Source organism: Rana temporaria, chromosome 12 (assembly GCF_905171775.1).
Source record: "Rana temporaria chromosome 12, aRanTem1.1, whole genome shotgun sequence".
Classification (NCBI taxonomy): domain Eukaryota; kingdom Metazoa; phylum Chordata; class Amphibia; order Anura; family Ranidae; genus Rana; species Rana temporaria.
Window position 1 is genome coordinate 34,921,259 of NC_053500.1, and position 63,922 is coordinate 34,985,180.

Sequence of the window (63,922 nt, forward strand, 5' to 3'; positions counted from 1 at the left end):
GCGTCATCATATCTGCAATACCCCCACACTACTCTGCAATACCCCACAATACTCTGCAATACCCCACAATACCCTGCAACGTCGCCTATGGGGATTTTTAAGTAGCGAAGTTTGGCGCCATTCCACGAGCGTGTGCAATTTTGAAGGGTGACATGTTGGGTATCTATTTACTCGGCGTAACTTCATCTTTCACATTTATGCAAAAGAATAAAGGAAAAATACTAAATTTGCTAAATTTTATAACAGAAACAAAGAAAAATTCTTTTTTTTTACAGATTTTTCTGTCTTTTTTCTCTTATAGCGCAAAAAATAAAAAACCCAACGGTGATTAAATACCACCAAAAGAAAGCTGTGTGTGAAAAAAAGGACGAAAATTTCATTTGGGTACAGTGTTGTATGACTGAGTAATTGTCATTCAAATTGTGAGAGCACCGAAAGCTGAAAATTGGTCTGGTTATTAAGGGGGTTTACGTGCCCAGCAGTGGCGGTTCGTCCATAGAGGGCGCTGGAGCGCCGCCCCCTCTGGCTCTCACCGCCACTGAGTCAAATAACATAGATTCATGCATTGCACGAATCTATGTTATTTTCGCCGCTGCAGCTGTTATTCAGATGGTCGGCGCTCAATTTCCGGCCATCTGAATGACGCCAGCTGGCTGGCTGTAGGGAAATGTCTATCAAAGCCAGCGGCTCTGATAGGCTTTCCCAATACAGCCCGGAAGCTTATTCTCGGAGCGCACAGACTGTACGCCCCTTAAATAAGATGACAGGCGTCTCAGCCAATCAGGTTGGCCGGTTCTGGCTACCAGTAACCTGATTGGCTGAGACGCCTGTCAGTCATCGAGGGCGGGAGAAGACATCGTGGGACGTGGATGCCTAAAACCAGTAAGGTAAGTGCCGGGCGGAGGGGGAAGAAAGCAATTTACAGGGCACAGTGGGGACAATTGGCACAGTGGTGACCATTAAAGGGCACAGTGGTGACAATGTATGGCACAGTGGCTGTGTTTAATGGCATGGCACAGTGGTGACAATGCATGGCACAGTGGTGACAATGGATGGCACAGTAGCTGCGTTTAATGGCATGGCACAGTGGTGACAATGGATGGCACAGTGGCTGCGTTTAATGGCATGGCACAGTGGTGACAATGGATGGCACAGTGACTGCGTTTAATGGCATGGCACAGTGGTGACAATGTATGGCACAGTGGCTGCGTTTAATGGCATGGCACAGTGGTGACAATGCATGGCACAGTGGTGACAATGGATGGCACAGTAGCTGCGTTTAATGGCATGGCACAGTGGTGACAATGGATGGCACAGTGACTGCGTTTAATGGCATGGCACAGTGGTGACAATGTATGGCACAGTGGCTGCGTTTAATGGCATGGCACAGTGGTGCGAATTGATGGCACAGTGACTGCATTTGACGGCATGGCACAGTGACTGCGTTTAATGGCATGGCACAGTGGTGCGAATTGATGGCACAGTGGCTGCATTTGATGGCATGGCACAGTGGTGCAAATTGATGGCACAGTGGCTGCGTTTGATGGCATGTAACAGTGGCTGCGTTTGATGGCATGTAACAGTGGCTGCGTTTGATGGCATGTAACAGTGGCTGCGTTTGATGGCATGTAACAGTGGCTGCGTTTGGGCACAGTGAGACTGCAATTTTTTTTTTCCTTTGCGCCCCCCCCCAAAAATTTTGAGCACCAGCCGCCACTGGTGCCCAGTGATCAAGTGGTTAAGGTACGGGCCTGGAGCTGCAGCTCCAATAGCCCCTACGTTAATCCAGCCCTGACTAAACCCCGATAGGTGTGGGCCTACAATGGAAGGACGCAGTTTGTGCTGTCTATCACTAAACCTGTCTGACTTCTGTGACTTCAATGGAGTGCGATTCGTCCTTTTACAGCAATAGTAACAGTTGAATTTTTTTTAAATGTAATTGGGGGATTAGCTGGGGAGGGGGTAAAAAAAATGTTATTGGGGGGGATGTCCGAAGTTAGGTTGCCCCTACACAAAATACAGAGTAATTGTGCAATCTCCTTTAGATTTCTCAACTATATAGTACAAAAGTCTTGATTGGATATCAAAAGAAATGCAGAGATTGTACAATCAGAATATGGGTTACCGTATTTATCGGCGTATACCGCGCACTTTTTTGCCCTAAAAATCAGGGCAAAATCGTGGGTGCGCGGTATACGCCGATACCCGCTTTCCCGCGCAGAGTTTTGAATACTGCGCCGACATATACCGAGCGCAGTACACTCGGGTATAGTTGGGCAGTCTCGGCTCCTTCCGCGTTCACGTCCTGGACATACAGGACGTCAGCGCGAGCGCGTTATACCGCGATAAATACGGTATATATATTAGGATGAGGCTTCATTTATACATACAAACATTTAAGGGCTCCTCTTGGTTTGTCACAAATTGTAAAAGATTGAATGTCATTGGTGCAGAATGTAAATGGTGACTGTGGCCGGATTCACATACAACAGCGCATATTTATGCCGCCGTAGCCTATCTCCTTTACACTACGCCGACGCAGCACAGAGAGGCAAGCACTGGATTCACAAAGCCAGTGCTGCCAAAACTGCGCTGGGTTTCCTAGGCGTAAGCCGGCGTAGGTGGAAGTGGCCGTGAGCCATGCAAATGAGGCGTGACCCCATGCAAATGATGGCCCGAGCGCCAGACAGATACGAATCGCCAACTGCGCATGCGCGTCCCGTGGCCGCATCCCAGTGCGCATGCTCACAATTACGTCGGAACTACTTCCTAAGATACGCCGGATCACTGCCTACGGCGTGAACGTAACCTACGCCTAGTCATATTCACGTCCTACGTAAACTACGTCGGCTTGTGTTCCCTTTGCATGGATGCTGCTGAGTTACACCTCCTTTATGGGGCATAACTTTGCGCCGGACATATGACTTTACGCGCACTGCGTCGGACGGACGTACGTTCGTGAATCGGCGTATCTCCCTCATTTGCATATGTGAATAGAAAATTAATGGGAGCGCCAAATACGACCAGCGTAAATATGCGCCCACTCTACGCCGGCGTAGGCAAGTTAGGTCGGTCGGATGAAGCTTATTTTCAGGCGTATCTTAGATTCTGAGTCAGGCGCACAGATACGACGGCGCAAGTGCTTTGTGAATCCGGGCCTGTGTGTCTACAAGCCCTGGTGGTCAAGGAGTGATTGTGACACACAGCATGTGATGAGAATAGGAAGCGAATCTCTACCACATCAGTTTTTACTTATGAAATTCATGTCTCAGTAAAATCACTTTTGCCAATAACAGCATGTCATGTGTTGCTGCAATATGTCACGTTGGTTTTTATTCTCCATGCAAGTCCAAGTGAAAGCACTATAGAAGATACAACTCAAACTAATATCAAGTGCAATGCAAGCCATTTATGCCAGAAGGCCTTTGTGTCACATACCTGTCAATGGAGCTCAAGATCAGTGCCGGGACACAGTCATTTAGTGCCCAGGGCAAAGATGCCAAGCAGTGCCCCCCCAAATTGTATAAGCATAAGTCCGAATCCCCGCCGTCGTATATTTAAGCGTATTCTCAAACTGAGATACGCTTAAATATTGCTAAGATACGACAGGCGTAAGTCTCCTACGCGGTCGTATCTTAACTGCATATTTACGCTGGCCGCTAGGGGCGTGTACGCTGATTTACGCCTAGAAATATACAATCAGCTAGATACGCCAATTCACGAACGTACGCCCGGCCGTCGCAGTACAGATACGCCGTTTACGTTAGGCTTTTTCCGGCGTAAAGATAAACCACCAAAAACATGGCGCAGCCAATGTTAAGTATGAACGTCGGAACCGCGTCAAATTTTACGTTGTTTGCGTAACTCGTCCGTGAATGGGGCTGGCCGTAATTTACGTTCACGTCGAAAGCATGACGATTTGCCGACGTCATTTGGAGCATGCGCACTGGTATACGTCCACAGACGGCGCATGCGCCGTTCGTTAAAAATTTTAAATACGTGGGGTCACTAGTATTTTACATAGAACACGCCCCCAACCAGCCTATTTTGAATTAGGCAGGCTTACACCCGCCCAGTTACACTGCGCCGCCGGAAGTTTCAGTGCAAGTTCTTTGTGAATACAGGACCTGCGGCTCAAACTTACGGCGGCGTAGTGTATCTGAGATACGCTACGCCGGCCAAAATCTACGTGAATCTACCCCATAGACTCTAATAGGCTTCAATATAGGTGAACTGCGAGCGCCATGCTTGGTGCTCACAGTTCACCCAGATGTGTTAGAAAAGCGAATGAATATTCACTTTCCTAATACTGAACCGCCTCTCCGCCAATTGGCTGAAACGGCAGGCACCGCTATTGGGCGCCTATCAAGAAGAGAGGATGGCAGGAGACCATCACCAAAACCCCAAAAAAAGGTACCAACCATTTTTTTATAATGCCAACACATTTTACAGCACTTCACATCAGCTCCTGCCCTCAATGAGCTTTCAATTTAAGGTTCCTATCTCATATAACAGAGTCAAATTAGCCTACCTGCATGTCTTTGGAGCATCTGAGGAAACCAGAGAACCCAGATGAAACCCGTACAAGCGTGAAAAAACCAAGCCAATAGTGTTGTGGTTAGAATTTGATCTGATGAATCACTAAGCCGCTGTGCTATCACAAACATTGGTTAAGAAAGATTAGCATGACAGGAAACTTTCCAAAAGTTAAGAAATATATAAAGAAGTAATATATCAGGCTTGCTAGCTTGCTGCATAAAAACAACAAAAAAAATACTAGATAGCGACACTTACATTTACTAGTTGGACTGTCCTTGCTGTAATAATTGAGGTACGGTACATTAGGTTTAAATATTCAAACTAATGGCTAACATAAATTTAGATTCAAATTGGTAATTGAAAATACGTTGATTTAAATTTTTTTAATTTAATTCTGAAATTTAGCAAATTTTTCAATTTCTAAAAATTATTTTGTACACATTGACACTTACATTTACTAGTTGAACTGCCCTTGCTGTAATAATTGATATACAGTACATTAGGTTTAAATATTCAAACTAATGGCTAACATGAATTGAATTTGATTCAAATTGGTAATTGAAAATACTTTGATTGAATTATTTTTTTATTCAATTCTAAGATTTCTAAAAATGTTAAATTTCTAAAAATAATTTTGTACACATTGACACCCACGTTTACTAACTGGATTGGCCTTCTGTAATATTTTATATACAGTACATTAGGTTTAAATATTTAAACATAAAAAATTCACAAATTTGTAGTTGAAAAGCCTTTATTTAAAATTGACTTAATTCAATTCTAAAATTTCCACAATGTTTAAATTTCTAAAAATTATTTTGTACACATTGGGCCGGATTCAGATACCTCCGCGTATCTGTCCGGCCGGCGTAACGTATCTCCGATACGTTACGCAGCTCTAACTTTGGGCGCGAGTTCTTTATTCAGAAAGAACTTGCGCCCTTAGTTACGGCGACGTAACGTATGTGTTGCGGCGTAAGGCCGCGTAATTCAAATGGGGATGTAGGGGGCGTGTTTTATTAAAATTTATGTTGACCCCGCGTTTTTTACGTTTTAGTTGAACGGCGCATGTGCCATCCATAAAATATCCCAGTGTGCATTGCTCTAATTGACGTCGCAAGGACGTCATTGGTTTCGACGTGAACGTAAATTACGTCCATCCGTATTCGCGAACGACTTACTCAAACGGCGTAAAAAAATTCAAAACTCGGCGCGGGAACGACGGCCATACTTAACATTAGCTACCCCTCATATAGCAGGGGTAACTATACGCCGGAAAAAGCCGAACGCTAACGACGTAAAAAAAAAAAAAGCGCCGGGCGGTCGTTCGTTTCTGAATCGGCGTAAATCCTCATTTGCATATTCCTCGCGTGAAACATACGGAAGCGCCACCTAGCGGCCAGCCTGGAATTGCAGCCTAAGATCCGACGGTGTAAGACACTTACACCTGGCGGATCTTAGGGAGATCTATACGTAACTGATTCTCTGAATCAGTCGCATAGATACGACCAGTCGGACTCAGAGATACGACGGCGTATCAGGAGATACGCCGTCGTATCTCTTTCTGAATCCGGCCCATTGACATTTACATTTACTAGTTGGACTGGCCTTGCTGTAATATTTTATGTACAGTACATTAGGTTTAAATATTTAAACTAATAGCCCAACAAAAATGGTACAAATTAGTAATTGAAAAGCCTTTTGCCCTGTACACACGATCGGTTCATCCGATGAAAACGGTCTGATGGATTTTTTCATCAGATATCCGATGAAGCTGACTTTCATCAGTCGTGCCTACACACCATCGGTTAAAAAAACGATCGTGTCAGAACGCAGTCACGTAAACCACGTACGATGGAACTATAAAGGGGAAGTTCAAATCCAATGGCGCCACCCTTGGGGCTGCTTTTGCTGATTCCGTGTTACCGCGTGTTAGTAAAAGTTTGGTTAGAGCCGATTCGCGCTTTTCAGTCTCCGTGCTTTTCAGATCGTTTTCTCGGGTTCAGTTTGTGCTTGTGGGTTCGTATCTGTCTTTCAGTGCTTGCAGTCAGGTCGTATCTGTTTTGCAGTGCGTTCCTGTCCGATTGTTTTCTGTTTTTCAGGTCGTTCTTTACAGGCCTTGCTGTTCCTAGTTGCGTTTTGTTTTAAGTGCGTTCTGACCAGCCGACCGGTTTGAAGCCATGTTGGAGGTGCGTTCTCATTCTCGAGTTCGTGCTGCGTATGGGCTGTCTTCTGCAGTTCATAATGTTACTGGATCTGTGGCCGTGAACAGGGCGAGGAGGAGTTTATGGGCCAAGAATTGGTTGCGCCAGCGTGACCAATTCTCTCATATGCCTCTGCTTAGGAAAATCCAGGAGAATAACCCTGATGATTTCAGGAACTTTCTCCGTATGACGGACCCTGTTTTTCACCGTCTTTTGGATCTTCTGTCCCCCTATATCACGAGGCAGGACACTGTGATGCGCCAAGCCATCACGGCCGAGCAGAGGCTTATTGCCATGTTGAGGTACCTGGCGACTGGGAGAAGCTTGCAGGACCTCAAGTTCTCAACGGGCATCTCCCCCCAGGCGCTTGGGATCATCATCCCCGAGACGTGTTCTGCCATCATACAAGTAATGCAGAAGGACTATATTAAGGTAAGTTATCTCTTTTAACATCACAATCTATGTCTTTAATGTATGCTTAAAATGTGTCCCAATGTCTTGTTTCTCATTCCATTTTGGCTGTATAATGTTTTTTTTTTCAGGGCCCAAACTCAGCTAGACCCCCCCCCCCTTAAAATGTTTAATGGGCCATCAGAGGGGTGAGGAATCTGATAAGTGGGCTTTTTTTTTTTTTGGCTTGAAATACTCAAATGTTATACTGATGTTGGACAAGGATGTCTTTTTGTAATCTGATTGCAATGTTTATGTGCCAAAGTACTATTTTTTTTTTGGCTTGACTCCACAGTTTCGTTCCACGCCACAGGAATGGCAGACTGTGGCATCCCATTTTGCCCAGCGGTGGGACTTCCCTAACTGCGGAGGGGCAATTGATGGGAAACACGTCCGCATAGTGCCGCCACCCCGTTCGGGGTCATACTATTTTAACTATAAAGCTTTTCATAGTATAGTGTTGAGGGCGGTGGTGTTGGCACAGTATGAATTCATGTATGTGGACGTGGGGAAGAACGGCCGGATGTCAGATGGCGGATTGGCCAGATTGACCTTGATTCTCATTTTCCTCTGGTAACAGGAGTGGTCGTCCGTTATGGCAACTGCTTCTCCTTCACCTCTGGCAACATTCTGTTCCCTGTCCGGCTGAACCTCTGCAACTTGGTTAGGCTCCCCACCTGAAGCCCCAACCCTGCGCTGCTTCTCACAGTCCCGGATAGGCCTCAGACAGCCTAGCAGCCAGGTGCTCCCGGATAGGCCTCTGGCTTCTGGCCTAGCAACCGGGAGCAATACAGCACCCGTCCACCCAGACAGTCATCCAGGTGGCACAGAACCCTAATCACCTGACTCCTCCTGAATAAATAGACTCTCCCAGCAGGCCATAGGGCCAAAGAGACCTGGCTGGGACAATCTATCCACTCCTAACCCGAATGGTCTTGTCATTCTAATACCACAGGTGGCAATGCCACCTAGTGACAGAAGAAAGAAGTGCACCAAATTCAGGCTTAGGGCAATAGTCAGTGGATCACCCTAACAAATAGCCAGGCTAGTTGCCACCTAGCAAACTAAATTCGTGAGAAGCCCTGTTTAGGACCAGGGTTCTACAGTAGTTATGGGTCACCCCACCCCGTTGACTCCCTCCGACATTACAGTTTACACAACCAAGACACAGGAAAAGGCGCCCCTGTTTTCTAGGTCAACCCAGTTGTATTGCCCTGCTTGCACAGTTATGTTCTGGATTATCTCTCTGCTGGACATGCTCATTGTTATAAACAGTGGGGTGGATTCAGGTAGGGGCGCGCACTACTACGGAGGCGCAGCGTACCGTTTTTACGCTACGCCTCCGTAAATTACGTGAGCTACGCTTCATTCACGAAGTAGTAGCTCCGTAATTTGCGCGGGCGCTCCGTAAAACTGGCCGGCGTAAGCGTGCGTAATTTAAATGATTCCGTAGGGGGCGTGGATCATTTAAATTAGGCGCGTTCCCGCGCCGAACATAGTGCGCATGCTCCGTCGGGAAACTTTCCCGACGTGCATTGCGGTAAATGACGTCGCAAGGACGTCATTTGCTTCAACGTGAACGTAAATGGCGTCCAGCGCCATTCACGATTCACTTACGCAAACAACGTAGTTTTTAAAAATCACGAAGCGGGAACGACGGGTATACTTAGCATTGGCTGCCCCTGCTAATAGCATGAGCAGCCTTACTCAGAAACCGACGAACGCAAACGACGTAAAATGCGAACGCAGGGCGCGCGTACGGTTGTAAATCGGCGTGAGTATGCAATTTGCATACTCTACGCTGACCACTACGGGAACGCCACCTAGCGGCCATCGTAAGAATGCAGCCTACGATACGACGGCATAAGAGCCTTATGCCAGTCATATCTTAGGCTGCAGTCGGCGTATCGAGCTTTCTGAATACAGAAAAGTCGATACGCCGGCGCAAATGAGCAATTGCGCTGCGTATCTATGGATACGCAGACGCAATTGCTTTCTGAATCTACCCCCAGTGTGACCCATGGAACTATGCAAGTCCTCTTTCACCAATTACTTCTATTTTCTGCAGCTATTAAATGCTAACTTGGTAACCCTGTAATTAGCAAAGCTTATGCTTCTTGATGCTTGGATCTCAAACTCATCGAGGGGTGTGTCAGACCTCTGCAGAAAGACTACTGCTTTCACACCGAGAACAAGGATTCTTGTCTGCAGCATGGGGACAGGCTTTTCTACTCAGGATGTGGCTGCTTTGTAATGTAAAGGAATTGCACACCTTTTTTTTGATGCACTTGGCACGTAGTTAGCTGATTGAAACTGCAAGTTAATTTGCTCTTTAACCTGAATAGAGAACTGCTGACCACATTCTGTATTTCAGTTATTGCTGCTATTGCATTACTATGTTGCAAAATCAATTTATACAGCTGTTGCACATTTCCTCTCATTGTCCTAATTTGTGTTTTCCTCATTGATTGAACTTTCAATCTGCTTTTGTCCTTCAGTTTTTCAAATCTGCCCTGTGGAATCACATTGACTATCTGTGAAGGCTAGGGACGAGCTGGGTGTTTGTTGGTATGCTAGTCCCAACCCACCTGAGCAGGCCTGCCAGGAAGCCGTCACTGTAATGGGCAAATCATAGATCACAGAGGCATTCCCCAAAATCGCTTGTATACATGTGGTTGTATGGCAGGGAATGCACATGACAGATTTCTGGGGGGCTCTCTCAGGTGGGTTGGGACTAGGATCCCAACAAGCCCATCATCTATAGTGAAGACTAGTCAATACTAAGAAAACAAGTTAAATGACCAGAAACGAACATGCATAAAAGTCAAGTTTATTGAGGAAAGTGGAAAAATAGTGCTAGACCCAAAGGCCCAGATTCTCAAAAAACGCCTATTTTTAGGCGGGCGTAGCGTATCTCAGATACACTAAGCCGCCGTAACTTAGAGCGGCAGGTCCCGTATTTAGAAACATCTTCCGCTCTAAGTTACGGCGGCGTATTGTATCTGATAAGGCGTAAGCCCGCCTAATTCAAACTAGGCTGGTAGGGGGCGTGTTGTATGTAAATGTTTTGTGACCCCCACGTAAATTACGCTTTTATCGAACGGTGCAAGCGCGCGCATGCTCAGTATCACGTCGATTTTTCAAATTAAATTACGCCCGCTCAATGCCTAGACTACGGGAACGTAACTTACGTCCAGCCCCATTCACGGACGACTTACGCAAACGACGTAAAACATGAAAAATGTTACGCTGTTCCGACGTCCATACCTAACATTGGTACGCCTCATCTACACCTCATAGAGCAGGGGTAACTTTAGGCCCAAAAAAGCCTTACGTAAACGGCGTAAAAAAATGCGCCGGGTGCACGTACGTTTGAGAATCGGCGTATCTAGCTCATTACCATATTTGACGCGTAAATCGACGGAAGCGCCACCTAGCGGCCAGCGTAAATATGCAACTTAGATACAACGACGTAAGAGACTTACGCCGGTCGGATCTAAGACAAATCTATGCGTAACTGATTCTAAGAATCAGGCGCATAGATACGACGCCGCACACTCAGAGTTACGACAGCGTATCTGGAGATACGCCGGCGTAACTCCTACGAGAATCTGGGCCAAAAGGTTTTCTTTTTGGCATTACTATCGTAAAGTATTGATGTAAATAATCGAATTCCATACCCTAGAGCGCATGTGTCAAACACATGGACTGCCAGGCTATCTCATGTGGCCCTTGCTCCCATGGCTTTTTTCAGACTGAACATGGCGGAGCCCTGTTCCTCCATCTCCGGCTCTCGCCCTTCACTCCCCACTCACCACTGTCACTTGTAAACGCAAGTGTTTTACAAGGACAGCTTTCCTCACAGTAGCTCGTGGCTCTCACAGATCCCTTCCTACTCTGCATGCATGCATGGTGGCGAGAAGGAGGAAGCCTGTGAAAGAGAGCTGAACCCTGCACTCTCGGCATAACACACCTCTAAACCCTGCACTTTGTATGTAGTGCACACCTCAACCCTGCACTCTGTATGTAGCCCACTCCCTAATTATGCACTCTGTAAGTAACATACTCCTGAACTCTGCACTCTGTACGTAGCGTAATCCTGAACTCTGCACTCTGTACGTAGCATAACGCTGAACTCTGCACTCTGTACGTAGCATAATCCTCAACTCTGCACTCTGTACGTAGTGTAATCCTGAACTCTGCACTCTGTATGTAGCATAATGCTGAACTCTGCACCAGGGGCGGACTGACCATTTGGGCACTCGGGCACTGTCCGAGGGCCCCATGCTACTAGGGGGCCCCATCAGGGGTGCTAGCCTCAGTAAAACCAGGCACAGTATGTAAAAATCTGTGTTTTAAAAAAAAATCCCAAGATTACAGCTGCCCCACCTCTCCAGTACCTTTCCAGTGGGTGTATGTGTATTCTGTGTGTATGTATACTGTGTGTGTATATTGTGTGTCTGTGTGTATACTGTGTATGTATGCTGTGTATGCATACTGTATGTGTCTGTGTGTGTATATTGTGTGTCTGTGTGTGTATACTGTGTATGTATACTGTATGTGTCTGTGTATGTATACTGTGGGGTAGATCCAAAAAGACATTACACCGGCGTAGCTATTGATACGCCGCCGTAATTTCAAAATTCCCGCGTCGTATCTTTGTTTTGAATCCTCAAAACAAGATACGGCGGCATCTCGGCTAGATCCGACAGGCGTACGTCTTCGTACGCCGTCGGAGGGAGTTCAGGGGTGCGGGCTGCTGCACAAAGAAGGTATTTTACCTTCATGCAAAAAACCTTGTGCCTTTACAACCACTTTAATGCATTTAGGTAAAAAACTTTCTGGGTGAAGCTCCCCCACAGCCCCCTTAAACTTGTCAACCACAGCCAGTGAGCCAATGAAGAAAGAGCGGGGGGGGGGGGGGTCAAGCCATTCTCTGTGTGTGCAGGAGAGCGGCTCGGGAGCGAGAGGCTTGCTATTGGGGACACTCGCAGTGAGGAGAAGCCAGGATTGCCAAACAGGGGACCCAAAAAGAGGAGGATCGGTTGGGGGTTGCTCTGTGCAAAACTAATGCACAGAGCAGGTAAGTATAATGGCCCAGGATCACAAAGCACTTACGCCGACGTATAACAAGATACGCCGACGTAAGTGCAAATGTGCGCCGTCGTATCTGTGCGCCGGACCCACAAACTAAGATGCGCCTAAAAACAGGCTTCATCCCGCGGACGTAACTTGCCTACGCCGGCGTAGGGTGGGCGCACATTTAGGCTGGACGCATGGTGGCGCTCCCATTGATTAGCCATTCAAATATGCAAATTAGTCAAATACGGCGATTCACGAACATACGTGCGCCCGACGCAGTGCGCGTAAGTTGTACGTCCGGCATAAAGGTATTCCCCATAAAGGAGGTGTAACCCAGCAGCAGACATACAAAGGTCTGCACCAGGGAACACAAGCCGGCGTATTTTACGTTGAACGTGTCTGGCTGGGCGTAGGTTACGTTCACGCCGTACGCAGTGATCCGGCGTAGTTTAGGCAGTTGTTCCGACGTGGTTGTGGGGATGCGTCCACGTCTCGGCGCATGCGCAGTTCGTGATACGTATCTGTCTGGCGCTCGGCCCATCATTTGCATGGCTCACGCCCACTTCCACCTATGCCGGCGTACGCCTTCGAAACCCAGCGCAGCGCTGGGAGCACTGGCTTGGTGAATTCCATGCTTGCCTCTCTGCGCCGCGTTGGCGTAGCGTACATTGTTTGCGCTACGGCGGCGTAATGTGCGCCCGCTCTCTGTGAATCTGGGCCAATATGTTTATTTTAAAAAAAAAGACAACATTTAGAATCACTTTTAGTAAATCAACCTCACTGTCTCCACCTGACAGAACAAGCTCTTCCTCTAAATAACTTCTCGTTTCTGTGCATTTCACAATATTGATTCTTTATGTTGCGTAATGACAATATTAAGGGAGAGAAAATGACACATTGTCAATCCTATAAAAGAGTATCTTATTGTATACACATCATTAAAAAACTATAATACTTTGCACTCAGTTCCCCATTCCTATCCAATATACCGTAATAGCTGGACTTTTTATCTTAAAGGCTCATTAAAATATTGAGGAAGAGAAAAAATGATATGTTCTGCTCTTGGTTCCCTATACAGTAAAACCTTGGTTTAAGAGTAAAAAAAAAAAGAGTCACCACCAGGCAGAAGATGTAACCAATGAACCTCCTCACCACATCAAAAGCCACGGGACCTCTGGGCCCTTTAATAAGAACAAACAAAATAAAAATATATATATATAAAAAAAAAAATATATAAAAAAAAAATATTTATTTTTTATTTATTAAAAAAAAAAGGGGGGTTGCCATCCGGGGACCTCCGGACCCCTGGGGACATCTGGGCCCTTTAACCACTTAACCCCCGGACCATATTGCTGCCCAAAGACCAGAGGACTTTTTGCGATTCGTGACTGCGCCGCTTTAACTGACAATTGCGCGGTCGTGCGACGTGGCTCCCAAACAAAATTGGCGTCCTTTTTTTCCCACAAATAGAGCTTTCTTTTGGTGGTATTTGATCACCTCTGCAGGTTTTTATTTTTTGCGCTATAAACAAAAATAGAGCGACAATTTTGAAAAAAATTAATATTTTTTTACTTTTTGCTATAATAAATATCCCCCAAAAATATATAAAAAAACATGTTTTTCCCTCAGTTTAGGACGATACGTATTCTTCTACATATTTTTCATTAAAAAAAAATCGCAATAATCGTTTATTGATTGGTTTGCGCAAAAGTTATAGCATTTACAAAATAGGGGGTATTTTTATGGCATTTTTATTAATATATTTTTTTTACTAGTAATGGCGGCGATCAGCGATTTTTTTTCGGTACTGCGACATTATGGCGGACACTTCGGACACTTTTGACACATTTTTGGAACCATTGGCATTTTTATAGCGATCAGTGCTATAAAAATGCATTGGATTACTATAAAAATGCCACTGGCAGTGAAGGGGTTAACACTAGGGGGTGGGGAAGGGGTTAAGTATGCCTGGGTGTGTTCTTACTGTGGGGGGGGGGGGTGGCCTCACTAGGGGAAACACTGATCCTCTGTTCATACATTGTATGAACAGAAGATCAGCATTTCCCCCCCTGACAGGACCGGGAGCTGTGTGTTTACACACACAGCTCCCGGTCCCCGCTCTGTAACGAGCAATCGCGGGTGCCCGGCGGTGATCGCGCCCGCCGGGCACACGCACGGGAGTCGGGGGCGAGCGGGGGGGCACGCGCCCCTAGTGGCCCCTAGTGGCGGCTTAAAGAGAGGACGTTATACTTCGTGCTCTCGCCCAGGAGAGCCGACCTGCCGCCGTAGAATGACGGTGCGCGGTCGGCTAGTAGTTAATAAAAACAAATATAACAAAAACAATTTTTTATAAAAGAAAATTAATAAAAAAAAGGGGGTTGCCATCCGGGCCCCTGGGTACCTCCGGGCCCCTTACAGGTGTACTGCCTGTACCCCCCTGATGGCGGCCCTGTTCGTGGTTCTAGAGGATTAACATATTGAAAATGGACATAATACCTTGTTTTTTTTGTATCTTTTTCAAACTATCCCTATTTTTGTCCCTAAATCTTTTTTTACCATTTTACAATCTGCTTTTACGAGGTTTATTTGGAGGCATAAGAGATCTAGAGTGATTAGGATTTTTTTTTTATCGTTACCTAAAACAAAAGGAGGAGCGGGTGCACCGCATTTATGTTATTACTATATTGCGACAGTCCTGACTAAGTGAGTGAACCGGTTTTACCATTCTGACACTAAACAATGGGTATCAATAGAACAGTGGTTGAATTAATATGATCTTCAGGCACTTCCTTGGATAGATTTATCTTTCCATGGTACCCACCCCTCTTCCTTACCCTTTATTACGTCTAATCTATTGAATTTCTGGGATAAAATTTAATTTATGCAATGGTTGGAATATCAGCAACTGTTGTCGTTTTTGTCCTCTACTTCCTTAACCACTTGCTTACTGGTCACTTAAACCCCCCTCCAGCCCAGACCAATTTTCAGCTTTCAGCGCTGTCGCATTTTGAATGACAATTGCGCGGTCATACAACACTGTACCCAAATGAAATTTTTATAGTTCTTTTTCCACAAATAGAACTTTCTTTTGGTGATATTTGATCATCTCTGCCGTTTTTATTTTTTGTTAAAAAAAAATTAAAAGACTGATTTAAAAAAAAAAAATCAATAAAATTTTGCAAACAGGTAATTTTCCTCCTTCATTGATGTACGCTAATGAGGCTGCACTGATGAGCACTGATAGGCTGCACTGATAGACACTGATGGGCTGCACTGATGGGCACCGATGGGCTGCATTGATGGGCACCGATGGGCTGCATTGATGGGCACTGATAAGGCGCCACTGGTGGGCACTGATGGGTCGCACTGAAGGGCATTGGTAGGTGGCACTGGTGGGCACTGATAAGTGGCACTAATAGGTGGCATTGATAGGTGGCACTGATGGGTGGCAGTGATGGGCACTGATGGGTGGCAGTGATGGGCACTGATGGGTGGCAATAATGGGCACTGGTAGGTTACACTGATAGGAAGCATTACTAGGTGGCACTGATGAGGCACTGATTTGCACCACTGGTGGGCACTGATAAGTGGCACTAATAGGTGGCATTGATAGGTGGCAGTGATGGGCACTGATGGGTGGCAGTGATGGGCACTGATGGGTGTCAATAATGGGCACTGGTAGGTTACACTGATAGGAAGCATTACTAGGTGGCACTGATGAGGCACTGATTTGCACCACTGGTGGGCATTGATAGGTGGCACTTGTGGGCATTCATAGGTGGCACTGTGGGCATTGATAGGTGGCACTGTGGGCACTGGCAGGTGGCAGGAGGCACTGGCAGGTGGGCACAGATGAGGCAGAATTGCCTCTTCTTCTTCGGGACCGATGTCCCTTGTACACAAGCTGTCAGCGTGAGGCGGAAAAAAACGATTACCGATCCTTGGTTTACAACATGTAATCATCTGTCATTGGCTGACAGCTGATCACATGTCAGTTATGGGTCCCCTGGAGGACTTTCAGGGAAATAATAGAAATTTAGAAGGTTTTTTGGAAACTAGAGTAGGACCTAAATGTGACCAAGTAGGGTTCTCAGGGCCGATCCTAGGCAGGGTGCATGGGGTGCTCCGCACCCAGGCACCGCAGAGGTGGGGGCCCTGAAGCTCCAAAGTGCTCCTCTTTGTGTGTCCAGAGGCGCTCCGCATGTAGCGGGTGCTGCAGTTCCCCATCCCGCTTACTCTCTCCGCTGGCAACTGACAAGAGTGCATACCTCCCGCTGTCCCCGGAATCCGGGCTGGGTACCACAGCAGAGCCTAGTACCGAAACACGTTCCGCCACTAGGCTACACTTATTAATTCTGTCCAGTGTGCATGGAGCAGTCTCCTGTCTGCCCCGCCCCCTCTGCGTGTGTCGGCTCTTCTCCCATAGGTGGTGTGATGAGAGGCTTCTGGGTTGGCCGGAGCTGCTGCCAATCATCCCGTGCACTCCCAGAAATGCTCTCTGAGTGCCACCCTCCAAGTAACCAAAGATGCCACGTATGCCCCGCCCCCTGTAAAGTGCTTCTGCTCCCAGCGCCCCCGAGCTACAGGGATCTAATGGACAAGTACTGATCTATGGGGACACCTGCTGTGGGGGGCTCTGATGGGGGACACCTTCTGTGGGGGGCTCTGATGGGGGACACCTGCTGGGAGGCTCTGATGGGGGGCACCTGCTGTGGGGGACTCTGATGGGGGACACCTGCTGAGGGGGGGGCTCTGATGGGGGACACCTGCTGGGAGGCTCTGATGGGGGACACCTGCTGAGGGGGGGGCTCTGATGGGGGACACCTGCTGGGAGGCTCTGATGTGGGACACCTGCTGTGGGGGACTCTGATGGGGACACCTGCTGAGGGGGGGGGGGGCTCTGATGGGGGACTTAGCTACTAGTAAGAGGTAGATTTTGTAAGATATGGAGCTATCTCTTCCCTATGTACACACACCTGCCCACTCACAGGATGCTGGATTGAATTGAGATCTAGGGAATTTAGAAGCCACTTCAGCACCTCAAACTTGTTCTTGTGTCCCTCAAACAATTCTTGAACCACTTTGGAAGTGTGCCGGGGCACATTATCCTGCTGAAAGAGGCCACTGCCATGAGGCAATACCATTTTCATCAAGGGGTGTACTTGGTCAGCAACAATGTTTAGGTAGGTGGTATTTGTCAAAGTAACATCCACATGAATGGCATGACCCAGCATAACATTGCCCAAAGCATCACGCTGCCTCCGCCGACTTTCCTTCTTCCCATACTGCATCCCGGTGCCATTTCTTCTCATGGTAAGCAATACACCCAGGGCCGGTGCTATCACTAGGCAATCTAGGCAGCCGCCTAGGGCGCACTGCTGACTAGGGTGCCCGGCCACTGTTTTTCCTACTCTCTGCAGCAAGCAACTATGGGCCAGATTCACAGAAGAAATACGCCGGAGTATCTACTGATACTCCGGCGTATTTTCAAATTTGCCGCGTCGTATCTTAATTTGTGATTCACAAACAAGATACGACGGCATTTGGCTAAGATCTTCGGCTTCGTACGCCTTCGGATCTTAGGCTGCAATACTTTGGCCGCCTCTGGGTGGAGTTTGCGTCGTTTTCCAGCGTCGGGTATGCAAATTAGCTTTTACGGCGATCCACGAAGCTACTCGCGCGCGTTACGTTGTTTTTTCCCGTCGCAAAGTTAAGCCATCTTTTTTTATGGCTTAACTTTACACCAGCCATGTTAAAGTATGGCCGTCGTTCCCGCGTCGAATTTTAAAAAAAAATTCTCGGCGTAAGTACGTTACGCACGTCGCCATTCACAAACACGTCGGGTCGCCGTAATTTCGCGCAAAGCACGTCGGGAAATTTACTAACGGAGCATGCGCAGAACGTTCGGCGCGGGAGCGCGCCTAATTTAAATGGTACACGCCACATTTGAATTAGGCGGGCTTGCGCCGGACGTCTTTACGTTATTCCGCCGCAAGTTTATACTCAAGTGCTTTGTGAATCAAGCACTTACGAGAAAAACTTGCGGCGGTGTAACGTAAAGACGATACGTTACGCCGCCGCATTTGTACCTGAATCTGGCCCTAAGTCTCAGCATCAGCAGGCAGCCCCCACTCCGTTCGCACATAGTGTCAGAGGCGCAGGAGGACTGTGTCTATGTCCTGACTCCCGAATGAATGGAAGCAAGCAAACATTCATTGATGGGTGCTGGAGTGGCTGCATTAGATGGGCGTGGTGAGCTGTATTTGATGGGCACTTGATTAAAAAGGTAGGGTATACATGTGTATGCCAAATGGGGTGGAGTCCTGTGGAGCCAATAAGGGGCGGCAAAATTTGGCTTTGCCTAGGGCATGGGTGCTCAACCTGTGGCCCTCCAGCTGTTTCAGAACTACAACTCCCATCATGCCTCTGCCTTTTAGGAGACATGCTTGTAACTATCAGCCTTGCAATGGGACTTGTAGTTCTGCAACACCTGGAGTGCCCCAGGTTGAGCACCCATGGCCTAGGGGTGTCAAAAATCCTTGCACCAGCCCTGAATACACCCAGCCATCCACATGATGTAAAGAAAACGTGATTCTTCAGACCAGGCCACCTTCTTCCATTGCTCCATGATTGAGTTCTGATGCTCATGTGCCCATTGTAAGAGCTTTGGGCTGTGGACACAGATCAGCATTGGCACCCTAATTGGCCTTCAGCTACACAGCCCCATACACAAGAAACTATGTTGCATTGCGTGTTCTGACACCTTTCTATCAGAACCATCAATAACTTTTTTAGCAATTTTAGCTATAGTAGTTCCTCTATTGGATTGAGCTCCATGGGCCAACCTTTGCTGCCTATGTGCATCAATGAGCCTTGCCGCCCATGACTCCAGCAGACCACAAGAGCTGCAGTGACGGAGTTGCTGTGAGCCAGTTGTCTAACCATTATGCCGCGTACACACAAACATTTTTCGGCATGAAAAAAACGCTGTTTTTCAGCAGGTCCAAAAAACGACTGTTTTTCCAACTTCATCATTAAAAACGACGTTGCCCACACACCATCGTTTTTGAAAAATGATGAACAAAGCGCGGTGACGTACAACACGTACGACGGCACTCTAAAGGGGAAGTTCCATTCGCCTTTGGGCTGCTTTAGCTGATTCCTTGTTAGTAAAAGACGATTTGCGCTTTTTTGTCTGTTACAGCGTGATGAATGTGCTTACTCCATTATGAACGGTAGTTTTACCTGAACGAGCGCTCCCGTCTCATAACTTGCTTCTGGGCATGCGCGGGTTTAAAACGTTGTTTTAGCCCACACACGATCATTTTTTACAACACGAAAAACGACATTTTGAAAAACGACATGAAAAAATGCAGCATGTTCGAAAAAAAAATTGTCGTTTTTCAGAAGCCGAAAAACGATGTGAAGCCCACACACGATCATTTTAAGAAAAGTGTACGCGGCATTATACTTTCCCATTTTTTTCTGCTTTCAACACATCAACTTGAGGGACAAGATGTTCACTTGCTACCTAATAAATCCCACTCACTTTCAGATGCCATTGTAACGAGATAATCAATGGTATTCAATTTACCTGTCATTGGTCATAATGTAATAGCTGATCAGTAAAACGTTTCCATTTTTCCACTTTTCGTGCATGTATTGTACATGTTCTGAAACTCCCTACTTTTCACAACGTATTTTTCTTTGACCTCTGGTCTAAATAAATGTCTGTACCTTTGTTTATTGTGAAAACAGTAAAAAACTATAGCAAAGCAAAAAAAAAAAATGTTTTAAAGAAAATTCCTGTTCATGTCCAAACTGGTAAAACCTGCCCAGGTTTATGTGAACTGTCACTGTACTGTATAAGCATGTTTTAGGCCGTGTACACACCATCGGTCCAAACCGATGAAAACGGACTGAAGTTCAGTTTCATTGGTCCAAACCGACCGTGGATACGCCCCATCGGTCTGTTGTCCTTCGGTCCAAAAAAAGAGAACTTGCTTTAAAATCGAACCGATGGATGGCTGACCGATAGGTCAAAACCGATGGTTAGTGCACAAAAGCATCGGTTCAAAACCCGCGCATGCTCAGAATCAAGTCGACGCATGCCTGGAAGCATTGAACTTCATTTTTTTCAGCACGTCGTGTGTTTTACGTCACCGCGTTCTGACACGATCGTTTTTTGAACTGATGGTGTGTACGCACATCAGACCATCAGTCTGCTTCAGCGGTGAACCGATGAAAACGGTCCGTCGGATCATTCTCATCGGATTCATTGAAGTGTATTTTTTCCCAAAAAAATGCATTTGAAAGACCGCTGGGCAATTACATTGTGGCATAAAATATTGCATCAATTGCCATTTTATTCCCTAGGGTCTCTGCTAAAATATATATAAATGTTTGGGGGTTCCAAGTAATTTTCAAGCAAAAAATACTGATTTTAACTTAAGAAACAAGTGTCAGAAAAAGATTTGGACTTTAAGTGGTTAAACTTCCTGCATTACACACAGAAGTTTGCTCTAAGAAGGAAGTTAGTTACAATGTTTCATGTTGTTACAAACTTGGCAGACTGCCCAGATTTTTTCTTTACACACAGAAGTGTATCCCTTTGATCTAAGCAGGAAGCATTAGTTACAATGTTTCCTGTTAAAAACTTGGCAGACTGCCAGGATATTTTCTTTTGACAGCTGAGTGAGAAGATAAAGTCTCTCCACTTGTTATATGAAAGAATCGGCAAACTCTGCATTGGAGATCTTCGGGGGGGTTCAATCGAGATTATAATTTTTTAACGATTAATTGTGAAGATCTAGTACATATATATCTTTTGTAACCCCAACGAATCCCATAGAGCCGCTCAGGACTAAGGATGAGCTTGAGCGTGTTATTTGGATGTACCATATTTATCGGCATATAACACGCATCTTCACTTTAAGAGGGAAGTTTCAGGAAAAAAACTATTTAAATAAAGAACTGTGAAGCAAAATAAGGGTCAGTGCCCATCAGCGCAGCTTAATCAGTGCCTATCTGCAGCCTCACCATTACCATGAATGCAGCCTCGCCATTTCCATGAATGCAGCCTCGCCATTGCCATGAATGCGGCCTCACCATTGCCATGAATGCAGCCTCACCATTGTCACGAATGCAGCCTCACCTTTGCCATGAATGGAGCCTCACCATTGCCATGAATGGAGCCTCTCCATTGCCATGAATGCAGACTCTCCATTGCCATGAATGCAGACTCTCCATTGCCATTAATGCAACCTCACCATTGCCATGAATGCAGCCTCACCATTGCCATGAATGCATCATCCTCACCATTACCATGAATGCAGCCTCACCATTGCCATAAATGCAGCATCATCACCATTACCATGAATGCTGTCTTACCACTGCCATGAATGCAGCTTCTCCATTGCCATGAATACAGCCTCACCATTGCCATGAATGCAACCTCACAATTGCCATGAAGGCAGCTCCACCATTGCCATGAATGCAACCTCACCATTGCCATGAATGTAACCTCACCATTGCCATGAATGCAGCCTCACCATTGCCATGAATGCAGCCTATCCATTGTCAGATAATCTGTTAACAGGACAACTATTAGTCGTGCACTCCACAAATCTGACCTTTATGGAAGAGTGGCAAGAAGAAAGCCATTGTTGAAGGAAAGCCATAAGCATTCCTGTTTGCAGTTTGTGAGAAGCCATGTGGGGGACACAGCAAACGTGTGAAAGAAGGTGCTCTGGTCAGATGAGACCAAAATGTAACTTTTTGGTCTAAAAGCAAAACGCTATATGTGGCAGAAAACTAACACTGCACACCATACTGAACACACCATCCCCACTGTGAAACATGGTGGTGGCAGCAGCATCATGTTGTGTGGATGTTTTTCTACAGCAGGGACAGGGAAGCTGGTCAGAGTTGATGGGAAGATGGATGGAGCCAAATACAGGGAAATCTTAGAAGAAAACCTTTTAGAGTCTGCAAAAGACTTGAGACTGGGGTGGAGGTTCACCTTCCAGCAGGACAACGACCCTAAACATACAGCCAGAGCTACAATGGAATGGTTTAGATCAAAGCATATTCATGTGTTAGAATGGCCCAGTCAAAGTCCAGACCTAAATCCAATTGAGAATCTGTGGTAAGACTTGGAAATTGCTGTTCACAGACGCTCTCCATCCAATCTGACAGAGCTTGAGATATTTTGCAAAGAAGAATGGGCAAAAATGTCACTCTCTAGATCTGCAAAGCTGGTAGAGACATCCCCAAAAAGACTTGCAGCTGTAATTGCAGAGAAAGGCAGTTCTACAAAGTATTGACTCAGGGGGGCGCCATACAAATGCATACCACACTTTCAGAGATTTGTAAAAAAAACTTTTGAAAACCATTTATCATTTTTCTTTCACTTCACAATTATGAGCCACTTTGTGTTGGTCTATCACATAAAATCCCAATACATTTTTGGTTGTAACATGACAACATGTGGAAAATGTCAAGGGGTATGAATACTTTTTCAATGCACTGTATCCTCAGCACACTTCAGTGCTGGGATTAAAGAACTTCCATGTGCATGCGTGGAGGTTACATCATCCCAGCCCAGCGAATCAAATCCCTGAATCAGAAAGGCCTGAAGAAGAAGAACTTTAAAAAAAGACAGGGAAGCTCACTGATGTCTAATCTCTGGAGGGCAGGTAAGTATAAAAGTTTTAGTTCCGCTTTAAACTGGAAGTTCAGTTGGGCTTCAATATAGTTTTTATTATTATGTTATACTTCCTCTTTCTTCTTTGGTTTTCTTATCAAATGTTAATATTTGTAGGTTATAAAAAGGGGTATGGCAGCAGTTCTCTTTGTGATGGACTTTGGTAAAAAAAAAAAAAAAGAACGGAGGTGGCGAACAGGGAGGGCCTCCAGTCCCTTCTGCTTAGCCTGGACGCGGAGAAGGCCTTTGATCGCACCACGTGGGATTTCGGGGGCCTTTCATGCATGCGATTCAGCACCTGTACGCAAACCCCTCCTCCCAGGTAAAGACTCCTTTCGCTCTCTCGCCCTCGTTCCCGGTGGCTAATGGTACCAGGCAGGGATGCCCGTTGTCTCCCCTGCTATTCGCGCTATTTGTAGAGCCCCTTTCAGCCACGATCCGAGGGAATGCGAACATCAAGGGCATTATGGTCAGGGATCGGGAGTTCAAAATCTCACTATTTGCCGACGATGTAATTCTGACCCTCACCCAACCTAGAACGACCCTCCCGAATTTACATGCGGAACTCGACCGGTATGGCGCCATCTCGGGATATAAGATTAATGCCTCTAAGTCTGAGGCGCTCCCGCTTAATATGCCGGCAAGCGAGTCGTCACACCTGCAGACATGCTTCCCATATGCATGGAAGACCACGGCCCTAAAGTACCTAGGTATACACATCACACCCAGATTTGGCACACTGTACCAGGAGAATTTCCCCCCCCTTTTCCGATCCATTAGAGCCCTACTCCTGAAATGGAAAAAACATCATAGGAGGGTGGCAGGGTGAAAATGACTGTCCTTCCGAAGGTCCTATACCTATTCCAGACACTGCCCATCCCAGTCCCCTACGCCCATCTAAGGAAACTTCAGGCGGACCTGTTAAAGTTCACTTGGAACTACAAACGCCACAGGATACCACGTTCGGTCCTGACAGCGCCCCGGTCGGAGGGAGGCCTAGCCTTCCCTGACCTGGTCAGGTATTATCAAGCGGCCCAGCTTAGGGCAGTAGCGTCCTGGTTCACATTACGTTCATATAATAAGTGGACGGAAATTGAGAAACTATGGTTAGCCCCGATCCATCCCAACAATTTGTTGTGGAGCGCAAATGCGGAGGTAGACCCTGACTGTATGCTGGGCCCAGTGTCGACGCTCCGGCGGCTGTGGCGGAAGTTGCTACCCAATCACAAACTGACCTCTGATAGTTCGCTCCTGACCTCCTTTGCCCTTAACCCTAGGGTCCCAGACAGCCTCACACACCGTATGTCTTTCCCCTGGAAGTCCCGGAATCTCTTTCATTTTGGCAACCTGGTAGACCCCCTGACCCGTAGAATGTGCACCTTTGCCGAGCTACAGAAATACTATGGCCTCCCGAACCGGGAATTCTACGGGTATCTCCAAATACGCCACTATGCCTTCACGATAGCACCAAAACTGCAGTTTTCTCCTCCGACCCCATTCGAACGTCTAATTCTGGCGGGCTCGGCCCAAAGGGGACTGATCTCAGAGATATACGCCATATCGAATGCTTGGTCCATGGAGGTGAAGGGCAAACATGCGTACATGATAAAATGGGAAAAGGCTCTTGGCGAGGAGATACCCCTGGAGCAATGGCGGGGGATTTGGTCACAGGCGGCGAAAAGCTCGATCTGTACACTCTATAAAGAAAATGCGTATAAAATCTTATGCTTCTGGTACATGACCCCGGACGTCCTCCACGCCATCTATCCCTCTAGCTCGGATTGCTGCTGGTGTTGCCTCGGGGCTAGGGGAACCCTTCTCCACATTTACTGGAGCTGCCCGATAATATTACCCTTTTGGGACTCGGTTCGGCAATTGCTGGAGCGACTCCTGGACAAAAAGATTCCCCAGTCCCCAAAATACTTCCTCCTAGGCCTCGCACCACTAAAACTCAACGTCCACGTATAAGAAATTAGCCAACCACATCCTAACGGCGGCGAGATGCTTGGTCAGCATTGCACTGGAAACGCCGCTCTCTCCCCCCCCCATGAGGCCCTATATGCTCGGATTAGGGACGTGGAGACTATGGAGAAAATGACCGCCAGGCTGCGGGACAGGATGTAGGCACTTGACGCTGTCTGGGAGCTGTGGCACCGCCGGGAGGATATATCTTGAGACGGTATGTGGCCTGAAGTGATGACACTTTCTGTACCCTGTCCCTATACTCTTTCCCCCTATATTCTTCTTTCTGTCCCCTTTTCTTTTTTTCTCTCCTCCATGGCGTGAGAGTCCCCTAGTGACTCAATTTGACAAGATGTGCAGCAATTAGGCTTCTTGATCACCCTAGCTACAACACACAGGCAGCCCTCATAGACAAGGGCAACTTTGCATCCCGCCACATTGGCACTATTGGAAACAACATCCACACTACTGCTGTGAACTATAGTAACCAACGGTATCAAGCACCTTGTTTTAATATTGCAGTGCCTCCTTGATTTCTTGTTCTGTTATCTTTATCTGCATCCTTCCTTTCATGGAAGACTGTGAGTTATATATGTACTAACTTTACTTGATCAATATAATTGTTATTATAAAAAAAACATATATATATATATATATATATATATATATATATATATATATATATATATAGTAAGACAGATATGTACTAAAACATCAATAGTCATATATACTACAAAGACCAGCAATAATCAGCTTTAACCACTTCCATACCAGGCACGTGCGCACCTTCCTGCCCAAGCCAATTTTCAGCTTTCAGCGCTGTCGCACTTTGAATGACAATTGCGCGGTCATGCTACACTGCACCCAAACAATTTTTTTATTATTTTGTTCCCACAAATAGAGCTTTCTTTTGGTGGTATTTGATCACCTCTACGATTTTTTTTTTTGCGCAACAACTAAAAAAAGACAGAAAATTTTGAAAAAAATTAAGTTTTTATTTTTTTCTGTATTTTTTTTGTAAATAAGTAAGTTTTCTACCTCAATTACGGGCACTGATATGGCGGCACTGATGGGCACCGATGAGGAGGCACTGATGGGCACTGATGAGGTGGCACTGATGGGCACCGATGAGGCGGCACTGAAGGGCACTTATAGGCGGCGCTGGTATGTAGCACTGATGGGCACTCATGGGCACTCATAGGCGGCACTGATGGGCACTCATGGGCGGCACTTATGGGTGGCACTGATGGGTACTTATGGGTGGCACAGATGGGCACTGATGGCATTGCTGGGCATCACTTCAGTGCTCATGTTGCCAGTCAGTGCCCATTTGTGGGCACTGATTGGTAGCTATTGTGCTCATTTTTTATTGTTGCCTATTATTGCGTCCTGGCAGCTTCCCTGGTGGTCCAGTGTGGGCATCAGAGAGGGGGCTGCGCTGAAAAACAATCAGCGCGACCCCCCTCTGTCAGGATAGCCGCCGATCGGCTCTCCTCAGTCTACTCACGTCTGTCAGACGCGAGTGAGGAAGAGCCGATCAACGGCTCTTCCTGTTTACATCGTGATCAGCCGTGATTGGACACGGCTGATCACGTGGTAAAGAGCCTCCACCGAGATCGGAGATGCAGGGTGTAAGACTGACACCCCGCATCACCGATCGCCACGTGCGCCGGCATGTTATCCTGCTGGACGTCAATAGACGTCCAGTCAGGATAACACAACCACTTCCCGGACGTCAATATACTATTGACCGGGCGGGAAGTGGTTAATCAATTATATGATTTAGTCAATTTAAAGCAACTGTGTAAAGCTGGACATACATTATACAATTTTCTTATTCAATTTCCTTTAGATTTACCTTAAAATATTCAAATAGGGCCTGCCTGATTGCATGCAAATTGAAAGGGGCAGATCCACGTAGCGCGGCGCATCTTCCCGCCCGGCGTAGCGTACCTAAGATACACTACGCCGCCGTAACTTTTTTTTTTTTTCAAATTCACAAAGAATGCGCGCCGTAAGTTACGGTGGCGTAGTGTATTTTTGGCGGCGTAAGGGCACGCAATTCAAAACGATGTGATAGGGGCGTGTTTTATGTAAATACGTCGTGACCGGACGTAAACTACGTTTTTTTGAACGGCGCATGCGCCGTCCATGGGGTATCCCAGTGCGCATGCTCGAAATTAAACCGGAACTAGCCAATGCTTACAACGGTGACGTCAAATCCCTATTCGCGAACGACTTACGCAAACGATGTAAAAAATTTAAAATTTGACGCGGGAACGACGGCCATACTTAACATTGAGTACGCCTCATAACAGTAGCTTTAACTATACGCCGGAAAAAGCCTAAAGCAAACGAAGTAAAAAAATGCGCCGGCCGGACGTACGTTCGTGGATCGCCGTAACTAGCTAATTTGCATACTCGACGCGGAATTCGACGGAAACGCCACCTAGCGGCCGCCGAAAAATTGCATCTTAGATCCAACGGCGTACTAAGACGTACGCCTGTCGGATCGTCCCGAGATGCAGTCGTATCTTGTTTTGTAGATACAAAACAAAGATACGACGCGGGAAATTTAAAATTACGCCGGCGTATCAATAGATACGCTGGCGTAATCCTTTTGTGGATCTGCCCCAAATTGTTTAGGTTTGACCTCCTATTTTATATGGTTTTGGTAAATCTAAAGGAAAATTGCACAAGAGAATTGTATAAGGTATGGCCAGCCTTACCCTAGATCAGGGGTCTCTATACTTTCTAAACAATGGGCCAGTTTACTGTCCTTAAGGCCCCTTTCACACTGGGGCGGGAGGTGCAGTGGTGGTATAGCGGCGCTATTTTTAGCGGCACTATACCGTCGGAATTCCAGCAGTATTTGGCAGCTAGCAGTGCAGTTTTAACCCCCGCTAGCGGCCGAAAAAGGGTTGATACCGCCGGCAATGCGCCTCTGTAGAGGCGCATTGCCGGCGGTATAGCCGCGGTTCTCCATTGATTTCAATGGGAAGGAGCGGTAAACACACCGCTCCTCCATCGCTTCAAAGATGCTGCTAGCAGGACTTTTGGAGCGGTCCTGCTAGCGCACCGCTCCAGTGTGAAAGCCCTCAGGCTTTCACACTGGAGAAACAGCATCCGTTGTTTAGGGTCAGTTTGCAGGCAATATTTTTAGCGCAATAGCGCATGCAAACCACCCCAGTGTGAAAGGGGCCGCTGTTTGCTGCCACACTCCCGTCGCCATCAAACCTGGACTCTCCAGGACAACAAGGGGCTTTTTACCCCGCATTAAAGACTACCCTGGGACAGCACTCCTCTAAATGTTGTGCTCGGGGGAACCGCCCTTCCTACCTCCCACGTTCATCGCTTCACGTTACATATCGTCATGCATACTGGAGTGAGATCGGGAAATCTAGGCCCATTGTTCATGGTGAACTCTAAACTGATGACCTGTAGGGGCTTTTGAAGCATCGCCCATGGAGAATATCGGCTACTGAATTTAGTCGCTTTCTCACAGGCGTACGCAATTTTAAGCCTTAAACCGGCGCAACTTCATCTTTTATATTTTACCCAAAAAATGGATAATTATTATATTTTTGTGCCCTAAAGGTGACTTTAGTTTATTTTTTCTCACAGAAATTACGCATTTTCCTAAACCATTACGCTAATAACGTGTGACATTAAAAAACGGAACGACCTCTATTTTATTCTATAGGGCGGCTTTCAGAAAATACTGCTTGGGAACATTTACGTAATATTCAGGCCTAAAATGATGTTTGTTTAAACGTGTGCAGGGAATAATCTGGCAGAAAGAGAATAAAATCTCGTCCAGAAAATACGGAGTTTTCTCCCCACCCCCCCTCCCGCCCCCCAGGCCCCCACACAGGCAGACAGTACGGGGCACGCGCTGTGTGTATCACACACCATCACACTGCGCATGACCACTGACAATGCTGTTTACATGTCATGATTCATACAAGGGGGGGGGGGGAATCATGTGACAGTCAGAGCGTCACGTGATGGGCTCCTTGTCTGATTAGAGCGTGACCAGAGGGGAGCTTAAGCGACAGGCGCGGCAGCCAATCAGAGTCGCGGGTGGGCGGGGATTGGGTTAATAAACCCGAGTGCTGTGCTGGGACAGAGACAGGTTGTGGCTGCGAGGCGGACAGGTGAGTGTACTGCGCTATTGTGTATGTCATGTGAGCGCCATTGTGATGGGATTTTACACCTGTTAGAATGCAGCATTTAGTGGAGTGATGGGCATACATGTGCAGATTATCATTGCACAGATCTGCTGCTTGAAAGCTAAATCTGGCCAGTTCTGGGGGTGGGTGAGCTTGCTGCACATTGCAGTCTTTTTATATTAGACCATACACTATACAATCTGATTACAATTTGCATTCAGCTACTATGAGGGCAAGCCTAAGCAATTGACTTGCAGGCAGGCCCCTATATGACAGAGCTGTATATAGGATCTAAATCTGACCACACACTGTGCAATCTGATTGTACAATCTCTACACATCCTTCTACAGGTTTACCCAGGTGTTGTAAGTGATCTGATCAGACAGGTCCTTGTCCTAGGGAAGATCTAGGTGTAGGGCCAGATCTGCTAACAACTATGCAGAACAAGGACCTGCCTGATTGGCCGGTAGAGAGGTCATCCTATCACATAGTATAGGTAAATCAAAAGTTGATTGTACCTATACATTACCGAATGAGCACCGTTCCCTCCCTTAATGCTGTATATGTATTTGTATGTAAGCGATAACATAAAAAAAAAGTTGATTGTACAATCAGATTGTGTAGGGAGCCCAAAGCTTGCTACACATGTTACAATCGGTCTAATCATTTAGATCTGCTGTAATCTTCTCTAGATTTACTGGCTGCAATGTTCTGTGAGGGCCTTTCAGTGTGGCTGATCTGATGGGGTTAAACCCGATGCTGGCATACATCTCTGGGCACACCCTTGTGTCATCATGTGACTCTTCCAGCACCAGGCAGGGCGGGTTCTGATCTATAATGACAGCTCTGGGCAACTGTCCTCAAACAAGGAAGTGTCTGCATGGTTGTTAACCTCTAGTGAGGCTTGGGACTCCCCTCAACATTTCCTCTTGCAGCAGGTGGCCAGGAGAGTGACCTGATCAGTCTAAAGTTCCACCACCTTTTACTGCTGCCCTAAGGGACAGCTCCCCACTTTGTACTGCCACCTGTAGGTGTGCCCCCCTTCTTTCCTAGCGTTGCTGTAAGGCCCCATGCACGCGTGTTCAGAGGCATTTGGACAGCTTTTTCAACTGCCTCTGAACACATTCAATGTTTTATGTGTCCATGCACGCAGTCACGTTTTTTCGGCAGTTGCGTTTATGCTTATGGGTTCAGACGCAAAAGTTTTCACGTTTCAAACGCTAAACGCAGCACCCGCGTTTATAAGCGTTTTTAAAGGTACCCTTTTTTTACAATGTTATATAAACGCTGATGGATGCAAACGCTGTAAAACGCAGCGAAATTCGCGGCCAACACGGGCTTTTAAACTCCGGTTTTTGCCTTTGAAAACGTGTGTTTAGATGTGTTTGCATTTGCTTCTCGTGTGCATGGGGCCTTACCCCACCTCAAACTAAAAATTTCTAAGCAGTGTGCCCCCCCCCCCCCCAGATCTCTATAGATCAGGGTTTCTCAACTCCCAGTCCTCAAGGCGCCCCAACAGGTCATGTTTTCAGGCTTTCCATTTTGCACAGGTGGTCTGATCAGTTTCACTGCCTTGTAATTGCCACAGCTGTTTCTGAGGGAAATCCTGAAAACATGACCTGTTGGGGGCGCCTTGAGGACTGGAGTTGAGAAACTCTGGTATAGGTGAGACAAGGGGTATGTCTGTATTTGCTTATCATATCATTGTGTTGCAACACACAAGAAAAATGAAAAATGATTTGCTTATCTGGATCTAAAACGGCACCACATCCCCCCTTGTGTAAACATTTAATACCGTGTTTCCCCGAAAATAAGCCCGGGTCTTGTATTCTTTTTGGCAACAAAAGACACAGTAGGGCTTATTTTCTGGGTAGGTCTTACCATGTAATGTGTTGTCTTCTCTCCCCCTCCCCCTCTCTCTCTGCCTGATAGGAATCCCCAGTGTGAACGGAGTTAAAATGCTTGTAAAATCCTATAATCCATTCTATTACAGTATTATATAATGTACAATGTGTGTGTGGTTCTGTAATATAATTGTGCCACATACCTTCGTTATAGCGCCGCTCTGCGCTTCTGTGACCTGCCGGAGCTCTCTTTCCCGCATTTATATTACAGAAACACACACATTGTACATTATATACTACAAGAATAGAGTGTATTATAGGATTTTACAAGCATTTTAAAATGGGGCTTATTTTCGGGCTAGGGCTTATATTGCAGCCCTCTTGGTACATAACGCTAGGTCTTATTTTTGGGGAAACACGGTATAGAGAATGAAGGGTTTTGGGGATTTTAGAGGTGCAAATTTACAACAATGTTATGAGAAAAATGTTTGTTAAAGGTTTAAATGACATAATCAGAATATAAAGATCAAATCCTACAATGGAACAAATCGTACAATTGCAAAAGTGCTGACTGAATATTTCTCTACATGTTTTGCCACAAGTAGTAGCTTCCTCAGGAGGATTTATTTATCAGGCACTATAAACACTAAGATGGCAAAATCTTTTAAAACACACACAAATCTAAAATGACAAAGTACAAATTTTATACTTTTGAAAGTATAATTTTTTATATTTATATAATTGTATTTTTGATTTAGATTTTTTATCTTGGTGTTTATGTCTGATAAATTCTCCTGAGGAAGCTACTAATGGTGAAACATGTAGAGAAACATTCAGTCTGTACTTTTTAATATAAATTTATTTTTTTATTTTCATTCTGATTGTCTTTTTTTTTTTTTTTACAAGTTTTTTTTCATAACATTGTAAATTTGCACCCCCAAAAGCCTTAGTTTTCTATATTAGTGTTGCAACTTGCATGATTTCAAAGTAGCAGGTCAGTGTGTTCAGGTGCTACTGGCTGACCTCAGTGTCGCTTAATACACAGATGTCTGTGCAAGTTGCATCTAAAATCGCAAAAAATAGTGTAGGAACCTTTTTTCAGAACTGCAACTCAGTATAGTCTGAGTGGCATGGGTTTGAGTGGTTCCGTTGCTGACAGTAGGGGTTTGACTTGGGAACTGTCATCGCATGACCAATTGCACCCGTGTGAACGGGTGGTTTGGGTTTCATACTTGTGCGGCTTAGAATCTGATTCTTTGGCTGTTCTATGTAACTTTCTTTGGAAAATAAAGGAATTACAAAAAAGTAGGGATCGGACTTGTGAGACCCAAAGTCGCAGGGCATGTGAAACACCAGCTATCTAAGAGCAGTTTCAATTGATGCTACTGGTCGCTGCGACTTCAGAAAAAGTTCCTGTGCTACTTTGACACGGCTTCAATAAAGTCTCATCAAAGTCAGGCTCCAAAGTCGCACTGAATCCTACAACTTTGGCGTCGGCTGATGTGAAGAGCCTAATAAAGTTTTAAAGTGTCTAACATATCTGACCCTCCCTCCCACACAATACACATGTGTACCTTACAGCAGTGGTTCTCAACTGTCCTCCTACCCCCCCAACAGGCCAATTTTTACTAAGACTTTGATTTAAAGAGGAAGTAAACCCTCTTAAACACCCCCCCCCCCCCAAAAAAAAACCTGCAAGGCAAAGGCATAATGAGCTAGTGTGACTAGCATACTAGCTCATTATGAATTACTTGCCTTAGATCAAAGCTGTCGTCTCCCCCCTCCGGCCGCAGACATCTCTCCCGGAGGATAGTTCCAGGTATCGCGGCTCCAGCGCTGTGATTGGCTGGAGCCGCGATGACGTCACTCCGCATGCACAGGGTAACGGTACACGCTAGGGAAGAAACGGCACAGTTTTGTTTCTTCCCAGTGCATGCGCCGTTTGTTTTACTGGCGGACTACAAGTGAAATATCTCCTAAAAGGCGCATGTTTAGGAGATATTTCCACTACCTACAGCAGGGGTGTCCCTCTATTTCCTTGTGGGCCGCATCAGCATTATGGTTGCCCTCAAAAGGGCCGGTTGTATCTGTAAGATTAGATGTCCAGCGCATCCCCTCCCCTTACATTAGATGTTAAGAGCCCCCCCACCATCAGTAGTTGAGTCCCCCACCCTCCCTTGCATCAGTGCTCTCCCTTTCCTTATGCTGCTGCTGGGAAGAAGCTGGATGCATTGCTTGAAAGTAGGTCTGGAGTAGGACCAGAGAAGGGCTGAAGCTCTCCTGCAACTGCAGGAGAGGTGCGAGGGCCACATGAAATGGGCTGGATTCGGCCTGTGGGCCTTGTGTTTTAACACCTGTGACGTATAGGTAATCCTAGAATAAGGCTTACCTACAGGTAGAAGTCAGAGGGTTTACAACCACTTTAAAGCACCTGTGCAAGATTAAGGAGAACCTGAAAACATGGCCTGTTGGGGGTACTTGAGGAAAGGGATGAGAACCACTGCCTTACAGGACCAGTGCTTAACGGCACCAGCTTGCTATACATGTAGGAATGTATTGTGGGGGGGGGGGGGGGGGGGGCGTCGGCATTTTGTGGCGTGTTCTATTTAGATCATGACTTATCAAGGAAATTCCGAGTAATAGTGAAGGGACAGTCTGTTAGACACTCCCAGGTTTTTTTTTCCCTCTAAATGGCTTCCTTTACCTCAGTGCAGTCCTCCTTCACTTGCCTCATCCTTCCATTTTTTTGCTTTTAAAATGTCCTTATTTCTTCTGAGAAATCCTCACTTACTGTTTTTCTGTCTGTAACTCCACACAGTAATCTGAGGCTTTCTCCCTGGTGTGGAGTGTCGTGCTCGCCCCCCTCCCCTGGACTACAGGAGTTGGGATGCTGTTAGTGGGTGTTTGACTCTCCTGTAGACCAAGGGAGGGGGCGAGCAAGACACTCCACACCAGGGAGAAAGCCTTGCATTACTGTGTGGAGTTACAGACAGAAGAACAGGAAGTGAGGATTTCTCAGAAGAAATGAGGACATTTTAAAAGCAAAATGGAAGGATGAGGTAAGTGAAGGAGGACTGCACTAAGGTAAAGAAAGCTATTTAGGGAAAAAAATTGTACCTTTAAAACCCTTTAAAGATCTATCAACTTGTGCCTTGACTACTACGTCAAACCCTGTGTATAATACTTAGAATTTCTGGGTATAGAATGTGTAGTCTTCTCCCCAGGAGGCCAAGTTTAGGTCCGAACAGACCAGAGTGTGAGACCAGCAGCAAAGTCATTGAAGCTCTATGAAAGATCAGACATGGTGCTTACTGGGGAATTGACTCAGCGGGGTCATGAGGGTGAGATCATGTGGATGGGAGTCTTATGGATGTCACAACAGTGACTGCAACAGGAGGGTAGGAGGACCAAACTTCCGCACAGATCATTGCGGTGATCTGACCAGAAGTGGAAGCGGGTACCTATCAAAAGCAGGTACCCGCTACACTCAAAGTGGCAAATCTGTGGGGGGGGGGGGGTGTAAACATTAACTTGCTAGGTGTTGGTAAATAGTCGGATCGTCTCGTTTTTTTTTTTTTTTCTGGCAGTTGCCCTTTTATCAAATGCTTCCCAAACCTGATGGCGCAGCGGATGTGCTGCCCAGACAAGCCATGTTCTTGAATACTAGTGCAGCGCTCAGGAGCTACTGTGTAGTGTAAATTGTGGCTCACTACTTAAAAAAAAAAAATGTATGCCTTGTATAAACGGTGATACTCCTGCTAGTAATCTATTTGGTCCCATAGTGTGGGTGGAGGACTTCCTGTTGGAGCCAAGTCTGGTTGTTTCCTATTCTCTACATCAGCTTCCTGATTTCACAACTCAAGCTGATGGTGTAACCTTTGGCTGCAGTCGCCTATAAGTAGTTGGGAGGTTGGCCCTTTGGTATTTTAGAATGGTCTAATGCAGGGAAATGCACTTAGCAGACCGCCAGCTGTTGCAGGACATAGGGTCCTTTCACACCAGCGGACCGTTCGTCCGTTCATTACAAGTCCATTAACGGACTTGTAATGAATCCCTATGGGAATGTGTCTGTTAGCGGATGGAGCATCCGCGTCAGTCGGGATCCGCTTTTCCGAACGGAAGAAACCCTATTTTTCTTCCGTTCGGCGGAACGGACCGGATGCAGACGGACAGACGGTCCGTCTGCATCCGGTCCCCCATACGGGACAGCGGAGCAGAGACATGGCGGTCCCTGCACTGTGTGCGGGGACCGCCCTATCCGCCGACAGCTCAGCGGGGATCCCCGCTGAGCTTTGGCGGACCCAGAAACGGTCCGCTCCGTGTGAAAGAGCCCTGAAACAGCTGGCCCACGCAGGGGAGAACATGTAAACTCCAGGCAGGTAGTGTCGAGGTTGGGATTCGAACCAGTGACTTTTTTTTTACTGCTAGGGGAGTACTACCCACTGTGCTGACCATTTGCAACTTTCAAGTCATGGCAGTGTGAAAGGGGCCTTTGGCTGGGTTCACACTGGTGCAATGTGTGAACCCTGCGAATCCACTGCAGGTTCCTGACTCGCATGGCAAATACGGTAATTAACCCTAAGTGGGCTAAATCACAAAAAGGGGAGGGGGGCTGCAATCTCAAAGTGGCCCCATAATGTGGCCCGCTTTTCTCAATCGCACTGCAAACTGTCGGTTCAGACATGGATCGCGTAGGTGTTAACACCCATGCGATCCGATTCTGGTGTGGACCAAAGAAGGGTCCTCTGTGAGTTTAGTTGGAATGCGATTTCACATTATTTCTGTAGAGCTTTCTTTTCTTTGTGTCCTCCCTGGAACAGGAAGTGAATGCTACACTTGTAGCAAAGAATTGATACAAGGTGCATGTGTCTTAAAATTGTTAAATATGTTGCTTTTATAATCTGGTACATGTTGCCGCTTATGCTGCTTATGCCTTTATGCTGTGTCAGTAGGAAATACCTGGTGGTCCTGCCAGTTTCCCTCCCTTGCTATTGCTTTCTGGCCACACTTGGCATGGAAACGGATTCATCCTAACGTGGAGTGTCAGGATGCTGTGCATACACACAGTATACCTGCTGCGGACATGCCCCTGCATATGTACGGTATCAGAGGGTGGACTTTAATGGCCAGACACAGTATGTGTCCATGGGTGGCAGAGCTTTCTGCACTGTGCGCTCCCAGTATAGTGACCAAGCTGTCGGGTGGCTCTTTGTAGAGACAATAGAAAAAGCTAATCTCTTGTGTTTAACAAGCCGTCAAGGTCACTCCTGGGAACAAAGTTCAGGAAACATGTTATCAAGCACCAACATGTCTTTAGATAACAGCACAGGGACTAATTTGAATAATTTATTATATATATATATATATATATATATATATATATATATATATATATATATATATATATATATATATATATATATATATATATAATATTATTCGGAAAAGCAAATATCTGGTAAAAATGGTGTATAAATCATATTCAGCAGGCCTAAAGTTATTTTCCAGGATATGGCCTATGCAGTAGGGATGTACCGATATTAGTATCGGTATCGGTACAGAGCATTTCCCAGAGTACTTGTACTGGGGGGGGGGGGAAATGCTCCGATGCCTCACCCGATACCTGGCAGGCAGGGGAGTTGCAAGTCTTCTCCCCCATGCTGTCTTTCCCCCATGCTCGTCTTCTATCCCCCCCCGCTCCGTGACGGGCTTCTCTCCAGCCGTGACGGGCTTCTCTCCAGCCGTGACGGGCTTCTCTCCAGCCGTGACGGGCTTCTCTCCCCCCCTCAATCTGTCAGGATGGAGAGCGGCGGTAGGAGCCGCTAAACCCGGCTCCTACCTTTTCAGAATGAACAGTCAGTGATCACTGACTGTCCATTCATATAACTGAGCATCGTAAACTGTGTTTACGATGCTTCAGTTTATGAATGGATAGGAGCCTCTGTCTCCTGTCCATTCATTTCCAGTGCAGCTGAGAAAGGGACTGGGGATCTGTGACCTTAGTTCCTTTCTCTGTCTTAAAGGGGAGACGTCAGAGGTCTGTTAAGACCCCTGATATCTCTCCAAAGATCCCCAACAGGGCTGATTAAAAAATTGCAATAAATATAAAAAAAAAAAAGTAAAAAGAAAAAAAAAAAGCACACTGACAATCCCCCTAAAAATAAATAAAAAATCACTGTAAAAAAAAAAAAAAAAATAAAAAAAAAAAAATACTGTCACATGACATTAAAAAAAAAAGTGTATCGGTATTCGGTATCGGCAAGTACTTGAAAAAAGTATCGGTACTTGTACTCGGTCTCAAAAAAGTGGTATCGGGACAACCCTACTATGCAGTAAACTTTTATTGTCATGACCCCTCCTGGCCAAAAAAATTCCATGTCCTGCCATTGCTTGGTTTTGGTTCCTGTAAGACCCCTTTCACACTAAGGAGTTTTTCAGGCGGTATAGCGCTTCTATACCACCTGAAAAACTCCTGCCCAGCAGCCTCAATGTGAAAGCCGGAGGGCTTTCACACTGAGGCGATGCGCTGGCGGGAGAGAAAAATCTCCTGCAAGCAGCATATTTGGAGTGGTGAGGGGAGCGGTGTGTGTATACCGCTCCTTCCCATTTAAAAACAATGGGAAACCGCGGCTATACGCCTCTGCAGAGCCGCATTGCGGGTGGTATTAACCCTTTATCGGCCGCTAGCAGGGGTTAATACCGCACCACTAGCGGCTGAATCCCACGGCAAATCCGACAGTATAACGCTGCTATTTTTAGCCGAGCTATACTGCCACCGTGGCTCCTGCCCCAGTGTGAAAGGGGCCTTATGCTGGGAGTGAATCCCAACAGTGTCCCATCTTGGCAGAAAGGTAGGACATAGATTGGTAGCGGAGTGTTTTGGTCAGGCTTTTGAGGGCCAATTTGTCAGAGGTATGACACATTAAGACAACTTTGAGAAATGTTCATGTTTTCAGGGCCCCCTCAAATGCATAAGTTCTCCTAGAAAAGGTGAACTTGAAAGGGGTTGTGAAAAACCCTCGCCCAGTGAAGTAACTGGCCTCAGGTGATGGGAGATGAAACAAATTCTCCTGCATGAGTTGTACTGTTTATCTATAGCGGTCTTTCCTCTACATCCATTCAAAGTGTAGAATGTACACAGAATCTCTCGGCTCTGAAAAGCGGGGGGGTGGAGAGCTGGAAGTTGTATCAGTGAGGAGAGATTTTTGGAGGGAAGACTAACACAGGAAAAGTTGAGGGTTTCAAATCGGCTGACGCCACTTTTCTTGGTGTCGGGGAAAACTTGTCAGAAGTGATTCATGCAGAGGGGAAAAAAAAGCGGCAGAGAAAAATGTCATCAAAGCCTGGTACACGCTGGCCAAAACTGCCAGTTCAACAGAAATTGGCTGACATTCAGCCCTTGTGTACAATAGCCTGTCCAACGAGCCAACCATTCGGCCAGCTTGTGTCGAATGGGCATGTTGAAAAAAACAGAATTTAAGTGGCACTGGCAGCCCCCCCCCATCAGAACACAGCGGCTCAGTGGGGAGACCCTTTTGCAAACATTGGATAGTACAGCAAGCCCCTTTAAATAACCAGGGCAAGAGAATCTGCAGGTAGGTTGCTCCTCCTTCACGACATAGTAGCAGGCAGACCAGGGAGGGATGTCATGCGTAGCCATATCTCTTGGCATGTTCATGTTAGAGTTTTGGTCTGTTCTCCGGTGTGAACTGGGCCTTAATGCAGGAAGTTTACCCACTTAAAGTCTAAACCACTTGTTTCTTACGAAGTTAAAAATCAGTATTTTCGGCTAGAAAAATATTCGGAACCCCAAAACATTGTATACATATTTTAGCAGAGACCCTAGGGAATAAAATGGTTGCAATATTATGTCACACAGTGGTCTTTCAAACTTTTTTTGGGGGGGGGAATACACTTCAATGAATTAAAAAAAAGAAACCGAGTTGGCCCAATTTCTTTTTTTTTTTTGAAGTGGTTGTAAACCCAACCACTTCAAGAAATATCTCCTAAACTTACACGGTTTAGGAGATATTTACAATTGAGACGAGCGCCATAGAGAACGGCGCAGGTGCACTGAGCCTGCGGGTCCCGCACGGGAGTGACGTCACGGCGATAACAGGAAGAAGCGACTAGGGGACATGGCGGTGGATGGAGAAGGACTTCGGGGGCTTTGATCGCAGGAAAGTGTATGCTGTGCATACTAGCTCATTATGCCTTTATCTTGCAGGTTTTTTAAAGTGAAGGGTTTACTTCCTTTTTAATGTGAAAGATGTTATGCCACGAATTGTGATTAATCTTCTAAGTAAATCACGATTTCTCATTTTAGCCAGAATCGTGCAGATGGTATGAGGCAATGCTATGATTGAGGATGGACCCATCAAGGGTCTTGTGTCTTCAGCTGTACCCAACTTTTTAAAATGTATTTAGGACTAGTTTACTGGTAGTGCGGTCATTTTACTATTAAACTCTGTATTACGAGCTGGATACGCACTCGTGATTAGTACAGAAAGGGTGGGCCTGCTTGGAGCGTCGTCAACTGTCTGACAGGAAGCAGAATCTACCTGCGCTGCACTTTTGTAGTTTTGTTGTTCAGGCATTGTACCTGATCATGTGACTACAGCTAGAACAAAAATGCGGCGTGTCGGAACAAATGGGTATTGTTGTGGTTGAAATCTAAAGCAGAAGAGAATGCTCATATCTGGTACAAAGTATGAGATTTCACAAGTGAGAAGCTGATAAATATAAGATTATGGCCTTGGATCAGCAGATTGCGGTCTGTGGTTTCTGAACTGGTTCAGCTGAGTTGAAGGTGGAAGGATCTAGAGACAATGACGCCACTTCCTGTGTGATCTCTGGTATAGCAGATGTACTGTGAAGGTTGCTGAACACTAGGCTTTCATTGTTTTTAGTTGACAAAATCTGTCGGTCTGTTTTGACTGTGAAACTACATCAAATAAAACTTTGTCAATGAACAAAAATGAAGGGACACTTTTTTTTTTTTCAATAAGTCTTTATTTTATCAATTAACAAACATAAACAAGCTGCTGCACAACATTGTAATACATTAAAGGGTCACTAAAGGAATTTTTTTTTTTAGCTAAATAGCTTCCTTTACCTTACTGCAGTACTGGTTTCATGTCCTCAGTGTTCGTTTTTGCTTTGATGTTGCTGTAAATCCTCTCTGTTCTGGACACATCCTGGTTGCCTGTTTCCTGATAACCACAGTACTGGGAGATTTCTCACGGTGGTCACTAATCAAGGAGGTGTGAGTAAAACAAAACTGGATTGGTGCTGAGGAGTTTTAGACAAAGTATCACTGCTCTCTATTGGCTGACTGCCCTCTAGTGGCTCTCTGTACATCAGAGAACCAGGAAACAACAGCAAAAACGAAACTACACTGCAGGCACATTATATGATTGTTTTTTTTATCTATTTTTAATCATTTTTAAAAGGAATCAGTTAACTATTATGTCTCTATGCCCTGTAAACAGTCATTTCAGCTAAAAAAACTTTTTCCTTTAGTGACCCTTTAAACTGTAAAGGCATAATGTATATAATTCAGGCCTATTGCTTACCCCTGATGGGTTCCATGAAGGGACTCTTTACCCATGTAAACTTCCACTTTACTCAAAATGCCACCTCACATTCAGTTTCTCTCCTAGCAAGGTGGCAACTGTAGTGGTGCTTGGTGGCATGAGGTGCAGGCATCGGACCCCCATCCAGAGGGGTGGCCCTGGCTATAGTGGCTTCTTGTGACATACATAGCAAGCCACATTTGATTGTGCCAAAGCAAATTGCCTGTCTACTGCAGAACAGCAGGTACAATTGCTGATGCCACAGTAGGTCAACTGCAGGTTGTGAGAACGGTAACAACTATATTCAGTTAACTGTAAAATGGAAACTTGCCTAGGATTAGGGTTGCCACCTCATCCCTTTAAACCCAAACACACATGAATTACACAGGTTCTGAGTCTAATGTAATGCAGGAAAGGCACCAAGTGAGTTTAATTGCCACCTTAATCAGCCACAGAACCTGTGCAATTATGTGTTCGGGTTTAAAGGGATGAGGTGGCAACCCTACCTAGGATGGCTGTTTAGCTTGAGCCTGCACCTTGACTCAGTCAGAGGTGATGGGTGACCAACACCAAAAAGATAGACTTGTGCAAGCTTACCGGAAGGCCAGCTGTATGAGCTTGTGGCTAAAAACCCAGCCAGGTCCTCTATCAGGAAAAGCAACTCGGGATGTACAGTATAGAAAGGCAAACCACAGCTAACAAGGGATGGTCAGTCACTAGTATTTCCAGGAAATGCTAGTAAATGACCGACTCGTGTTCATGACGATTAACCAGGGGTGGTCAATCGCTCATCAGCTGTGGCTTGCCTTTCTATATGGAGTTGCTGTTCCTGAACCTCCTGTCTAAAGGCCCTGGCTGGGTTTTTTAGCCACAAGCTCGTACAGCTTGCCTTCCGGTAAGCTTGCACGTTATGTGGAGGAGGTGCACAAGTCTGTCTTTGGTGTTGAGAAGGACCCTTTATGCCCACTCCTTTTGTGGTTTATGGACGAATATGCATTGGGGGGGGGGGGGGGGGGAGATTTTAAATCAACCCTGATGCTCCTCTCTGGGTACTGTTGTGCAAAAGCACCTGTTACTGACTGGCTTTTTTTTTTCTCTGCAGAATGGCACCTCCTTGGTATCTCCTGCCCTTGGTGGCCTTGGTTGTCCTGTGTCCCGATGGGTCCATGTGCAGCGATTCACAGAATGAGGTGAGAGCGGATTACACAACCAAAGGCGTTTGTATATATGTATACATACATACATACATACATACATACATACATACATACACATTTTTTCCCATTTATGAGTCATGTCACTTTTTCTCTCCTCCAGGGTGCCACTCGTTCTCTTCCCATGATCAGTGATGTCTTCTGCACAGAGCAGATGGGCTGTCCTGAAGAATATTCCTGCGTGAAGACTCCTATGGATGGATTCGCTTGCTGCCCACTTGCTCAGGTACACTTGCCTTGTATTGTGGGACTGGGCACACCACAGGGAGCCATTTAAGTTGGTTACCAGGGCAACTGAAGCAGCTATCTGGGGGGGCCCCCAACTACAAAATGTATACTGCTAGACTTCTAAAGGGGATAATGCAAATGGCCAAAGCTTTGCACCAGCCTGTCCCCTTGGAGGATGCACTTGTAGGTGGCTCTCAAATGTTATATCAATACAGTGCAAATGGGCCTGCTTTGTCCCTTCTGAAATCCTTGTTGGTGTTAAAAGCATAGGTTGGTCCAAGCTGCCACCTTGTCAAGGGCCCTCTTTTAGCCTCAGTGATACTATAGATTCATGTTTTAAAAAACAAATGTGTCATGCTTGCCTCCACTGTGCAGCTCATTTTGCAGAGTGGCCCCATATTGTCTTTTGGGGTACCATGGCAGCACCTCTCCCGCAATAGATAACCCCCTCTGGGAAGCTTTCTCCTGGTGGGGGGGGGGGGGGGGGGGTTACCTTGTGGGGCACGCTCCTGTGTCCTGCACTCGGCCTGCATAGCTGCCAGGTGTATGACATGGCTGCGTCATTGGATTTGATTGACAGTAGCGGAAGCCAATGGTTGCACGGCTATCAATCTATCCAATGAAGAGCTGAGAAGCCATGGGGAGAAGGACGCGGTATCGTGCCCGCAAAAGTTGAGGGCTCATTTAAGTAAAACGGGGGGGGCAGGGGGTGGACGAAGCAAGTTTATTATTTTTGAATGCATAGGATGTAAGGGGGGGGGGGACAAGGCTTTTACAACCCCCCTTTAATCCCTCAGCTGGTTCCTGAACTGTAGTCTCGTCACTTTGCATAAAAGCACTCCTTAACTAAACGGCCACTTTATATCAGATCCTCTGCTATAGTTATGCTCTCAGTCTAAAGATTAAATGCGATTTGGTCTTTATTAAAGAGGGCTTGTCACTACAAAAGTAGGCTACTACAATGGGTCATTTTACTAGTGCCACCTCCCTTGCAGCTGATCTTTGCTTTCTTCCAACGTTGGAAGTAATGGTAGATGGCTTTGGCCTCTTCTAGTTGATGCATCACCATGGTATCCTTTAGCCTTAAGGGAACACGCCCCTAATGTGGCAGGTAAACTGCAGAATGCAGCGACTGTTGCCAATGCAAACATGCGAATGTTTAAAAAAAATCATGCTAAATGCTGCTCCTCAACAATCTCCCCTGACTTCATTATTTGTGTTTCTTGTCCTAGCTTTGCATTCACTAGTTCCTCTTGCACCATCTTCGACACTACACAATAGTATTGGCAGTAGAAACCACTAAATGGGGAGGGGGTTCAGGAGAGAGTTCAACACCTTTTTATTGGCATGTTATGTTTGCTAACGGTCTCTGGATAATTCCTCAAACACTGCAAGGGAGGCAGAACTCAAATATTATACTAGGCTGTGGGAAACTTTTTTAAGGTCTCTTAAAAGTACCTACCATCTTAAGACAGAACTACGGTCCTAGCCTAAATATACTTTAAGTTTCTAATGGCACAGCTGTTCTCTAGGTAGAAGCTATGACCACTTATGTCCCAGTTTCTGACACTGGCAGGGTATCCTTCAAATCTGCTTATCCTCTAACTGATCATTTCTGTCCCCACCCTGCTCTAAAGGGTTTTGTCAGGGAGCCCACTGTTGGGAAGACTTGAACCTTAACCTAGCTTCACATGTGTGTTTCTGCTGGCCATGTTTGTGTGGGCATGGCAGCGCATTTCGTTCAGTGGGCTACTGTGCCTGCATTTCCCTGCAGAAAAAGGTGCATGCACTGATTTCAAAACGCTGCCCATTGGGATTTTACATGCATGAGGGTGCCGTTCAGAATGAATGGCACCCCCATGCATTCTCACAATAGCATGCTTTCACTGCAGGTGGTGGTTGCAGGAATTTCTGCAATTCCTGCACCCACAAGCTTGAACCAAGCCTTGAGGTGACTCGTGTTGCTATACGATTTTTTTTTTTTTAATTAAATGGAGAAAAAGATTAACCACTAGAGCTGGGGTAGGCAACCTTGGCACTTCAACTGCTGAACTAAAATTCCAGTGAGCGATTGTAAGACAGACACACGGGTATGATTCAAAAGATTGGTTTGTAGCTTCACCTGGAATTGCCAAGGTTGTCTTGTACTAGAAGCTGGGAGGATTGGGTAATGCAATTTGGCAGCATGGGGAGTGCATTGTGTTGGTGCATGGGTTCTCAACCTGTGGCTCTCTAGCTGAACTAAAAGGCCCATGAGGCATTTCAAGGCTGACGGTTGCAAGAATGACTCCCAAATGCTAAGGTATGATGGAACCTGTAGTTCTGCAGCTGGAGGGCCACAGGTTGAGTACCCATGCATTAGTGACTGGCTCAGACTTTGTATTGTGAGAAGTACAACCACTGTATAGCACTGAAGATCAGAAGTCTATCCATACATGGAAACAAGGTTTTAAATTATCGGTGATAAATTGTCATGGGTATTGACTATAAAAAATGAAGCTATTTTCACTTAAGGTGACAGTTTGGACACCTGCAGATCCCCCCCCCCCCAATCTTTCCCCCCTATATCGCTTTAAAGACTTGATCAGCTACGATGGCCTCAACCACTGGGTTTGTACTTGGTTCTGGGGATATGTTAAGTCATTCAGCAAATTATATTCATATTTTAAGCCTTCATTTCCTTAGGGAGCTTCCTGTCGGGATGGACATCACTGCTGCCCTTCAGGCACACTTTGTTCTGAAGATGGACATTCCTGCTTGCCAGGTAAGTTATAGTATTTGCACGTGTTTTAGTGCTTCTGGATTGCATCTTCTAGAAATTAACGCTGATTTGTTTTACAGCTAGCAATCAGTCTGCAGTAGTCTGTCCTGATGGGGCCTCAGAATGCCCAAGTGGATCCACATGCTGCCAGATGGCTGATCAGAGCTGGGGATGCTGCCCACTGGAACAGGTGAGCTGGAGGCCGAGTAACTATTTCTGCAGTGAAAGTGTTAAAGTCCAGCCTGAGCTTTTTAAGCTGGGCTTCTCCTAAGTTAGTTTTGCACTCCTGTGACCAGTTTTCAGAGGAGTGGTCTGAAGTCCGCTCTCCGCTGACGTCACTGCCATGTCAAAGCAGCGTGTCGGGATCCGCCAGCTGCCCTGATGGCAGTCTTGGCGAGCCGATGAGACACCTCTCCAGCCCCTCCACAGCTCAGCGCTTTAAGTGTGGAGAAGCAGAGGAAAGACGCTGACAGTCAGCAGCTTTCCTCTCGGATCTGTGAACGAGCCATCTGCAATGTTCGGTGGCTCAGTTCCCAATGCAGAGATGGCGCATCAGTCTGATGCTCCATCCACCAAGGTCAGTTTGAATCATTTTTAAAAATTAAACCATATTCTAATGTTCACTTGGATGGGTCACACCCTGTAATTCGGAGCACCAGATCTGGTCTTCTCTCCAATTAAGCATGGGGTATGTACACTCTTTGGAGTTGGGTTGCACTGAGGAAATATAAATGGCATTATGTACAACATGGGGTGTTGGGTTTTCATTGATGAAAACAATTTGGCTCTGTAGGGTGGTCATTTGTGTTAAATCACATTCTAGAGTTCCTCCTCGAGAAGACCAATGTACATACTAAGAGGGAAGCAACAAAAGTTGACAGTACCTACAATTTTTAGGACTAAAGAGAAATGCAGTTTGAGCTATTGAGCATGTTTAACAATCCGATTTCTGCAAAAGACAGGCCAGTAAAAGTAAGACTAGAACACCACTGACTGAAATATTTAAAAGCCTAACTCTCAGATTTAAAAGCCAATTAAGGGCTTGTTCACACTTTCTCATAATACTGATGCTTGTCAAACGCATTAATGTGTTAATGGGTGCCTTTTGAGGAGCATTTTTTAATGCTTGAACACTCTATGTGTGTTTGGGGCACATTAAAACTGCAATATGCTAATGTGCTGTAATCACATGCCAAGAAGGGTTGCAATGCGTTACCATAGACTTGAATGGAAGATGTAGAAAAGTTTCAAACTCAACATGGCGCTTCAATTTCAACAGGGCAGCAACAATGTTGGCAACAGACTAAAGAATGGGTGGTGGTTGTGGCTGAAGGATAAGTCCTGCAAAGTGGTAGAGTTACAAAGTGATATTGAGAGACCCAGGCTGTTTGGCTGCAAGATGGGGAGAGTGTAGTCCCACCAGGGCCACATATATTTTAGGATTTAGATTGGGAATTTTTTTCATTAATCATAAGTCAAGATGCTTTTCACCATGGCAAACGGGTTTTCTTCTGAACTCTGGCCATTTAGCAGCTATGAAGGGGTGCCAGCTTTTGTTATTAGAAACCCCTGGATCGGGCAGTGCAGCAAAGCAATTTTGGCATTCTTGTGGATGGGTATATAGAACAAGGGAAAAGGAGCCCAAACATCCTGGACCAGATCACTGAGAGCATGGGTGCTCAACCTGTGGCTCTCCAGCTGTTGCAGAACTACAATTCCCATGAGGCATTGGAAGCCGCTGACAGTTACAAGCATGACTCTCGAAGGCAGAGGCATGATGGGACTTGTAGTTCCGCAACAGCTGGAGAGCCACAGGTTGAGCACCCATGACTGAGAGGGACAGGACCACCAAGGTGTGCAACAACCCCTGAAGCATCTAACTATAGGGTTCAAACACTATCTGGGAAGGAACCCAGTACCTTGTAGAACAGGGATATGCAATTAGCGGACCTCCAGCTGTTGCCACACTACAAGTCCCATGAGGCATAGCGAGACTCTGACAGCATCAAGCATGACACCCAGAGGCATGATGGGACTTGTAGTTTGGCAACAGCTGGAGGTCCGCTAATTGCTTATCCCTGTTGTAGAAGAACCTCTTTATATGCAGCTTCTTGGGTAGCTGTGTTGAGCACCAGGCTTTGTTCCAGTCCTCTGGGTAAATAGAGGTCATCAGATCATGTTTCCACCGTGACTTGTAAGATGCTGCCATAGTGGAGGCTAAAGCATTAAAGAGAACAAATCTTCGCTATAGTGCTGAGGAACCAGGGAATTATTATTTCCCTTATTAAGTACCTGTTCTGTATTGACTTTTGTAGGCTACATGCTGCAATGATCATGTTCACTGCTGCCCACAAAACACCCAGTGTGACCTGGTCCATGGCACCTGTGTCTCTAAGGATAAGGTGGTTCCCATGTCCAAGAAGGTTCCTGCCAGGATGAAGCTGCAGACTTCTGGTGAGTTGAAGATATGACCCTCTGTTTAGTATGGTTTGCTATAAAGGAAAACCTGAACATTCATGTTTGCTGGAGACCCCATTAAATTGGCAGTGGCAACTCCTATGCTGCTAATGTTAAAATGTACAAAAAATATTTATTAGCCAGGTCTTTCTACACTAGTGACTAAATTCCCTGACTGGAACAAGCATCTAGCTTTGGTAAGACTAAACCGGTCATATAGATGGTTGGAATCTCAGCAGGGACCAGCCCAGGATTCAATCTATGGGCAGGCTGGTTTGTACCCAAGTTGATTGACTTGGGTAAAGCCAGCATGCTTCATTATTTTTCATACCAGTGGCTATGGCCACTAGCAAAAATCGCTATAGTCTCCCTGCACTGCCCCTCAAAAGAACGCATTTGCTCCACAGGAGGGCTTACCCTATCAACACAGACTGATGGGAGAATCGGGCAGCTTTCTTTCAACCCTTAGTTGCAGGTACGAAAATGGCCTCTATGACCAGACTTGAGCCTTCCCTGGTTTCATACTGCTCCCAGGTGGGTCCACCATAACTGAGATGTTAATCTGGTTCATAGTTGGTACCATATTTGGTACCAAGCCACAAAGAGCAGTAACTGAGGTTCTAACAATTCTACCCAAAACCATAAATAATTGTTTGCTCTTGTTTAAATGGTCACCAAACTTCTAGAATGTGTTTGGGTGTTCATTTAATTGGCCAGAATATTGTTGGACAAGTACTAAACTTGCATTGTGTTTAGGTGCAATAAGGCACATTGGGGTAGATTCAGGTACATTTGCGCATTTTTTTACGGAGGCGCACCGTTTTGCCGCTGCGCCTCTGTAAATTACCTGCGCTACGCTCGATTCACGGAGCAGTAGCTCTGTAAATTGCGTGGGCGCTCCTGAAAAATGCCCGGTGTAATTTAAATGATCCCGTAGGGGGCGTGGATCATTTAAATTGGGCGCGTTCCCGCGCCGAGCGTAGTGCGCATGCTCCATCGGGAAACTTTCCCGACGTGCATTGCGGTAAATGACGTCGCAAGGACGTCATTTGCTTCAAAGTGAATGGCGTCCAGCGCCATTCACTTACGCAAACTACGTAATTTTCAAATTTCGCGACGCGGGAACAACGGGTATACGTAGCATTGGCTGCCCCTGCTAATGGCATGGGCAGCCTTACGCAAAAACCACGTACGTAAACTGCGTACGCAGGGCGCGCGTACGGTTGTGAATCGGCGTTGGTATGCAATTTGCATACTCTACACTGACCACTACGGGAACGCCACCTAGCGGCCTGCGTAAGAATGCAGCCTAAGATATGACGGCATAAGAGCCTTATGCCAGGCATATCTTGGGCTGCAGTCAGCGTATCGAGGTTCCTGAATGAGGAGCATTCGATACGCCGGTGCAAGTAAGCAATTGCGCTGTGTAACTATGGTTACGCAGACGCAATTGCTCTTTGAATCTACCCCATTGTTTTTTTATTATGCCTAACACTTCCTTTCATAACATGACTTTGGTGCATTCAGATGTCTGCCAGTAAAACGCCTATGTCCATAAACTCCTAAGCAAACCTAGAGGGGAGTTAAAGGCAGAAAAGTCAAACGTCTGTAAAACGGACATGAGGCATAAAGAATAAGGTAGTCTTGGCTGTAGTACTTGCCCTCTTGCAAAAGCAGTCCCCAAAACTCCTGCCAGAAGGTCCCCTCTTGGTTTGCGATCAGATTCTGGGCTCACATGAGTGCTGTAGCCTTACTTCTGCCACTATAGGAGCAAAGTCATCTAATCTGGAGTTGGTTCTTGGAGAGCTGGAGATAAATTGGAGGAGCCTTGCAATTGGCCAGGAACTTGTATTGCATAAAAACGGCAAAGAATTGTCAGCCAACAAACCTGAAACTACGTGTTTTTTCAGCTCTTTAGCGCCACCCTTTGGGCAACTTCTGCTAATGTTGTGTTATGGTGAGCATTGCTTCTGAGCATGCCTGTCTTGTACTTTGCGAATTATCTGATCGTGTGACTGTGTACACAAGCCCGGACAAAACTCCAAACACACAACTGTCGGCTTTTCTGACAATAGCCTGTCGCACAATTCTCATCGGATAATGCCATTGTGTGTACGAGGCTTAACTTTAAGTTTAATTTATTTTATACCACAGTGCAGGTCCTTCGAACACCATGCAAAGATGGTTCCTCTTGTCCTGATGGCAGTACATGCTGTGAGCTGGGCGGACATTCATTTGGATGCTGCCCATTGATATCTGTAAGTGCCTGTCCCCACTGGTAACATTCTGTCCAGCTAAGAATGTCAGATAATGCATCTGACACTATAGTCCTTTCTTGTAGGCTGTCTGCTGTGGAGACCACCGTCACTGCTGTCCATCAGGGACCACCTGTGACCTCGCTCATAAAAAGTGCGTTACCCCACATTCTGAAACCCCAATGGTCAGAAAGATCCCAGCTCTGCGCGAGGAAGGTAACATGACCTGTTTGAAAGCAGTGTATTCTAAATGTTTCATGTGTTAAATCTTTGGTATTTAAATACAGCTAGCATGAGTGCATATCGGGTTCTTGGCATCTCCACAGGAATATTGTTCCTAGATGGTTGAAGTGACAATCTGGGTTGGGGTTTTTTTCCTTCTTGGGAACAGGATGACTTGATCAGTATGTTTCTGCTCTTGCATTGTCCAATCGGCAGACTAAAAGATGGACATCGGTCCCAATCCTGCTGCAATAATTGGGTGCCACAGTTCTCCTCACTGCAGGTAACTCTTTGTGCCATGGACACAAGTACTACATAATTTGCTACCCCTTTCCCTCCCCTGCCTTTGGGTACTGTAGTGCGCTGGGCCTTTACATGTTTGGTATTTAAAGACCGATGTCTCCACTGCCACCATTTTTATTCTACAGGGTCTCTGCTGTCAAATGTTCAGGTGTTGCCTTCAGTCCTAAAATGTGCACTTTAATCCACTTTAATATTGCAAATGGTTCAATCTGACAGGGTAACAGTATGGCAGCTAATATAACTAAATGATGCTGGGTAACCCCCCCCCCCTGCGCCCCTTAGAATTAATGGCCCAGATTCACAACCGCAATACGACTGTTACGCATAGATAGCTGTTAGATCCGACAGGCGTAAGTCTCTTACGCCGTCGGATTGTAACTGCATTTTTACGCTGGCTGCTAGGTCGCGCTTCTGTCAAATTCCGCGTAGAGTATGCAAATTAGGTAGATACGCAAATTCCCGAACGTACGCCCGGCCGACGCAGTGAAGTTACGCCATTTACGTTGGTCTTTTCCCGGCCTATAGTTGCCCCTGCTATATGGTGGCATAAGTGCGGCGTAACAATGTTAAGTATGGCCGGCGTTCCTGCGTCAAAATTTGAAAATTTTGCGTAACTCGTCCGTGAATGGGGCTGGATGTAATTTACGTCCACGTCAAAACCAATACGTCCTTGCGGCGTATTAGGAGCAATGCACACTGGGAGATTTCCACGGACGCCGTTCGTGAAAAACGTCAGTCACAGTACATTTACATAAAACACGCCCCCCTGATCCAAATTTGAATTAGGTGGGATTACGCCGGCCGATTTACGCTACGCCGCAACTTACGGAGCAAGTGCTTTGAGAATACAGCACTTGCCCGTCTAAGTTGCGGTGGCGTAACGTAAATCGGATACGTTACGCCGCTGCAGAGATACGCGGATGTACAAGAATCTGGCCCAATGTCTGTGGGAGAGCAGGCAGGAACCAGGCCAGCAAACAACCTGGCTGGCTATAAACATTACTTACAAGTTGTTTATATGGCTTTTTTACATTGAGGTGGGACGATGCAGTTGAAGGTTCTGCATCTTGAGGTCAAGACTCGCTGCTAGAAGTACTTATTGAGCGTAGCTCATGGCCTAGACCAGTGATGGCGAACACTGCACCCCAGATGTGTTGGAACTACATTTCCCTTGATGCTCAACTACATTGCAGAGTGCATGAGCATCATGGGAAATGTAGTTCTAACACATCTGGGGTGCCAAGGTTCACCATCTCTGGCCTAGACTTATCTTTGTAGTCTTGTAAGTGGCGATTGCTTAACTACGCTAATCTTTTTAGCCACAGTGGAATGTGACGCTACAACCACCTGTCCTGGCTCAACTACCTGCTGCCGTTTGGCCTCCGGCGCCTGGGGATGCTGTCCATTTGTAAAGGTATGTGAATGGAGTAAAAACAGGGTTGCAGGTAACAGAAATATTTCCTGGCTGCTATTACTCGGCTACTATTTAACTTGTATTCTTTCTAGGCTGTGTGCTGCTCTGATGGGGTCCATTGCTGTCCCACCGGATATACATGCTCAGGAGGAAGCTGTCGTCAAGGCCAGGACTCCATCCCTTGGCTCGAGAAGATACCAGCTCTGAAGGATCAGAGTAAGCACAAAGGGATGCCAGGCCCCTGTCGAGTTCCTTATGCTGGAGCATGGACAGGCTGGGAGGCCTTAGTGGGGAGATTGTGAGGGAGTAGTAAGTGTCTAGGTCAGGGATCCTCAAACTACGGCCCTCCAGCTGTTGCGGAACTACACATCCCATGAGGCATTGTAAAACTCTGACATTCAGACATGACTAGGCATGATGGGAATTGTAGTTCCTGAACTGGAGGGCCATAGTTTGAAGACCCCTGGTCTAGGTGTTTGCCCTGATGTCCATTATTTTCATAAGTTGGACATTTGTCATCAGCCATAGGTTAGCTAGTGTAGTGAACTACGAAGTAAAAATGTGTACAGGCACTGAAAAGTGACCCCCCCCCTCTCATTGCCAACTCTTAAAGGGATCATAAGAAACCAGGTTTCTTGCATCTGTTGGTGAATAATTTAAAATACTGGTGCCCCCCTCTTGGCCAAACCAAGTATTGGTGCTACTACAGTGTGCCCTCTAATGGAGATTTTTTTTTAACCCAGGCAACCTAATCTTGCAGGTGCTGATGTTCCTTGTGATCCAACCACGTCCTGTCCTGACCAGACCACCTGCTGCCGCCTTCCCACCGGAGATTGGGGTTGCTGCCCTATTGAAAAGGTATAACGTGGTGTAGCCGCCCGGTAGGCCAGATCTCTGCTTTGCTGCTTCTCTTCCTCCTCTGTAATTCAGTTCTCTCCTGAACATAGGCCATCTGCTGCTCTGATCAGTCCCACTGCTGCCCCAGTGGGTGGAGGTGTGGTGAGCTGGCTACCTGTTCTATGGGCCTGCTTTCTTTTCCATGGCTCAGCAAGACTCTTACCAGTTCACAGATCAAGTGTGACACGTCTCACAGCTGTCCTCAGGGTACCACATGCTGCCATACAGAGGGTGGAGGCTGGGCCTGCTGCCCCCTGGAAGAGGTGAGATGCTCCCTTGATGCCATTGGTTTAACATTGTAGCATGGGGCAGACGCTAGCATGGGTGCTAAGGTGTCGGGTGACTCATGGTAGTAAAGCTGAACTCCATATGGGTATTGGATGAAAATAATGCAGGTCTATTAAAATGAGAGATGGTTAATTATATTTTTCTGTATCTCTATCTGGGACAGGGGATGGAAGCTTAAGTAGATGTGCTGCATGCAAATGTGTCCACAAAATACAGATCGGGAAGCAGAGGGATGACCTCATCAGTCAGTGACTCTTCCGGTCCATTAAGCAGACTGGGGATTGAGAGGACATTGCTGTCCTTTCTGGTAGCAATGAATATTGAATGGGTTCTCAGAAATCCAAATTTAGCTATTTGCCTGGAGTTCAGCTTTAAAGGGGTTGTAAAGTGTGTGTGTGTGTGTGTGTGTGTGTCCCCCCCCCAAATGGCTTCCTTTACCCTAGTGCAGTCCTCCTTCACTTACCTCATCCTTTGATTTTTGCTTTTAAATGTCTATTTCTTCTGAGAAATCCTCACTTCCGGTCTAACTCCACACAGTAATGGGAGGCTTTCTCCCTGGTGTGGAGTGTCGTGCTCGCCCCCTCCCTTGGACTACATGAGAGTCAGGACGCTCTCTACGTTACAGATGGAGGGAGGAGCTGTTAGTGGGCATCCTGACTCTCCTGTAGCCCAAGGGAGGGGGCGAGCACGACACTTCACACCAGGGAGAAAACCTTGCATTACTGTGTGGAGTTACAGACAGGACAGGAAGTGAGGATTTCTCAGAAATAAGGACATTTAAAAGCAAAATCGAAGGACTGCACTAAGGTAGAGGAAGCCATTTAGAAAGCATTGTACCTTTTACAACCCTTTAACCAGTTGTTGCACCCGTTCTGTTTCTAGAATGGCATGTTTACACCTATTGCCAGATTTAATATCTCGTATGGCAGGCCCTCAAAGGAGGCGTGAGATGTAATGGGACTCTACATAAGCTTTAAGGCCCGTCCACACGATCTGACTTTTTGACAAACCTCGGACAGACCTGTTTTTGCAGACGATCTGACTGTGTACGCTCCATCGGAGAAACTTTTGCTTTTTCATTGGACAAATGTTCGCTGTGAGAACAGACAAACTTTCCGGCAACAAATGTCCTACGTCGGCTAATCCGATTGTGTGTACACAAGTCCATCGAACTAAGTCCAAACGTGTATGCTCAGAACCAATGCTAAAGATCAGACAACAGCAGAAGTTGCCCAAAGGGTGGTGGTAAAGAGCAGAAAACACGTATTTCATCACTACGTTCATGTTGGCTGAAAGTCCTGTGTGTATGTATACCAAATTCACGGATAACGCCCTTACGAAGAAAAATTCACGGAAAAGTCAGTTAAAAGTCCAATCGTGTGTATGATCCTTTAGATATAGGAGTGTAGTTTTGTCAGGTATCAGATGCAGGGCCAGTGAGCCGTCACTTGGCTGTTTTTTAAATGGCATATTGGCATGGGGGTTTTAAATGTACCTAGCATTCCAAACTGCCCGAATGTGCATCAGAGTAGAACACCCAATGCAACACGCAGTAGAACATAATACGTAACTCTTTACTTGTCTCCTGAGACCTTTCCTCTTTTGGCTTTTATGTATCTATTAACCTCTGTACTTTGGCATGCCAGGGGCAGCTTTTGCTTAAGCTCTTGTTGCTCAAATATCTGTAAAACCAAATCTGGTTTGTTGCATAAAGGTCTGCTTGTCTTGCATGCGGCTGGGGAGTTCTCATTTTACTTGTCTTGAAGATGCTAAAGGCCAGGGTATAAAAAATGTAAAATGCTTCCCCCCCCCCCTTCCCTATACAGTTCATGCAGTCCCTGCCTGTATTCCTGAGCCAAATCTTGATCCAGCAATGTGCACAAGAGCAGAGGCTGTCTGCTCCCTTCCTCATTGACTTAGACAGCAGCGGGAGCCATTGGCTTCCACTGCTAATCACAGGCAGTAATGAGGGGCATGGCTGAGTCATGTTTGTGTCGCTACATGCAGTCAGTAAGTGCTCCTATAGCAAGCAGCTTGCTATACTTTAACTGGCAGGGAGGAGCCAGAAGCTCTGGTAGGGAACCCAAGGAGGGACAGGGCTGCTCTGTGCAAAACCTCAGAGGCAAGTATGACGTGTTAATAGAAACTACATTTAGATTCCAGTTTCCAAGTTGGCAGCTATAAAGTCACCCTATCCCCCCTCATTCCAGTGATATGCTTACCTGAGCCATAGCTTGTCTCCCTCTTCAGCGCCAACATTTCAACTGGGCACATGGCTGTGATGACATCTGGGTGCACATTGGGCATGCACAAATCCCACTGCTTGCCCTGAATGGTCCGGCAGTCATCTGTGACGTGTCCCAGATGACTGGAGGGGTAGTGGAGAAAGTCCACTCGGATCACAAGTGGGAGCAGGTACCTGCCAAAAGTGGCGGAGGAGCACTTAAAGCAGAACTTCCCCTTTTGTGTGGAACTCTGCTTTAAAGTGTTCTGCAAAAACTGGAGCCAGGCTTTTTCAACCTTTTCCACTGAGGAACCCTTGACCTTTCCAGTCACCACTGCTTAAATCTGCAACTCATGATAGTGGGAAGAATGCTCATTACCCTTGTTGCCATTGGGAAGAATTGCCCCCTTACAGATGGCTAAAAAGATCAATGGTGTCAGTGTGAACTTATCGAAGTGGCAGAAATTGCTGAAGGAAACCTCCCAGAGAAACCCTAGGGCAGTGATGGCGAACCTTGGCACCCCAGATGTTTTGGAACTACATTTCCCATGATACTCATCTACACTGCAGAGTGCATGAGCATCATGGGAAATGTAGTTCCAAAACATCTGGGGGTGCCAAGGTTCGCCATCACTGCCCTAGGGGTTCCAAGGAGCACCGGTTGAGAAACCTTCCTTGAGGACTTTGACACATCTAGAGTATCCTGCATGAATTCTAGCAGGCGGTTGCCTGGCCCTAAGGTTTCCATATCTGCGCAGAACTGATTAGCAATATCAATGCCTATAGTAAGTTGACTTGTATGCTGACTTTCTACTTGACTACTTCACCACTGACCTATTCACTACAAGGAATCTTAATGGAATTTGCCTCAGGACAGGTCACATTGCCCCAAGTCAGGTCTCCAATCTATGGCCCTCCAGTTGTTCAGGAACTATTCACACATCTGGATGTTGGAGTTCTACAATGCCTCATGGAAAGTGTAGTTCAACAGCTGGAGGGCTGTAGCTTGGAGATCCCTGCCCCAAGTCTTCAATGTATGAAGATTCCAAAGATGGAGCCACAATGTCCCATGGCTGCCATTTAGATTAGGATTTTCATCCTGTTCTAGGAATCTATGTGCAACTGTCCCGCAACAAGCAGTTTCCCTGATCTTGGGCTAAACGTTCACATTGCGTGGCAGTAATGAGCATTGTGTTCCCAGCATGAGTTTCACATGGTTCTGTTTGTCATAGGGCAGCCTGTTCACCCCAATGGGCTGCCCTATGTGTGTTTGCCCCCCCCAAAGCTGCCTTTTTCAGACAAGCTTCTCATGAAAGGTGTGGCCTGCTGCATGACAATCGTGGCAGAATAGCATTGCATTTGTGCGTGCCAGTGAAAGCAAATTGCACCAATGCACTGTGCTGCAGTTGCCACATGATTTAGAATTGTGGCAATGCTGCCCGAGATTCTAAATTTCATAGTGTAAATCGGGGGCGTCGGGAGGGTGTGGCTAGGGGGGCTGCAGCCCTGAGTGTCAGGAAGGCTGCATCCAATTGACAGCCCCAAGTGCTGCCAAACAGGCACTGCTATTAGGAACGGCGCCGAGTGATACTGCAAGTCCCGCCTTCTGGTGCCTGCAGCTCGTATGATGGACGTCTCAGAGGTCCAATGCCGGGACAGTGGAACGTGTGACGTCCATAGGCGCCACTGGCTCCAGAAGGCGGCAATTTCAAGCCTCTTCCACACAATGCACTGTAAAGATCCCGGTTCGGGCGGACAGCTCTCCTCCTTGCTGGCTGCCGTGATACATGATGGGTGTATGTCAGGTAGGTGAAGTGATTGTGTATGTCAGATAGGTCCATGTTACACAATCACTTCACCTACCTGACCTACATGTATGTCAGGTAGGTCCATGTTGCATGTATGTCAGGTAGGTGAAGTGATTGTGTATGTCAGGTAGGTGAAGTCGGTGTATTTCTGTCAGGTAGGTGAGTTTAGTGGTCATTGATGGGCACTGGTAAGCCAGGCAGCAAGTGAGCTTACCCACCGCCGCACAACCCCACCGCCCAGCCCAAATAACGTGCCATGACCACCCCGGACCCCCCCAGTGGCATCTTCGGGCTGAAGCCCCTGGTCTTTTTGCCACCTACCAACGCCCCTGGTGTAAATGGAGCCTGATGTAATACAGAATGCCCTTTCTCCTTTATGGTAGGCCACAAAACACACGTCATTGATTGTAAAATAAAGGGGCAACTCCAAAGCAGATGAGGGAGGGGTGTGGTTTTTATTTTTTGTCTGAATGGTGCCGAGATGCTCTTTCTGAAAAAATGCCATTTGTTTAGCGGTCCTAATTCTTGGTTAGATGTATGCACAATGGAAAACCTGAATTTGTTTCAGGTGATTCACTTAAAAGCCCCAGAGCTAAAAGCCAGGCACTGCTGCATTTTTTTAGAGCTCATGAATGGTGGTCTCCATGTTTGCCACCATGACGGGTTTCTTTAAGCTAAAGTTGGTGTCTTATTTTTACTCTGGAATGCAAATGGCTACTGGTGGGGGAATGTGGACCATTTTTGACTGTCGGATTCACTTTATGAATATCTCTTTTCCAGGCTGTGTGCTGCTCAGACCATCTGCACTGCTGTCCCAGCGGATACACTTGTGATGTGACGGCCGAAACCTGCAACAAACCAGTTGATGAGTCGGCTACTCCAGCTACACCAGTTACCCCAGTGACACCTCTGGATTATGTCTGGTGCGATTCCACACATGCATGTTATGATGGACAGACCTGCTGTACAGGGCCTGGTGGTATGTGGACATGCTGCCCCTATCCACAGGTGAGTTCTCAGCTGTGACCAGGGTACACTCCAATGTGAGGCCGGCTGTGCAAGGTTTAGTGATATGTAGCTGTGCTGCCCATATACCTAGGTGAGTTCATTGACTGATCTGGGTGTATTCTGTAGGGTGAGGCGTCTAGCTGTGCTGCCAATATACCTAGGCGAGTCAGACGGAGTAGCGTGAAGCATGTAGCTATGCTCTTGCATTAAAACTAAGTTTAAACTTGCCAACCAACGCCAGTTTCCTAGGTCACTGACCTTCAGCTGCAAAAACATTTAAGGCAGATTTTAAATGCAGGTTGTTCTCTGGAAGGAAGACATTTCTTTAATGGTGACACTTCAGAGGGTCTGAAGTTAAAACAAGTGAAGCGGAAAAAGACTTGGAAGGCTGCACTCATGCAAATGAAGCCTATTGAAAAAAAACTACTGGCACAAGCATGTTGACTCATTTCACACATTAAGAGGCTATGACAGCGCGTTTTGGGGGGGGGGGGGGGGGGGGAGCTTTATTTGCATTGCATGGGTGTTCAGCCGTCAATCTTTCTTCTCTATGCCTGCAGCGGTGACATGGTTTATTTCAGACACCTGGATTGCTTTTAAAACCAGAAGTTTCCCTAGCGTAAAACCTTTTTATTAAGGACAAAATGCCAAATATATATAAAATCTAAATTGGTTCCTTTTTAAGTTGGTGCATTGTTGGTTCACTTACCTTTTCCTTAGATTTCCCTTCTAAATGTTTTTTTTTTTTTTCTTTGTCTGAATTTCTCACTTCCTGTTTCTCCTCAGTAAGCTTGCCCCATGAATGTTCACAGCATCTCCCTGCAGGGATGTAGTCCCAAGGGAGGAGGTGAGCACACTAGCTACCCCCCCCCCCCCCCAGCCAGAACTGCTCAGATGGGGGCAAGCTTACTGACTAACAGGAAGTGAGAAATTTTAGAAGGGAAATCGAAAAAGGTAAGTGAACTAACCATGCACTAGGCTAAAAAAAAATTGAAAATAAACAAACATTTAAAACCCCTTAAGTAATGTCAGGACACAAGTCGTCTGCATTTTTTTTTTTTTTTTTTTTTTTTTTTTTTTTTTTAATTGCGGCAGAATTGTGGTTATTCAGCCCTCGGTTAAGATCGCTCAGGTATGAATAGAGCTTTAGGCCTCTTTCAAACGGGACAGATACGTTATGATCCGCCCTGTGAACCTCCGCTTGCTCAGCAGGGATCGCTCCGCTGAGCCAGCGGATGACAGGGCGGTCCCCGCACACTGTGCAGGGACCGCCCTGTCTTTTCTCCGCTCTCCCCTATGGGGGGGATCAGATGAACAGACCATCTGTCTGTGTTCATCCGATCCAGACGGATGTGGAAAAATAGGGTTTTTCTCCATCTGCAGAATCGGAGGATTGCGGAACCGAGTGAGATCGGATGTTCATCCGCTGACACCTGCAATCTCATAGGGATCAATGTATGTCCCCTTTTTTTTTTTTTTTTTTCCCCATCTGCAAACGTATGGGCCCTTAAAAAAAGTGTGTGTGTATATATATGTGTGTGTGTGTGTATGTAATGTATATGTATATGTGTGTGTATATGTATGTATATATATATATATATATATATATATATATATATATATATATATATATATATATATATATATATATATATATATATATATATATATATATATATATATATATAAAAAAAAAAATTTATTTTTTTTAAGCAAGGATACAAAATGAGTGGGTAAGCTTTGGAGCATGTGTTGCTACCTGTGCGTTCCCATCATGGTGTCTACTGTCCCCTTCTATAGGAGTTGTTGGGGAATGGGTCTTGCCAATAAACTTTGGGTGGGATGAGTTTTCTGCTGCCCTCGGCTTCCTCCAGTTTGCTCATACATTATGTGCTATAGTGATGTATGGGGAGGGGGGATCCACAGCATGCAGTGGGGGTAACTGTTCTACCCACCCAAATATGGCTGTGGGGAAAGGAAATTGCAGCATTTAAGACAATCTGCCAGAAGTGTGAAAAAAAATGTCCCTTTACAAGGGTATTTGACTAAGTGACCACCCTGTCCATCATGGGAAGAAGTCAATGCAGAGCGGATTGGAGGTGTGAAGCTGTGAGATGTAAAACATGGCATGCTGCCTCCTGTATGCAGCTAGAGCATCCCTGTCTTTCAACCCAGCAATTCATTGAGTGCTAGGTGTACAAGCTTCTATTTCTAACACAAGTGCAAAGACCTGTACATTGGGGGGGGGGGGGGGTGCGCATTGACTCCATCTGTTCACAAAGAATGTATTAACATCTCTGATCTGACAAATTGTACCTTACCAAGGATGGGGTTCCTGTACCTAGAACAAGATGGTTCCACAACTCATATGCCTTGATAAAATCCAGGGTGGTTGCTTTCACTGATTTGTATCTTTATGTATGTGTGTGTGTATGTATATGCTGGTCTGTTTTCAATATTGCAGAACAATTCCAGTTGAATGTGACTAAAACTACCAGCCATGTTGGCTCTGAAGCTTCACTAGTTTGGTCCCATTCTCCAGGTCAGGGACACAAACTCCTCGTCTGTATTGGAGCGTTTAATGCTATGATTTTGGGAATGGCGGATGTTAGAACCTGTTAATAATTAAAAATCCTGTTCCAAGTGGAAAGCTAGACTGATCTGATTTTATTTATTTTTTTGCAGGGTGTTTGCTGCCCAGACAGAGTCCACTGCTGTCCTTATGGCCACGTTTGTCTGAACTACGGGGCTCAGTGCAGCCGATCTGGAAGTCCACTATGGGACTTGGGATGGTTGAAGAAGCGACCCGCTCTGTAAAAGCACTGCCACTAATTGCACTGATTTCTCCTCTCCCTTTACGGATGTTGCCAACCTTTACAAATCATAAGATGGAATTTAAAATCACTGGAATAAATTTTTTATATTTAAACCAATAGGTGTGTGTTTTAATTATCTATGCACAGGACAGTTGGTGACATCACTCAGTCTACACTGGGGTATGGGTCTTTCTCCCGTGATTGCCCGGCGGACATCGTGGGCACGCGCATTGGGTCCCAAGCAATGCGGGGGTGCGCGCACCCCTTAGCGGCCAGGAAGGCGAGAATGTCATATGACATACAGTCTGAAAGACGAGAGGTTCCCGCCGACGTCATTTTACTATGACTCGGTAGGGAAGAGGTTAAAGGAACACTAAAGGCCCAATTTTTTTTTAAAAAAATAACATGTTATACTTGCCTCCACTGTGCAGGTCGTTTTGCACAGTGGCCCCGAATCCGGTCTTCTGGGGTCCCTCGGCAGCTGTCTAGGCTCCTCCTCGCAAAAGCTTTCTACCTTCATGCAAGCGAGCTCGCATGGTGGAAAGCTTTTGCGAGCATGCTCCCGTGATACAACAGCAGCCATAGCCGCCGACTGGATCACTCGGCCCCGCCCCCCGGCGCGTCATCGTCTGTGATTGACAGCAGCGCCAGCCAATGGCTGCGCTGTTATCAATCCGCCTAGCCAATCAACGGCCAGGCTGGGAACTGAACAAGATGACAAGCATGCGCCCGGGACTTTCGAACGGTGAGGTAAGTAAAACGGGGGCCCGGGGTGGCAGGGGGGGCTTTGCTGTCAGATGTTTTTTTTACCTTAATGCATAGGATGCATTAAGGTAAAACTTTTCCACCATTAAAGGGGTTGTAAAAGGATAAGCTCACCTTGACATTAAACATGGGCTCAATGCTGCAGCTCTGTGAACTACAACCCCCAACATCATTTGTGGCTGCCAGCTTGTAGTTCTCCATTAACTACCACAATGCTGTGGTAGTTCAATGCTTCTTCCTGTCTGAATCCTTTTTTTTTTTTTTTTTTTTTTTTTTTCCCGTATGGGTACACTGACAGATCTGAAGGAGATATGCATGGTACCAGCGACCTACTGATTGCTGGTGCAATGCTTTACAGGCGCCAAAAATGGGCACATCTTGTCTGCCGCGCACACCCGTGATTGCCCAGTAACTGAGCAGGACTGTGGATGTGTCTGTATACGCACAGATCCACGTCCTGTCAGGAAGAGGAGACCGTTGGTGTGTCCCTTGTACATGGAGGTGACCAATTGGTTTCCCTCTCAGTCAGTCCCCTTCCCCCACAGAAAAAAAATCACTCCCTAGGGAACAAATTAACTCCTTGTTAACCCCTTCCCTGCCATCATATTTATACAGCAATCAATGCATTTTTATAGCGCTGATTGCTGTATAAATGTGGTCCCAAAAATGTGTCAAGTGGCCGCCGCAATATTGCAGTCACGATAAAAATTGCAGTTCGCTGCCATTACTAGTAAAAATAATAAATGCTATAAATCTATCCCCTATTTTGTAGACGCTATAACTTTTGCGCAAACAAATCGATATACGCTTATTGCGATTTCCCGTCCCCACGTTATAGTGCAATAAATAAAAAACGTAGAGGTGATCAAATGCCACCAAAAAGCTAAATTTCTGGGGTAATTCTTTAAACATTTCATTTTGGGTACAGCGTTGCATGACCGCAATTGTCATTTAAATTGTGACCGCGCTGAAAATGGCTTGGGCATGAAGGGGGTGAAAATGCCCTGTAGGCGAGTAGTTAAACTCCCATCGTGCTGCCTTGTGCTCGGTTATGGAGATGCCCTTTTGTGTGAGATGCAACGTTTCAAAAGTGAATAGAATTTTAGGTTGAGATCAGAAAATCCTGATGGCAACTTCCTTCTCTGTTGCAATGTCATGGTAACTAGAACTAAGCTGATTGCTTCTCCCAGCAAAGGCTGAAATCCCTAAACTCGCTGCCTCTCCCTCGGCAAGCTAAATAACGTCCGTCACCAATACACTAAATCGGGGATTGGCAACCCATCGATTGTGATCTGTCACTTGCAGGCATCTGACGGGTAGATCGTAAGCGGACATGCCACCAGCTCCTGATTGCGCCTGCAACCTGACAGATCAGAAATCTACAAAAACGGCTGAGCCATTGATCACAAAGCTGCAAGTTATTGGTGGTAAGGGGTTAATGGTAATGTGCAACATGAAGGTTACGGTGCTGCCACTGATGCATTAGTCACCAGTGGCAGTTCATTCACCCTTTTTGTGCTGCATTAGTGGCACCAGTTTCATGAATTGAAATAAAATAAATTTAGCCCAATTTGAAAAACTGCCACTATGATCATTATGGTCCATAGAATCGCCCGCAGAAAATGCCTGTAGCTGCAGGCATCCCAGTATACCACTTTAAACTGGCAACGTAAATTGGCTAGTTTTAAAGTACCTAAATGGCCTTAAATGCCTCGCTGCTGCACACCCCACCTACCTATGCTGGCTAATCTATTTTCAGGCCACTCAACTCATGTTATCTCGCCTGTGTGAGCCAGTGAATATATATATATTGCAAACTATGGCTGGGACATTGGAGCCTATGGGTGATGTTGCCACTCCAGCAGTTAAGGGCTCTTCTCTACTGCTGTTGGCTGACACAGGTCCACATGACCGGACAAGCTGAAATTAAGGGGGTGTGTATTAAACTAGCAAAGCCCAAATAAACTTAGTTTTATTTTTATTTTATTTTTTTTCCCCCTTGTATAGAACATTTTGATTTTAAATGAGTGATCCTTATCTAATCTTTAGACACTAGAAACATGTTATCGCACGCCAGTGGAGATAAAACCTCACCACAAACCAGCACTGATAAAAGATCAGCGTAATCTGGTGGCCGCTTTAGTATGATTCCCAGCTGACTTGGGTGATACTGCCATCTAGTGGTCACACAAGTGTAGGCAATCTATAGTATTTGGTAATCTGCAACCTTATTAAAGTGAATGTGGGGATGGAATATAGGGCTACACTGCAGGGGTGTTGTCCTGATCCTGGCATGACCGTCATGGATACAAATGGAGTTGAGAATTCTTGGCCCTATGAACTACATTTTGTTCAAGGTCAGGGACTCAAGATGACAACCCTGGAACTTTGACAATATGGCAACAACCGCTAACCTTTTACTGTTTCCTTTTTAACCACTTGGTGTCCACCCGCACTGCAAGTGAGTGGCCTCTACAGGGAAAGCGGCACAGTGGGAGTTTGTCGGTAAGTCTTGGCCAATAATTAATGGCCCAGAGCCCTATGTTCTCAATCTGTCAGTGGAGAGATCGAGTAGTAAAAGATCACACGTTACACATGGGCACATGTTAAACCCCTTCCCAGCCATTGTCAAAAGCACAGTGATGGGAGGATGGTAGTATTACTGTAATGTCAGTGGAAGTTGGTCAGTATCAGATTGCCTGCTGCACCATCGGTCCTGTTAATGTCAC

The 63,922-nt window shown here is 46.1% G+C and overlaps 1 protein-coding gene across 1 annotated transcript; it reads left to right on the plus strand.

Moving 5' to 3' along the window:
• Window positions 1-28,988: 28,988 nt before the first annotated feature.
• Window positions 28,989-60,543, plus strand: GRN (granulin precursor). Its single transcript, XM_040331407.1, has 14 exons — window positions 28,989-29,099; window positions 41,636-41,723; window positions 41,851-41,973; window positions 44,661-44,739; window positions 44,817-44,926; window positions 47,052-47,190; window positions 49,348-49,451; window positions 49,535-49,664; window positions 51,293-51,387; window positions 51,480-51,603; window positions 52,148-52,245; window positions 52,335-52,547; window positions 57,385-57,612; window positions 60,298-60,543. Exons 2-14 carry the CDS (start codon window positions 41,637-41,639, stop codon window positions 60,427-60,429), a joined length of 1,662 nt encoding a protein of 553 aa, XP_040187341.1. The 5' UTR covers window positions 28,989-29,099; window position 41,636; the 3' UTR covers window positions 60,430-60,543.
• The last annotated feature ends 3,379 nt before the right edge of the window (window positions 60,544-63,922 follow it).

What these genes read in the sequence shown, in the direction of transcription:
- GRN (XM_040331407.1), top strand. Translation starts at nt 41,637, where the DNA reads ATGGCACCTCCTTGGTATCTCCTGCCCTTGGTGGCCTTGGTTGTCCTG. An exon ending in GATGCTGCCCACTGGAACAG is followed by an intron (nt 44,927 to 47,051) that starts GTGAGCTGGAGG and finishes TGACTTTTGTAG; the next exon opens with GCTACATGCTGCAATGATCA. An exon ending in GTTGCTGCCCTATTGAAAAG is followed by an intron (nt 52,246 to 52,334) that starts GTATAACGTGGT and finishes TCCTGAACATAG; the next exon opens with GCCATCTGCTGCTCTGATCA.